The sequence below is a fragment of the Hevea brasiliensis genome, chromosome 9, assembly GCF_030052815.1.
Source record: "Hevea brasiliensis isolate MT/VB/25A 57/8 chromosome 9, ASM3005281v1, whole genome shotgun sequence".
In the NCBI taxonomy this organism is placed as follows: domain Eukaryota; kingdom Viridiplantae; phylum Streptophyta; class Magnoliopsida; order Malpighiales; family Euphorbiaceae; genus Hevea; species Hevea brasiliensis.
The window spans coordinates 89,757,342-89,818,289 of NC_079501.1; the positions used below are offsets into that span (position 1 = coordinate 89,757,342).

General features: G+C 34.1%; 2 protein-coding genes and 1 long non-coding RNA gene across 3 annotated transcripts; all 3 read right to left on the bottom strand.

Annotated features, from left to right (window-relative positions):
- Positions 1 to 4,461: 4,461 nt before the first annotated feature.
- On the bottom strand, positions 4,462 to 37,531 carry LOC110637398 (actin-related protein 4). The gene is made up of 20 exons (XM_021787487.2): positions 37,378 to 37,531; positions 37,187 to 37,278; positions 33,820 to 33,984; positions 33,645 to 33,718; positions 33,474 to 33,554; positions 32,329 to 32,389; positions 32,116 to 32,165; positions 31,779 to 31,833; positions 30,335 to 30,412; positions 30,159 to 30,212; positions 27,988 to 28,041; positions 27,847 to 27,907; positions 26,367 to 26,418; positions 26,182 to 26,248; positions 22,947 to 23,009; positions 22,785 to 22,847; positions 21,678 to 21,740; positions 5,923 to 5,987; positions 5,033 to 5,101; positions 4,462 to 4,854 (listed from the first exon to the last, which is right to left on the bottom strand). Exons 1-20 carry the CDS (start codon positions 37,388 to 37,390, stop codon positions 4,809 to 4,811), a joined length of 1,326 nt encoding a protein of 441 aa, XP_021643179.1. The 5' UTR covers positions 37,391 to 37,531; the 3' UTR covers positions 4,462 to 4,808.
- Positions 35,271 to 37,177, bottom strand: LOC131183287 (uncharacterized). Its single transcript, XR_009151424.1, has 2 exons — positions 35,774 to 37,177; positions 35,271 to 35,696 (listed from the first exon to the last, which is right to left on the bottom strand). It is a non-coding gene; the product is annotated as an uncharacterized LOC131183287 (long non-coding RNA).
- A 1,930-nt stretch (positions 37,532 to 39,461) lies between the features above and the next one.
- Positions 39,462 to 50,949, bottom strand: LOC110637397 (protein CASP). The gene is made up of 19 exons (XM_021787482.2): positions 50,609 to 50,949; positions 49,322 to 49,432; positions 48,648 to 48,826; positions 48,057 to 48,206; positions 47,505 to 47,593; positions 47,188 to 47,297; positions 46,911 to 47,005; positions 46,327 to 46,382; positions 45,957 to 46,122; positions 45,294 to 45,386; positions 44,576 to 44,704; positions 44,139 to 44,258; positions 43,388 to 43,468; positions 42,700 to 42,807; positions 42,406 to 42,549; positions 42,202 to 42,303; positions 40,800 to 40,879; positions 39,785 to 39,877; positions 39,462 to 39,651 (listed from the first exon to the last, which is right to left on the bottom strand). The coding sequence occupies exons 1-19, from the start codon at positions 50,685 to 50,687 to the stop codon at positions 39,594 to 39,596; spliced, it is 2,043 nt and encodes a 680-aa protein (XP_021643174.2). The 5' UTR covers positions 50,688 to 50,949; the 3' UTR covers positions 39,462 to 39,593.
- Positions 50,950 to 60,948: the final 9,999 nt, after the last annotated feature.

Below are 60,948 nucleotides of genomic sequence, written 5' to 3' on the forward strand. Positions count from 1 at the left end.
AGTCAACCTACACCTATTGATGAAACATCTACAGTAATTCCTCGTAGATCAACCAGGATATCTCACCCACCAGAGAGATATGGTTTTCTTCATGAAGATGAACAAAAGTTGTTTACTCATGAAGAAATAGATAATGGAGATAATCCTCTTACCTATGAAGAAGCTATATTAGATATAGACTCTTCAAAATGGATTGAAGCTATGAAATCCGAAATTGATTCCATGCATAAGAACCAAGTTTGGGATCTTGTTGACCCACCTGAAGGTATTGTACCTATAGGGAATAAATGGGTTTTTAAGGAGAAAATTAATTCTGATGGAAAGGTAGAGACCTATAAAGCAAGGCTAGTTGCGAAAGGGTTTCGCCAAAGACAAGGAATCGACTATGAGCAAACTTTCTTACTTGTTGCCAGGCTTAAATCAATTAGAATTTAATTAGCAATAGCTGCATACTATGATTATGAGATTTGGCAAATGGATGTCAAAACAGCTTTTCTCAATATAAACATTAATGAAAACATTTTCATGGAACAACCCAGGGGTTTTGAATCCCAAGATGGTTCCAAGGTATGCAAGCTAAAATAATCCATTTATGGGTTGAAACAAGCTTCGAGGAGTTGGAACATCCATTTTGATGAAGTCATTAAATCATTTGGTTTTATCAAAAATATGGATGAGCCATGTATAAATAAGAAGGTTAGTGAGAGTGCTGTCACTTTTCTTGTTTTATATGTAGATGATATTTTATTGATAGGTAATGACATAAGTATGTTGACAGCTGTCAAGGTATGGTTGTCAAATATATTCTCCATGAAAGACTTAGGGGAGGCAACTTATATTCTTGGAATTCGCATCTATAAAGATAGAGCGAAAAGAATAATTGGTTTATCCCAAAGTCTATACTTGGAAAAGGTGTTAAAGAGATTTAACATGCTTGATTTCAAGAGAGGATTGTTACCAGTAAGACATGGTATCCACCTTTCTAAAGAGATGTCTCTAAAGACATTAGAAGAAAGAGATAAAATGGCTAGAATTCCATATACTTCGGCTATTGAAAGTTTAATGTATGCAATATTGTGTACTAAGCTGGATATCGCATATGCTGTTAGTTTGACTAGTAGGTTCCAATCCAATCCAGGTTTAGAACACTGGATAGCTGTCAAGAATATCCTTAAGCACTTGAGAAGAACTAAGGATTTATTCTTGATTTATGGAGGTGGTGACTTGCAATTGGATAGTTATACTGATTCTGATTTTTAATTAGATATCGATGATAGAAAGTCTACTTCTGGGTTTGTGTTCATTTGTAATGGAGGTGCAGTCAGTTGGAAGAGTTCCAAACAGAGTATGACTGTTAATTCCATTACAGAGGCCAAGTACATTGCTGCATCAGATGCTGTAAAAGAGGCTGTTTGGATAAAGAAGTTAGTGACAAAACTTGCAGTAGTTCCTTTCATTGAGTCAGCAGTTCCTCTCTACTGTGACAACAATGAAGCGGTCATACAGGCTAAGGAACCCTGGTCTCACCAGCAATCCAAACACATAGAAAGGCGCTACCACATTATCAGAGAGATAGTTGAGCAAGGCGATGTAGCCATTCAAATAATAGCATCAGCCGAAAATCTAGCTGATCCATTCACAAAGCCTATGTCACAAACTCAGTTAGACCAACATCTTAAGAAGATGAGTCTAAGATATTGTAATGAATGGCTCTAGTGCTAGTGGGAGATTGTTGGTAGTATACCCTATAGCATATCATTTTGTATGTATCTTGTACGTATTTTATTAATAAAAAGGCATTTTCACTTTTCGACTTATATAAACTATTTATGTGTAATTGAAAAGGTCCATTGATATTTTGTTAGAAATCCTATTCTTAAGTTGTTAAGAATATGAGTGACAGTATTTCTAGCACAAAATATCATAAACCGGTTCACAATCGATGATACTTCACAAAGGACATGACTTATCCAAAAAGATTGTAATCATGTTTGTTTTCAAGGTATTTATATGAGATATAAATAAGGTGGAGTGGTGAGTCTCATGCCACATAACAAACATGATAGACACTTACACATGATAAGTAGGCCGAACTAGTGATGCTTATGACAAGCACATGGAGTTTACTCTTGTCAATGCATTGTCATATATCATATTAGTGTATATAATCTTTAGACCTGAGATAACACAGTTATCTTCTATATAGGTGGTTTGAGTTTAATACTGCTCTCATACTTGTACGGTAAATGGGCATGTGTTAGCTCCTACTAGTTATATATGGAGATAGGTGTTGATCAAGATGGAATTCGTTACCCTAAGTAAATAGGGATAAAATCCTATGTCCATTTGTCTTCCAATCATGCAAGATGATAAAAGTCAAGATTCAATCTACCTTTGACACTTGGCTTGATGAGATTAAGTCAACAAAAGTAAGATTAAATCTAGTAGTGACATGTGGCAAGGGAGTTGTGAGATTTTGACCTAAGCATAAAAGGAAAAGAAAGAAGAAACAAAAATTAATTGTTCCTCTCTTCAAAGTGGACAGCGACTTGGTGTGTCCATCTCCTCTCTTCCTTTCTCACTTGATTCAAAGAAAAATCCCTTGTTTTCTTTCAGTTAGAATTGCTAGAAAAAGTTTATAGTGTCCTAAATATCTATTAACCTTCACTAAAGCACTAAACTCCATCTTCAAGCGGTTGGCAAAGCTTGAAAGACAAAATTTGAGGCTGCCATAGTTGCTTCTTGGTGTGCTTGTAGTGGACAAGTTAGAGGGACAACATTTGAGGTCCTAAGAATATTATGAATTTGCATCAATTGTGCATCAAGAGATTAGTACCTAAAAATCCCTCTTTTAGTTAGGATTTAATTGAATTAAATGTTAATTCACAATCTTTAATGGCAAATGAAATTTAATGCATGCTAAAATATATTTTAGTATGCAATTGGGCATTGGAAAATTGAATGGTATGCTAAAATATGTAGGCGTGGTTTTAATCTTCAATACGATATTTGGGAAACACATCAAGCAGTCACTAGATAATTTAATGCGGTATAATATATTCTTACTGTTTGGATTATTTTCAAAGGATTTTTTTTTTCCCTTTTTAATGCAAGAAAAAATTGGTTCCGCCACATATGGTTTGATAATAAAAATAGGACCATGGCAGAGTGTTGGTAAAAGCTTACAATTACATATACGGTGTATTCTACAGTTGTTTATATATTTATGTTAAATTGGCTTTTTTTTTTTTGTAACAAAATAATTTTACAATCAAGTTAATATAGAAAACACCTTTCTACAAGCACTCTTTTACGTATTGATGTACAATTAGATAGAGAGAGATTTGAACTTAATTTAACTTATATTTGAAATTCTTGACTTCTAGTTACAGTGCTCGAGTTGAACTCAGAATATTTGAAGTATCCCATCAAATTGCACTTGAGCTCAAATATTCAGCTCAACTAAATTCAAGTTCCAAGTTTTGAGTTTGGAAACCTAGTCAACCAATAGCTTAGCACTATATCGAGTAGACTCAGCTCAAATATACAGTGTTTACTCAGTTTCCACTAAAGATTCCATCTTCCATGTGCAGAAACACCCTGCAACTTCTTTACCATACATATTTATACTCCTTTACCATTTGAGATTAATCCATTCAACAACTAATCTAAAATCGTAACTTTTTAAACACCTGTACTTGTAGAAATAATAACAATCAAACACAAATTAGCCACATCATGGATGACTAGTCAAAAAATATAAAAAATGACCTCACTTATTGCTAACTACAATTTTGCTATATTTTCATCAATATGTCATATTATTTATTTAGGGTAACTGTAATTTAGAGCACTATCAGCAAAATTTAGAGTATGGCCAGCAATAAGAGAAATCATTATTTACTTTTTTTTTTTTTTTTGACAAGTCATCGATTACATTGCCGATTTATATTTAATTGTAATGATTTTGTTAGTTTAGGTATTCAACATAATGTGATTTTAGTTCGGTTGTTCAAAGGGTTAATTTTAAATAGGAGAATTTACAATTTGATCATTAAGTTTTGCCCTATATTACATTTTAGCTCCTGGTTTTGGAAAACTAATTATTTAATTCATAATTTTGTATTATATTACACTTTAATCTTTGAATTTTGAGAAATAAATTATTTAATTCCTTTAATTTTAATATATAAAATAATTTAGTCATGCTAATAAATGAAATTATAGAATCTAAATTGTTTTATATGTTAAAATTATAGGACTAAAGTGTAATACAGTGCAAAATTCAAAAACTAAATAATTAATTTTTTAAAATTCAAAGACTAAATTGCAGTATAATGTTAACCTAAAAACTAAATAATTAATTTCTCAAAATCCAATGATTGAAGTGTAATATAAAGCAAAGTTCAGGACCAAGTTATAAATTTCCCTTTTAATTGATACAGGGTGTATGAGTATGTATTTAGCCATTCCAACAATGACAATGTCCAGCCTTATATATATTCAAATGGGTACAAACCTATGCTACAGGGTCAAACAATTGGCTACAGAATAATATAAAAGGTACTCCAAGTTAGACAAACAATAATACATTGTAAAAAGAAAGCTTTGTGATGAGGCCTGGAGGCCTGAAATTAGATTAAAGGCTACATGAATATGTGCCCCAAAATGTTGGTGTTATGGCATATATTACTTTCATACCTAAGATCCCAAAATGAGAGTTGATGCAATGCAGTTGATTTTTTTTTTTTTTTTTACAGCTTATCCACCAGAAAAATCAGATACAGCCTCATGTCATAAGTAAGCTATCAAGGACATTTTCTTTGCACATAAGAAGCACCATGCTCTTCATACCTGTCAATATACACAAGTTTTATATGATAGGAGAAACATTTACCCGACACGGATTAAACTTTAATTTAGGAAATTAAATTAAGAAAATTACTAAAAAAGGGAGAGCTTGAAAAGGCACACTTTCAAAGTTAAAACAACCACACTTGTACAACAGAGTGTTCCAGAAGGTGATACTTACTCGGACTTGGAGAACCACATCTGCTGGAATGAACCAAGAGATGCCAATATACTCCCGCCTATCCATACGCTGCTTAATAATCACAGCATCACCAGTAAGAAAGAGAATGAGAATGTGGTATTAAATTTGTATGTAGAAAAAATCCAACGAAAGTACAGGGAAAAAAGGGGAAGGGGTTTGGTGGGTGTTGGAGAGGGAGGGGGGTGCGGGGGTTGGTGTGGTGGGTGTGCGAAAGGAGAAATGGAAAAAGAGAAACACTCGTCAACTGCAACTGTGTGACAGCTCATTATGCTCAAGATGCTTCACAACAATGGGAACTTAACACTTTGGTTAACCGGTCTCTATGTGTATTCATTCAAGGAAAGGAGACCATGCTAGAGTAGCCTAATAAGAACCTAACACGTCAAACAATACTAATAAACACTGGACCCTAATAATGATTTAAGCATGTGGGAATTAATTAGAATTGAACTTGCACTATTTTACTCCACAGTCCACACAATGAAAGTCTAGCACCATAAAATCAAAACATCATGGTACCATTTGTTGTAAGATATGCGTTTGCAGCAGTATTTTACCATGTTCATGCAAGTAGTCATGAGAAAAATATACACCATCTAATTATTCTCGTATTTGCTTCTACATAGCTTTTGTTAATTTTCAATACTTTAACCCACTTCATCTAAGTAGCCATTTTTCAGGTGGTCAACATTGTGATAAAAACAAATAGCTCTGTTGTATGATTTATCAATTTCTTGTCAAAATCTAAAACCAAAATGCAATGCAATCAGTAAAACGAAAAACAAGATACAATGCAGCCAACCAATTTCTTCACATCTGCATTTGGATATAAGCACATCAACTCAGAGAGAGAACTAGGCAATTCAAACCTGAATCTCCTTTCTGTTGCATTTCCACTGGCCAGCACTTTAACTCTAGCAGCTTGAGGAGACTCCTACATATTTAATGAATGACCATTTCATTAAATTGGGACTGAACTTCAAATTTGTTTTTCTCTATTGTGATGGCACTCACTAATTAGAAACACATTCACATGATTTTACATGCAATAATTTTTTTTCCATATTTCTAATATTGTTCATTTATCAGGATTGTCTGTTGGAATCCCTAATTTGTTGTAATATATTATTAGGATCTTATTTTATTATCCTTTTCTATTGTATTATTATTTCCTATTAATTTTAGTTTCCTTGTTAGGATATATCAGTTGTTTATGTTAAATTCGGAGAGAGTTTCAGTCAAATTATAATCAATTCATTTTAATTCAAGCTTATATAAGTGATTATATTGCTTTACACATCAAAATGACTAGTCAAGTTAATGTTGCAACTTAACCACTTATATATTGTCATTTTACTTTATATCTTTTTTATGTAGATTCCCAACACTCCCCCCTCAAAGTGTAACCACATGGTTGTCACTTGACAATTAGTTAATATTTTAACCCAGTACGGGCCCAATTATACAGCCTTATGGACGGCTGAAAACCCACAACCCAGTCGGGGCTCTGATACCATATTAAATTCGAAGAGAGTGTCGGTCAAATTATAATCAATTCATTTTAATTCTGACTTATATAAGTGATTAGATTGCTTTACACATCAAAATGACTAGTCAAGTTAATGTTGCAACTTAACCACTTATATATTGCCATTTTACTTCATATCTTTTTGATGTGGATTCCCAACAGTTTAGAACTAGTAGCGTGTACAAAGAATTTCATATATGAAAATATAAATATTTCTCTCAAATACATTAGTTTCAATATGGTATTAGAGCCTTCGATTCATTAGGGCGGGCTTTAGTACTGTTGATCGATACTATTTACGTGTACTGTTCATTAATACTGTTCTTACACATTGTTCACGGGTACCGTTCATCAGTACTATTCATGAGTACTATACATCGCCACTATTCAAAGTAGGGTTGTACGGTTCCAGTTATTGTTAAGTTCTTTGTAAGAACAAGAACCAAAACCAAACTTCGATTCTTTCATATTTTGGAACCAAAAGAGGAACCAAATTTCGGTTCCTATTCAGTTCTAAGTGCTTTCAATTCCAGCTCGGTTCTAGTTTCGGTTTCAGTTTCAGTTTCAGTTCCAGTTTTGGTTTCAATTCGATTAAGCTATCGGTTCCTACACTTAAAATTCTAGTTTTATTGTATTTCTTTTAAAAGAACAAAAACAATTATATATTTCTAACATCAAAATATCAGTAAAAATAATAGCAGTAATATTAAACTAACAATACTAATATCAAAATAAAATATCAATAAAATAACATGAGCATAATAACTTACTTAAGAGAAATACTACAATTAAACTAACAATTCTCATATGAAAATACAACACCGAATATTCATAATATTGGCACTGAGTGGGAATAGCTCAGTAGGTTAGCATCCTACCCAGGTCCGTTCGACCCATGGCACTTGAGCTATAAGAGGTTAGAGTTGTACCTCATATAAAATTTTAAGCTTTTGGCATGGTGGTAAACACTCTATCCTACAATTGGTATCACAACCAAGGTAATGAGTTTGAATCCTTGGAAGGTGTTGGGGATGAATTATTGGCATTGAGTGGGGATAGCTCCATAGACTAGTATTCTACCCAGATCTCTTCGGCCCATAGTGCTTGGGTTATTGCGCTATAAGATTGTTGGAAACCTGTAAATTAGCCAAGATTGTGTAATTTTCTAAATATAGTAGGAGATAATTAGGTGATTTATTGTTATTATTAGAATTTATTTTTTTTCCGTTTTAGTCTTAGACTTTCTATATAAATAGAATCTTATGTAACTCAATCAAATGTACAGAAATAGAACCATTTTTCCCATAAAAACTTTGTTTCAACATAGTATCAGAGCCAATTTGATTTTTCTGGACAGGGTTACTTAAAACAGAGTTAGGGTTTCTTGGAGTTAAGCTTGTTGGCAGCACTACATGTGGAGTTGATATACACCGCCGCCCTCAAGAGAAAGCCCATTCGACGTTCGGCCGTTCCTCGGAGTTTTATTGCCGTCCGGCCACACGCGTGAGCTCACTAGCCACCACAAGATTTCCCGTCCTTCCCAGGTGTCAACGCATGATGCATCTTCCAGCCATTTTTTTCCGGTTGTGCTGCCTTCCGGTCACGTCCCCATCCCGGCGCACCTCTGACTAGCCATACCCTCCCTGGTGTCTGGTTCTTGGTTTTTGTCCCTGAGATTTTTTTACAGAAGTTCTTTTCTCAGCCTTTTATTATCTACAATTGTGCAATGGCTAAGGAGAAGAAGGTTTTTACTGGGAATTTCAGTAATGAAAACCCCTCTTTGCAAATCAGTCCAATTAAGCTTGATGGGACTAATTACCTTGCTTGGCTGCGGTCTTATCTCCTGTTTGTTCAAGCTAGAGGTTTGCAAAGTTATGTTACTGGAGATAAAACAAAACCAGAGGTCACTGATTCAACATACAGCCAATGGCAATCAGAAAATGCACTTCTGATGTCTTGGCTCATCAATTCCATGCAACCTCATATTGCTCGTGGATATTTGCTGCTGGATAATGCAGCTACCATTTGGAATGCTGCCTCTCAAACTTACTCACAGATGGGTAATGATGCACAGATATATGAGTTGCGGAATAAGGTTCATGGAACTAAGCAAGGTGAGATGACAATTGCACAGTATTATTTTGAGTTGTCTAGTTTATAGCAGGAGTTAGATTACTACCAGAATTTTCAAGCCTCTCATGCTACTGATGCTACAAAATTTTAGAAAATGGTTGAAAAGGAACGCATCTATGATTTTCTTGCTGGATTAAATATGGAATATGATCAGACACGGATCCAGGTTCTTGGCAAGGATCCCTTGCCTTCTTTGAGACAGATCTACTCCTATGTGCAGCAAGAGGAGAACCGTAGGAGTGCTATGATCCATTCTTTTCCTGTTGACAAAGCAGGATTGGTAGCTACTTCTTCTCGAGAACAGGCTAGTCAAGGTTCCTCAGACAAGGATCAGCTACATTGTGATTATTGTGGCAAGTCAAGGCATACAAAGGAGTATTGCTGGAAACTGCATGGTCGCCCAACTAAAGGGCGTGGGGGCAAACGACAAGCACGTCTCAAAAGCAGTTGAATCATCTGAAGTTCAGACTCTGAAACGCTTGCTGTCACAACTGGATTCTAAATCTATCAATGTTGCCTCCTCTAATTTTGTTAAGTCAGGTATTTCTTTCCTTGCCAACTTTGATAGATCATCTTGGGTTATAGATTCATAAGCAAACAAGTATATGATAGGCTCTTTAAACAAAATTTTGACTTACTCTCCATGCTCAGGGAAAGAAAAAGTCTGCATAGCGGACGAGTCTTTGACATTTATTTATGGCACAGATTCTATTGCTTGCATTCCTGACTTAAGTCTCAATGCAGTTCTTCATGTTCCTAGTTTTCCCATTAATCTCTTGTCTGTTAGTTCCCTTACTCAAGCCCTCAATTGCAAAATTGAATTTTTTCCTACTCATTGTGCTTTTTAGGAATTGAAAACAGGGAGGAAGATTGGCAATGGTAGGATGCAAGATGGCTTGTATTTTTTGGATAACAAACGTGGTGTTACAAAGCCTAGCAAAGACCAAGCTTTACTAGGACATTCAATAAATGCTGGTGATGAGGTTATTTTGTGGCATAGACGGTTAGGACATCTCTCCTTTTCTATTTTAGAGAGATTATATCCTACTTTGTTTAAGAAATACAAATTTGATTCACTAGTTTGTGATGCTTGTGAACTTGCTAAACACACAAGATATTCTTATCATTCAATAAAAAGTAAAAGCTTGGTTCCTTTTGAGACTATACATTCTGATGTGTGGGGCCATACTCAAACTGTTTCTTTATCTGGTTATCGATGGTTTGTTACTTTTATTGATTGCTGCACCAGATTAACTTGAGTATATTTAATGAAAGCCAAGAATAAGGTGTTCACGTGTTTTCGACAATTTCACAGAATGAATTGTACCCAATTTGATGCAAAAGTTAAAATCCTTAAAACAGATAATGGCACAGAATATGTTAATAAAGCTTTTCGTGCTTATTTAGATTCTAATAGTATATTACATCAAACTAGTTGTGTTAGCACAAGTGAGCATAATGGGGCATCTGAGAGAAAGAACAGGCATTTACTAGAGGTGGCTAGGTCTCTTATGTTCACTATGAATCTCCCTAAACCTTATTGTGGTGATGCTATTTTAGCTGCAGCCACTTAGAACATTAAATTTTAAGAGTCCTTTAGAAGTCCTACGATGTACCAATTCTTATGTTGTTCCACCAAAGATCTTTGGATGTGTTTGTTTTGTTCATAAGACTAATGTGGGGAAGCTAGAACCGAGAGCTCTTAGGTGTGTGTTTGCTGGATATTCTAGAACTCAAAAAGGGTATAAATGTTATCATCCTCCATCCAGAAAGTACTTTGTGAGCATGGATGTTACCTTTAGGAAAACTGAACCTTATTTCTCTACAGAGTCACCTCTTCAGGGGGAGCATAGAGAGGAAGAGATGTCTTTTAACCAACCTTTTGATTTTAAGCTTCAAGGGGAGTCCATTAGTGACCAACACCAATCACCCAAACCAAAAACCCCAGCAACAAAATTGGACAGAATGGATTTGTTGAGATATACTTGTCGGAATAAAGTGAGTACAATTGTTGAGCATGATACTACTGATAATACCACTGTCGAATCCAATGATTCCCTGAATTCAATTCCTGAGCATTCAGAAGAATTATCTGGTAAGCTTCCTTTGATTCTTAATGATTCTAATCCTAATCCTTCTGCTAATCCTAATGCTTCTACTGATGACCCTGATATTCCCATTGCTATCAGAAAAGGAGTTAGATCCTGTACAAAACATCCCATTTCCAAATTTGTGAATTATGATTCCTTGTCTCCCTCCTATAGAGCCTTTGTATTGTCTATTGCTGCTGTTTCTATTCCGCAGGATTGGAAAGAAGCTTACCTTGATCCAAAATGGAAGATAGCTATTGTTGAGGAGATGAAGGCTTTGGCGAAAAATGGAACATGGGATCTCGTTACTACTCCATTAGGAAAGAGACCAATAGGATGTAAGTGGGTGTTCATAGTAAAATACAGGGCTGATGGATCCATTGAAAGATATAAGGCCAGACTAGTAGCAAAAGGATACACACAGACCTACGGGGTTGATTATGAGGAGACATTTGCACCCGTTGCAAAGATGAATACTATCAGAGTATTGTTATCCTGTGCAGCTAATCTCGAGTGGGATCTTCAGCAATTTGATGTTAAGAATGCTTTTTTACATGGAGATCTAGAAGAAGAAGTATACATGGAGATTCCTCCAGGCTTTGACGATGATAAGACCAAAGGAAAGGTTTGCAAATTAAAGAAAGCTTTGTATGGTTTGAAACAGTTACTAAGGGCGTGATTTGATAGATTCAGCAAGGCAATGATTTCTTTTGGCTATCATCAAAGTAATGCTGATCATACCCTTTTCATGAAGCATTCTAGAGGGAAGATCACATTACTTATTGTTTATGTTGATGATATAGTTGTAACAGGAGATAATAAGGAGGAATTTGTTAAGCTGAAATCTCTATTAGCCCAAGAATTTGAAATCAAAGATTTGGGAAAGTTGTAATATTTTCTTGGGATAGAAGTTGCAAGATTTGATAAAGGGATATTTATCTCTCAAAGAAAATACATTCTGGATCTCCTGAATGAAACTGGCATGTTAAGGCGTAAACCTGTTGATACTCCTATTGAAGTCAATCACAAGTTACAAGCAAGGGTTGGTAATCCAGTTGATATGGGAAGATATCAGAGATTAGTTGGAAAATTAATTTATCTTTCACATACTATACCAGATATAGCCTTTGCAGTAGGTCTAGTAAGCAGGTATATACATGATCCACAAGAATTTCATGTAGAGGTTGTGTTCCACATTCTGAGATATCTAAAATCTGCACCTAGGAAAGGCCTGCTCTTCTCCAAGCATTGTCACTTACAAGTAAAAGCTTTTACAGATGCAGATTGGGCAGGCTCCCTTGATAACAGAAGGTCAACCTCAGGTTATTGTATGTTCGTTGGGGGTAATCTTGTTACTTAGAGAAGTAAAAAACAAAGTGTGACTGCTAGATCGAGTGCAGGGCCATGGCACAGGGAGTTTGTGAACTACTGTGGTTACAGAAGATGATGGATGAATTGAAATTTTCATATACAAATAGCATGTCATTGATGTGTGATAACAAGGCTGCTATCACTATTGTCCACAATCCTGTTCAGCATAATAGAACTAAACACAGAGATTGATCGACACTTCATAAAGGAGAAAATAGCAAATGGCTCATTGACTGTTACTCATGTAACTTCAACAGAACAGCTAGCTGATACATTCACCAAGGGTCTTAGCAGCAAAGTTTTTCACACTCTAGTTTGCAAGTTGGGCATGTGCAATATCAATGCACCAACTTGAGGGGAGTGTTGGAAACCTATAAATTAGCCAAGATTGTGTAATTTTCTAAATATAGTAGGAGATAATTAGGTAATTTATTGTTATTATTAGGATTTATTTTTTTCCGTTTTAGTCTTAACTTTCTATATAAATAGAATCTTATGTAACTCAATCAAATGTACAAAAATAGAACCATTTTTCCCACAAAAACTCTGTTTCAACAAAGATCACTTCAGCCCATGGCGCTTAGGCTGCTACGCTACAAGGGGTTAGAGTTGCGCCTCTACTAAAAATATTTCCATCCAAATTATAAAATAACAGTAAATCAATAAGTATAATGCGAGTTAGGATAAATGTAACCTAAATCAACTGCACAAAACTACGTAATTTTTAGTTTTAGAGAAATTCTTTATTATATTTTCATTCAACTATTTAAAGTTAAAATTTTGTTAGACAGTATACAATTTTTAGCAATTTAAATTTTAATTCAGAATAGTAAGTAATAAAAGTAAATTTAATTTTAATATAGTAAATGTTTGTTTATAAAAATTTTGTAAATTATAATTAAAAATTTTTCAAATTAAAAATAAGATAACTAATATAATCTTAAACTTAGTGAATTTAATTATTAATGCCGACTCTTAAATATTATTTTGGCTTATACTCGCTACAATGACTACATATCTCACAAAATATTTTATTCAGATCGCACCATTGACATTTTGAGTTGATTATAATTCAATCCAATGAAATAACACATACATAAATTAAATCACTTCATAACATATATCTTAATAAATATATTCTATTATCTTATACATATAATTTTTAACAGAAAGTATACTGCATAATAAAAAAGTGATTTAATAAGATAATTAATGATTATAAAATAATTTAATGTATTTATAATTAAAAATAATAAAAGTTAATATTGAGTTACATATATATACTTATAATTAATAACAAATTAAGTTATATATATAACCATCTTAATTGCATATAATATATATCATTTATTGAAACTATGTAATATATCTCAAATATATATAAAAAAAAACATACATATAAAATTAGTTCTTTGGTTTGATTTTGGTTCAGTTCAGTTTTGGTCCGGTTCCAATTAGGTTCTTGATGAAGAACCAAAATCGAACCAAAATCGTAAAATAACTTCAGTTCGGTACCTATAGTAACGGTTCTTTTTCGGTTTTAGTTCAGTTCAGTTCAATTTTTCGGTTCGGTTAAGATCCCCCAGGAGCCATGCACAACCCTAATTCACAGTACGTGGACATCTGACTTTTTCAACCTTGTGTGTTGCGCTTCTATCCAGCCTTTGTCCTTGATCTGGCCACAAGCAAATATATCTGAAGCAGTGGATTACTCTGAAAAAATAAATGATATTGGCATTTTTCCCAACAAGGAAGTTCAATCCCTAAGTTGTTTGTTGTCTCGGCTTGAATCTCAATATTCCACCATTGGATCTTCCAATTTCGTCAAATAAAGTAATATTTTTCTTACCATTCTTGACAAATCTTATTGAGTTATAGATTCTTGAGCAAACAAATGTATGACATACTCTTCAAATAAATTCTCTATCTATTCTCCATGCCCAGCAAAGAAAAGTCTGTATGGCAGATGATTCCTTAATAACAATTTTTAGTACAGATTTTGTTACATACACTCCCAATATAAATTTCACTTCAATTCTTCATATTCCCCACTTTCCTATTAATCATTTTTACTCAAGCACTTAATTGCAAAATTAAAATTTTTTCCTACTCATTGCATATTTCAAGATTTGAAAACAGGGAAAATGATTAACAGTGATAGATTGCAAAATGGTCTGTATTTTCTAGATGACGGTTGTAGCTTATCAAATCCCGAAGCAAACCAAGGTTTGTTAAGATAGTGTATGATATGAATGCTAATGAGAAGATTATCTAGTAGCATGAGATTAGGATATCAATCTTTTCCTACTTTAAAAAGGTTATATCCTAATTTGTTTAAAAGTTACAACTCCGATTTACTAACTTGTGATGCTTATAAATTTGCAAGACACACAAGACAATCTTATCCTTCAACAGATAATATAAGTTTGATCCCTTTTATAACTATTCATTCTGATGCATGGGGATCCACCCAACCTACTTTTTTCTTTGAATATAGATAGTTTGTCACTTTTATTGACTGTTGCACTAGGCTAACATAGATTTATTTAATGAGAGCAAAAAGTGAAGTATTTTCTTGCTTTCAACAGTTTCATAAGATAATTTGTACACAGTTTGATGCTAAGGTTAAAATCTTAAAAACTGATAATAGCACAAAATATTGTAATGGTGTTTTTTGTGCTTATTTGGATTCAAATGGTATAATGCATCAAACTAATTGTGTCAAGACTAGTAAATAAAATAGGGTATCTGAAAGAAAAAATAGACATTTATTGGAGGTAACTCGATCTCTTATGAATATTATGGATCTACCTACACCTTATTAGGGGGATGCAGTTCTTACTCCTACATATCTTATCAATAGAATGCCTCTAAAAACATTGAACTTTAAGAGCCCTTTAGAGGGGTTACAAGGCCATAATTCTTGTACTGTTCCTCCAAAAAATTTTGAATGTGTCTGTTTTATCTACAAAACAAATGATGGGAGTTAGAACCTGGAGCTCTTAAAAGTGTGTTTGTAGGTTATTCTGGTACTCAAAAGAGCTATAAATGTTACTCTCCTACTAAAATATTTTGTCAGCATGGATATTACCTTTAGAGAATCTGAGCCTTATTTCCCTACCAAGTCACCTCTTCATGCGGAGTATAAAGAGGAAAAAGAAGATGTGTTTTTTTTCTAATCAACTTATCAGACTTGGGTCACACCTTATTAATGAGTCATCTAATTACGACCAACCACCTCAAGGGGAGACTATTAGGCTTGGGTCACACTTTTGTAATGAGCTATCTAATCAGGACCAACTACGTTCTCAAACCTTAAGGAGATTGAATAGATTTGATTTGAGAACCTACGCGTGTCGGAATAAGACAAATACAGCCATTGAGCTTGATACAACTGATCAACCAGCATCCCTGTAATTAATTCCTGAAGAATGTGGTGAGTTTTCTTTACTTCTTGATAATCATAATATTATTTCTGAGTTGAATCCTACTATTGATGATCTTGATGTTCCTATTGCTCTAAAAAAAGTAGTCAAGACTTATACTAAGCATCCTATTTCTAATTTTATTTCCTATGACTCATTGTCTACTTCCTATAGAGCTTTTGTCATGTTTGTTTCTTCTGTTTCTATACCACAAAATTGGAAGGAAGAGTGTCATGATCCAAAACGGAAGGCAACAATGGTAGAGGAGATGAGAGCTTTGACAAAAAAATAAGACATGAGATCTTGTTTCTCTTCCATTTGGAAAGAAACCCGTGGAATGCAAGTGGGTGTTCATAGTTAAATATAATGCAAATGGTTCCATTGAAAGGCATAAAACCCAATTAGTAGCTACAGGCTTTACTCAGATATATAGAGTGGATTATTAGTGTTATGGAAAGTCAATCACTATATTATTTCTCTGTATATTCTGTATTCTGTATTCTGTATTCCTATTTAGGATTTCTTATTTTGGATTTCTTCCTAATTAGTAGAACACAATTATAGGAATCAATTGTATATATATACCCATGTACAGATTAATTGAAATTAAGGAGAATCGTCTCTTTCTACATGGTATTAGAGCAGGTCATCAATCTAGGGTGACTATTTGTTCTCACCACCCAGCTCAGGAGAGACCTTGGCCGCCGACAGGCCGTTTCGACCCCGATCAACATCGTCGGCGTCGCCTCAACCTCATTCCACCACTGTGTGCTGTTGCCTGATCCAGTACACCATTAAAGGACTTCTGAGGTTTGGCTCTCAGATCCTATTTCGGTATTTGCTTGATTTGTGATTTTGGGTTATTTTGCTGCTATAAGCACTTTGGATTAGCGTTTCGGTTAGTTTTCTTTGTCTCAACAAATGGCAGACAATAAGAATATTATTTCTGATGTGATTTCGGTGATGACTAAGATCACGGAACACAAACTTAAGGTTCGAATTACCTGGAGTAGAGTAAGACTATTAGGGTCTATTTGCGTAGCATTGATAAGGATGATCACCTTACTAAAGATCCACTCACTGATGATACACGACAAACTTGGCTAAGGGAGGATGCTCGGTTGTTTTTGCAGCTTCGGAACTCGATTCACAGTGAGGTAATTAGTTTAATTAATCACTGTGAATTTGTTAAGAAATTGATGGATTACTTAAATTTTCTGTATTCTGGTAAAGGAAATATCTCCCGTATTTATGATGTTTGTAAGGCATTCTACCGTGCTGAAAAAAAGGATAAGTCTCTCACAGCTTATTTTATGGATTTTAAACGGGTATATGAGGAATTTAATGTATTGTTACCTTTTAATCCTGATGTGAAAGTTCAGCAGGCCCAACGGGAGCAACTGGCGGTTATGAGTTTTTTTGCAGGCCTTCCTTCAGAGTATAAGACTACTAAATCTCAGATTCTCTCCAGTTCTGAGATTCCCTCTTTGCATGAAACGTTCACACTGGTCCTTCGTACAGATAGTACTCAATCTTCACAGCCTGCCAGTAGTGCTCTTATTAGCCGTAATCTAAATGGACAACAGGGTAATAGAAGAGGAAGTAGAGGAGGAATTACAGGCAACAGAAGTAATCAGCGTAATGGAGAGGCTAGTTCTAATCAGGACTCAAGAGAAGTCATTTGTTATTATTGCCATGAGCCTCACCATACAAAATATAATTGTCCACAACTTCAAAGGAAAAATCAGCGATCACAGATGACAAATATGACAGCAGAGAATTTTACAGTATCTTCCTCTGAGAAAACTATTTTAGTATCTGCAGAGGATTTTACACAATTTTCCCAGTATCAGGCATCTCTAAAGCCTACCAGTTCTCCCGTCATTGCGATCGCTGAGTCAGGTAAATCCACTACATGTCTTGTGTCTTCCTCATCCAAATGGGTTATTGATTCTGGTGCGACAGATCACATGACAGGTAATTCTAGTCTTCTATCTGCTTTTCAGTCTAATCTCACTTCCTCTACTGTTACTTTAGCTGATGGTTCTACTTCTTGTGTCATGGGTTCGAATCGAACCCGACTTCGTCAATTTCTTTGTCTTCTGTTTTGTGTCTACCAAAATTATCTTTTAATCTACTTTCTGTTAGTAAACTTACTCGTACCTTAAATTGTTCTGTTTCCTTTTTTCCTGACCAATGTGTGTTTCAAGATCTTACGACGAAGCAGATTATTGGTAGAGGACACGAGTCAGGTGGTCTCTACATTCTGGAAAATCATGTACCGCGGTCGCTTGTTTGCTCCAGCACCTTAACACCTCTTAAAGCTCATTGTAGATTGGGTCATCCTTCTTTGTCTACCATGAAGAAGTTGTGTCCTCAATTTCAGTCTTTATCAGTACTAGAATGTGAGTTGCGTCAGTTTGCAAAACATCATCGTTTGCCTTCTGTGTCTAGAGTCAATAAACGGGCTTCTTTCCCTTTTGAGTTAGTTCATTCTGATGTTTGGGGTCCTTGTTCTGTTACTTCTAAAACTGGATTTCGTTATTTTGTTACTTTTGTTGATGATTACTCTCGTGTTACCTGGTTATATTTAATGAAAAATCGTTCTGAGTTGTTTTCTATCTTTTGTGCATTTTGTAAGGAAATCAAAACTCAATTTAATATTTCTGTGCGCATATTAAGAAGTGACAATGTCAAAGAATATTTTTCAACACAATTTCAGTCTTATATGACACAAAATGGCATTCTTCATCGGTCTTCCTGTGTGGATACCCCATCCCAAAATGGCATGGCCGAAAGAAAAAATCGACATCTTCTTGAGGTAACTCATGCTCTTCTTTTTCAGATGAAAGTTCCTAAACACTTTTGGGCGGATGCAGTTTCTACGGCATGTTTTTTGGTCAATCGTATGCCGTCTTCTGTCCTTAATAAGGATATTTCTTATACTGCTTTATTTTCTACAAAATCTTTGTTCCCTATTGAACCCCGTATTTTTTGTTGTACCTGTTTTGTGCGTGATGTTTGTCCACAGGTTACTAAATTGGATCCAAAATCTCTCAAATGTGTCTTCCTTGGGTACTCTCGGCTCCAAAAAGGGTACCATTGTTTCTCTCCTACTCTTAATCGTTATCTTGTTTCTGCAGATGTCACATTTTTTTAGTCCACTCCTTTTTTTCCTCAATCATCTGTGTATGAGAATTAGGGGGAGGAGGATGATCTCTTAATATATACTGTCCAACCAATGTCTAGTCCTCTCCCACAGCCTGTTCCTTCTGTCTCTAGACCTACTCGACCTCCCGTTGTTCATGTTTATTCTAGGAGATTGGAGATTCCTGACTCAGATACTCCACCAGCTACTTCGTTGGGAGATCCTGTACCTCATACTGATCATGATTCTAATATAGACTTATCCATTGCTCTTCGTAAAGGTAAACGTTCATGTACTTACCCTATCTCTTCTTTTGTTTCTTATAATCAATTGTCTTCTTGTTCTCGGTGTTTTGTTACTTCTTTAGACTCTGTTCCTATCCCTAATACTGTTAGTGAGGCACTGTCTCATCCTGGCTGGTGTGATGCTATGAAAGAGGAAATAGAGGCTTTAGATGCTAATGGTACATTGGAACTGTTGCCTTTACCCATTGGTAAGAAAGCTATTGGTTGCAAATGGGTATTTACAGTAAAGGTAAATCCTGATGGTTCTGTGGCTAGGTTAAAAGCACGCCTTGTAGCAAAAGGATATGCTCAGACATATGAGGTTTATTACTCTGACACTTTTTCTCATGTAGCTAAACTTACTTCTATTCGCTTGTTTATCTCTTTAGCAGCTATATATGATTGGCCCCTGCATCAATTGGATATCAAGAATGCTTTCCTTCATGGTGATCTTCAAGAGGAAGTGTATATGGAGCAACCACCTGGATTTGTTGCTCAGGGGGAGTTGGGTAAAGTTTGTAGGCTTCGGAAGTCTCTTTATGGCTTGAAACAAAGTTCTAGGGCATGTTTTGGGAGATTCAGTGAAGCAGTACAGGAATTTGGTATGCAAAAGAGTAAGTGTGATCACTCAGTATTTTATAGGCAATCTGAGGCTGGTCTAATTCTCCTGGTAGTCTATGTGGATGACATTGTCATCACTGGGAGTGACTCTGCAGGTATTTCATCTCTTAAAACCTTCCTCCAAACCCAGTTTCAGACCAAAGATTTGGGATTGTTAAAGTATTTCTTGGGTATCAATGTTATGAGAAGTAAGAAAGGTATTTTCTTGTCTCAAAGAAAATATGTCCTCGATCTATTGACAGAGACAGGAAAATTAGGTGCTAAGCCTTGTAGTGCACCAATGACTCCAACTTTACAACTGTTAGCAGGGAATAGTGAGTTGTTTGAAGATCCAGAGAGATACAGGAGATTGGTAGAAAAATTGAACTACCTTACAATCACTCGTCCCGACATTGCTTATGCCGTTAGTGTGGTAAGTCAGTTTATGTCTTCCCCAACTGTTGCTCATTGGAAAGCCTTGGAACAAATCTTGTGGTATCTGAAGGGCGCTCCAGGAAGAGGTTTGCTATATGGTAATCATAAGCATTTGAATGTTGAATGTTTTTCAGATGCCGACTGGGCTGGATCTAAGGTTGACAGGAGGTCAACTACTGGATATTGCGTTTTTGTTAGAGGAAATTTGGTGTCTTGGAAAAGCAAGAAGCAGAGTGTAGTTTTTCGATCTAGTGCTGAATCCGAATACAGAGCCATGGCACAATCAGTATATGAGGTAATGTGAATACTTCAATTACTAGATGAGACAGGTTTTAAGACCTCCCTGCCTGCGAAATTGTGGTGTGATAATCAAGCTGCTCTCCATATTGCTTCTAATCCGGTGTTTCATGAGCGGACCAAACATATTGAGATTGATTGTCACTTTATTCGTGAAAAGATTCAAAAACAGATCATCTCAACAGGACACATCAAAACTGGAGAGCAGTTAGGAGATATTTTCACAAAAACTCTGAATGGAGCTAGGATTGACTACATTTGTAACAAGTTGAGCATGATTAACATCTATGCTCCAACTTAAGAGGAGTGTTATGGAAAGTCAATCACTATATTATTTCTCTATATATTTTGTATTCTGTATTCCTATTTAGGATTTCTTATTTAGGATTTCTTCCTAATTAGTAGAACACAATTATATGAATCAATTGTATATATATACCCATGTACAGATTAATTGAAATTAAGGAGAATCATCTCTTTCTACAATTAGAAGACTTTTGTCCCTGTTGAAAAAATGAACACCATCAGAATCCTATTGTCATGTGCAGCAAATCTTGAGTGGGAATTACAGTAATTTGATGTTTAGAATTTTTTTTGCATGGAGACTTAAGAGGAGAAAGTGTGTGGAGATTTCTCCTGGATTTGATGATGATAATAAAACCAAAGGGAAAGCTTGCAGGTTGAAAAAGGCATTGTATAGTCTGAAGCAATCACCTAGAGTATAGTTTGATAGATTCAGTAAGGCCATAATATCTTTTGGGTACGATCAAAGCAGCGCATATCATAGTCTATTTATGAAACACTGTAGAAGTAAAATCACATTGCTTATTATTTATGTTGATGACATAATTGTAACATGAGATGATAAGGAGGAAATTGCCCATTTGAAGAAACTCTTGGCTCAAGAGTTTGAGATTAAAGATTTGGGTAAATTAAGGTACTTTCTTGGTATAGAGGTTGCTAGATTAGACAAAAGAATCTTTATATCTCAAAGGAATTATATTTTAGACCTCCTAGAAGAAATAGGAATGTTGGATTGTAAACTTGCAACCAATAGAATTTAGCAATAAAGTTGAAAGTAACAGTGTTATACCTCAAGCTTAAAAGCAGTTCTATTAACAATATAAAGTCAAGCAAGACTATTTAAGTCACTGAATACTTAGTAGTTACATAGCTTGTAAAGTCAATGTAGTTAAAATCATGAAAACTAGTGCAGTAATGGAATGAAGCACAAAGATTGAAGTCCCAAACATTTGAGAAGATAAAACTGAGAAAAAAAATTTAAAAAATTAAGGGTTGCTGCAAAAAGGTACCTCAAGCAAATCTTTCTCAAGTCGTTCCTTCAACTGTTGCATTGATGCTGTGCCACCAGCAAGCTATATCAGAAGGAAACACAAGGGACCAAATCAATACATAATATCACAATGAATCATCAACAAAGTTGCTTCCACCAAGTAATATAAACTGATGAACCTAAATACCACACATTTCTTCTTTTTCTTTCTCTGTTTCTTTTCTTTTTCTTATAATCTAAAATTCACAGAACTAACTGCATAGCTGCATGAGATAATCAGCCATTAAATTTGCTGTAGAAGATGCTATGTAATCAAGAGAGAGAGAGAGAGAGAGAGAGAGAGAGTATGGGTAGAACTAGTTTAGTGGTACTCTTCACCCCATTCCCTGCTGGAACCGTTTTCATTTTTGTTAAATGCATAAATGACAGACTAGCATCCTAGAGATTGATATCCAAAAGCAGAGGCATTAGAAAAGTTCTCAATTTTTGAAATTGTTAAATAAGTGATTTCCCAGATAAAGCAACATATGGCTGATTTTATTTGCTGATGGTCACAAAATATAAAAGTTAGCTTAACAACTCCCTTCCCCAGAAACAACAGAAGCGGAAAAAGAATTAACTGCAAAAAGAATCCCCAGACCCTAATCACCCTTATAATTATCAGATGTAGTCAAGACATTTTGTTCTCTCCTTTGAATCCAGAAGGCTCACAAAGCTGATAGCAGGCTTAGTTTTCAGCATGACTTACAACCACTTTAATAAGAATGAATAACGTGTCATCACTGATTAAAAAAGGTACACACCAACAAGCACACACATGTTGCACATGCATACATGTAATCTATATATATATATATATATATATATATATATATATATATATATACACACTATGCCATTTAACTTTTCCAGGGAGAGGAGAGAGAGAGAGAGTCACTTTTATAAAGGACAGTTCTTTATTTCTTCGTATTTGAATAGTTCACTTTTACCAAAGGCGGCTTAGCTAGTGTAAGTAGACATGCTTGCAAGATTTATCATGCACAAAGATCTCAACAACTTACATGACTACCAAATCCAACCAGGATAATAAAAAATAAAGAGAAATTAACTATCATATTGTGTTTACCAGTATACTGCTAAACAGTTCCCTCCGAATATCCACATCACACCTATTAATGCTCTCTATCACCTGCAAACATTAGAAAAAAAAACTAATTAACTGAATGCCAAGGGAAGGATACTAGATATTTAAGTCCAAACATCCTACAGTTAAAAATCATGAATTTACCATTTGTGGCAAACCACGAACATTAGGAGCAATCTCCGCAAAACTCTCCATACCAGGAATTGTCTGATAGTCAGAAACAAAACAAGATAATGGCATGTGAGCATTTACTGAAAAACATTACAGCAACTGAAATAGCCAACAAACTGAATATGTTCACAAAACCATTATTATATATAACTAAAAGAGGGAACACTTTTACTGTTCCTAAGAAGAACAGTAAAAGTACTCCCTTACCCCTCTCTTTCTTTCCAATTCAAGCACACTTATGCATATACATTATTTTTATATACCAAATCTATTACCATAAACCTATTTTTAAAAACAAGGGAGATATACAGAGTTGCTCAAATTATAGGGAAATTAAACTCATGAGCCATACTATGAAGTTATGAGAGAGAGTTATAGAACATCGACTACGTCATGACACTTCTATCTCTCCCAATCAATTTGGCTTCATGCCCGATCGTTCAACTATGAAAGCGATCTTTCTTATTAGAAGCTTGATGAATAAATATAAAGATGTGAAGAAAGATCTACATATGGTTTTTATCTATTTGGAGAAAACTTATAATAGTGTTCCAAGAGATATCTTATGGAAAGTGTTAGAACAAAATAGAGTATCTATTAGGTACATACAAGTGTTGAAAGATATGTATGAAAGAGCAACTACTATTGTGATCACAATGGGAGGGGATACAAGAGATTTTCCTATCTCAGTTGGATTACATCAAGGTTCAGCTGTAAGCCCTTACCTTTTTACATTAGTTCTAAATGCATTGACGAAACATATATAAAAAAAGTATCCCTTAGTGCATGATGTTTGCGTATGATATAGTTCTGATAGATGAGACGTGAGAATGAGTCAATAGAAAGCTAGAGCATTGGAGAAGTACTTTAGAGTCAAAGGGTTTTAAGTTAAGTAGAACGAAGACAAAATACATGCATTGCAAGTTCAGTGAAAGCCGAACTGGTGATAGGGAATGAGTTAGTTTAGATGGAGTGATATTGCCCCAAAGTAATCACTTTAAATATCTTGGCTCAATCCTTCAAGTAGATGGAAGATGGGAGGAGGATGTTAGTCATAGAATTAAAGCCGGGTGGTTGAAATGGAGACGTGTCACGGGAGTTTTATGTGATCTCAAGATTCCTAATAAGTTGAAAGGAAAATTTTACCGTACAGCCATACGACCGGCCATGTTATATAGTACTGAGTGTTAGGCAATAAGAGAGTCGTATGTGTCTAAGATAAGAGTTGCGGAGATGAAAATATTAAGGCAAATGAGTGACCATACTAAACTAGATAAAGTCAGCAATGAGAGTATTAGAGAAAAGGTAGGAGTGGCGCCAATTGAGGATAAGTTGAGAGAAGGGAGGTTGAGGTGATTTAGTCATGAAATGTAGACATATAAAGGCTCCAGTTAGACAAGTAAAGCACATTGGGTTAGAGGATAAAAAAGAAGGGGTAAACCTAAACTGACTTGGAGGAGAGTAGTACAACATGACCTTGAAGTATTACACATTTCTGAGAATTTAACTCAAAATCGTTTAGAGTGGAAAAAGAGAATCCATATAACCGACCCCAATAAATTTTTGGGATAAAGGTTTAATTAAGTTGAGTTGAATACTATTATTATTGTCTTCTTTTGTAACTAGATTCTATAATTAATTTTTTTCAATTATCAAATTATATTTTATTTGATGTATTATAATAAGTATATAATATTTATAAGCAAATAATAAATATTATATTAACAATATTAGTTAATCTTAAACTAAATTACGCATATATAACTGATATGTAATATAATGAAAAATTAAAACTTTATTTTAATTAAATTGACTAAATAATTTTTATAATTATTGATATATAATAGTCTTATTTAGAAAATGCAAGTTTAATATTTTATATTTTTATAAATTAAAATTGGATATTTTTTCTTTTTCATTTTTATTTTAAACTATTCTTTTTCCGGCTTTTTTTTTTTGTCATGGGCAAAGCAAATGGTAAATTTCTTTTAGTGCAAAATTTTTTTTTAATGAGTACAGCAAATGGCAACACAAAAAGAAATGATAAACAGTAAAAGTGATAATCACTCTCATTTAATCAAGTTTTTATTCTATTTTTGTAACTTTTATACATTAATTTAAGACAAATTTTTTAACTTTTTGCTTATTACCATCATTAATTACAAATATAGTTATGCATATCATTTTGTTTGTATATAAAAAAATAATGTCTTTGAATTGTTAAGACCTATATATATATATACATATATATATATATGGATTATTGTGAAATATTGTGCCAACCCACGGGTAACATGCTTGTTTGCACCTAAAGATTGAGTCCAACTCAAACATTAAACATGTCATGCAAAAATCAGAATCATAAGTTACATAACATTAGCAACAAGTGCATGATAATTCAGAAGTCCCAACGAGCAATTGGTAAACATTAACAAATCAAATGACAATTAATGCCTCTTTACATCTAATAAAATTGAAATTGAAAAAAGGGAACATCAAATTTCATGACCACATAGCACTCAAAAGTTTTATCAGATTAATTACATAAATTTCACAAGCAATAGATTCAAATCTCGCTAGAGGCCTTAACATTATCTATCCCATGATTCAATAATAAAATAAACACCAAAAAAAACTAGGTCCTAAAGATTTTCTTAAGAGTACAACTGAATAAATTACAAGCAAATGATAGGCCAAGAAACTTAAGATCCCCCCTCAACAACAAATAGGATAGAAAAGGAAACCATTTAGGTATTAATTCAATGTCCAGGTAAATGTGATCAAAATTCATGGCATATGACCCAAAACACTTCATATCAGGCCAAAAATAAATAAATAAATACAAATGATACCAGTACCACAAGAAAATTACATGAATAAAATGGTAAATAAAATAAAAGGAATGTTCCCCCTCCATCTAACTGTGTTATGCACAATTTGTGTTTTTGGAATTTTCAGAAAATGTACAATTTGCAATTTTCAATGTATAATTCTAGTGCTAGAAATTTGCCCTCAATCAGCGCCAGTGGTCTGTGTAGGTAACTAAAGAAATAATCTTATGGAAAGTTACAGGAATTTAAATATTTCTCCAACAAATGTGAATAGAGTGATGGATAGTCCAGTAAAAAGGTACATTTGCGAGTGACGAAAAAGTTGGAATGGACAGAATATGACAGAATAGCATCTTGAATGTTGATGAGCCACACACCTGAGCCAAGGACGGATTGAATAGAATATCTGGAATCTTGAATCTATCAGCTCCTATTTCAATTGTCCTATTTTGCATTAGAAAATCCAAGATCAGACAAATAACTAATAATCATTATAGAAACACAAACCAAAAGGTACTCAACCAGTATCACACTATGATACAAGATATTGCAATAGACTTACTGGCCATCAGGAAGCTCATATGGAGTCATTGGAATATTTGAATATGCACTTTCTGAATTTATAAGGGGAAAGAGGGGGAGAGAGAGCAAGGTTAGCATGGTCGAAGTTTCGATACGTTGAATGCAATTTAAGTTTCAATGAAAAAGGAAAATTTTATAAAGCTTTACATGTACAACTACAATGTTGCAATGCAACCAACATAACCACAAAACAGAATTTTTCATCACAGCAGAAGAGGTCATGAATGTGAAGATCATGAACTCCCTGGCTTCTTAATTTTGTGCATTTTCTGGGATTCTCATTGACCAATTTCGAAACAAGAAGCCATCTCATCCACTCTGGACTTTTTGAAAAGCAAAGACACTTTGTAAATTTTGGCATACATTGACAAGTCAAAGAATATTTTCAGCAGAAATTCAAAAAAAGTTTTAAGCAAAATGTTTGCACACAATAACACAAATCTCCACACATGCCATCCAGACAATGCAAGCAGAAGCCGTCATAGGAGATTTGGTGCAGGTCTCAATGACCAAATTTCCATCAGCTTTGCTTGATCCTGGATCATCACCCCTTCAAACACTGAACACTACAACAGTACAATTTCACTCAAAGACAAAGCCAAGTATATATAAGAAACCTGGGTTCAAACTCCACCATAGTTATTAAAGGCGTGCCTGAGGCTCAAGGCTCACCAGGCTCGAACCCTATCGCCTTATGCGCCTAGGTGTGCGCCTTTGTTCCAGGCACAAGGTTCTAGAAAGGCATGCTTTCTTTATTTTTATCTTTAGCGAGCACTTTCATTAGCAAAAAAGACAACCACTTAAACTCAAACCAGCAAACCCAATTCAAGACATATGCCAAAGGAAAAAAAAAGAAAAGCATCACATTTATTTGATTTTTGTGAACTTTTTAAATTTTTTACTTTTGCGCCTCACCTCACTCAGGCGCGCGCCTGAGCCTTGAGCCTTGCGCCTAGGCTCCAGGACTCCTTGGCGCCTTAGAGTGCCTTGAGCCTTTAATAACTATGAACTCCACAAACCAAACTTTTCATAGATCATTGATTTGAAGTACCAAAGTGTCTAAACATATGTCTGAGTATCCTATTATTCTAAAGAAAAATGAAAAGCGAAAAGAACTGTGAAATCAAATATTGACTAGGACCAGAAAAACCTTCCAAAGTATTAGCTGAACTTCTAGAACAACACATGTCGGCACATTCACACACAGCCTCAGCAGAGAGAGAGAGAGAGAGAGAGAAGAGAAGGGGGGTAGGGGCGGTATCACAAACTATTTCCGCATAAACCAAAGAAGATACACAGAATCACAAACTATGTCCACATAAACCAAAGAAGATACACAGACTGACCATAATAAAATACAATTTGAAGGTGATGTATTTTGAATGACTCAAGTAATCTCAATAAACAAAACTCACAAGCAATCAGGCATTGGAAAATGCAAAAATGAAAAGGAGACAGACCATCATAGGGTGTGTCCGGGGCTCGACACACACATTCCTTGATATCACCTGCAATGACCCTCTGTTTCCAAAGAAAAGTTCAGTAGATGTGACAAAAGATGCCATCTACACAAGGATAAACACATGGAATCAGTCACAGACCTGTGAGTAAAATCTGTAGCTTTCAGTTGTATTTGGAAAATCAAGATCCACTATCTGTGAGGTTCAGAAAAAATGTCAGACACAATGTCAAAAGCAGATACCAAACAATAGACATGATTTCACTGGCAACTTAAAGCAACTGAGTGATACTTAGGTCAGAATACACAATGAAGAAATGAAACAAAATGATGTTCATTTCACAAAAGAAAAATGGGACAAACTAATATTATCAGTATACAGTTAGTTAATTCGTCATGCAAGTTACCCCAGCCCATTTACAGCACAGTGGCAAGGATGAGAGAAGGCACAACTCTCACAGTCCTAATCAAATTCTAGGAACCTGAAAAGTAGTATTAAAGTTTTAGCAGTATGGAATTAACTTCAAGATTTCATGCCCTTAGTTTAAAGTAGCACCAACCATTATACGTTCAGATAAAAAAACGGCCTCTTTCTTCTGACCAAGTAGATATATTCATAAAGAAAATGAACATTCTTAGGACATTGAATTTAATTTGACTTTCTTTCAAAGGCGCTTAAAACTTCCAAATTGTGTAACTTCTGGAACTGTGATTTGGTTTATAAATCAATACTCAAGAATGACATACAAAAAAACTTCACAAACAGGTACTGTTACCTTATTTTCACTGTTCACATTTCCAATAACAGCCCACATCATCTTCCTTTTCCAGCCAATCCTAGAACTCATTTAACCAGTCAAATACACCTTATAAACCCAAATTTCTCCGCAGATAGATCTCAACCAATTCAAAATATCAGAGACCTAACTCCTTTTTTCAATAAAGTCTAAGCATTAACCAATGAGCTTTAGCTCAATGTAGGGATGGCCACGATTCAGGAACCGCCGGTTACAGTTCCTGAACCGCCGGTTTAGGTTCAATGAAATCATGAACCTGAACCAAGCCGTTAGAGAACAGTTTGAAAAACAGTTCCTGAACTGTCGGTTCCGGTTCGAGCCCCGGTTTAAAACGGTTTGAAAGGCAGTTAGAAAAAGGACGGTTCAAGACAGTTTGGGAGCGGTTTAAGAGTAGCTTAGACAAAAAAAATTTGATAAAAATTTTATTAATTCAGAATTTAAGTTATATTTATAAAAATATTTTAATTTTTCTTAGAAATCTTTCAATCAAAATAACATAAGAAAAAAAAGAAAGAAAATAATTTATCTTTAAGAAAAATTTAATAAATAAAGACGTGAGCCTGATTAAAAAACTAGAGATGAAATTAGTTTTTTTAAAGAAATTAAGAAATTAGCAAAAAGTTTATGAACTTAATTTTGCCGATGTATCCCTTTAGGATTTAAAAAAATCAAAATTTCTAATTCTATTACTTGCCTTTTTTTCAAAAATTATATGATAATTGATAATTAGAAAAGTATAAAAGAGGAAAAAAAAATTAAAATAGAGGGTATTGGAAATTTTATTGAGGATATAAAATAATAACAAAGTAATTGAGATAGTATTGAAAATTTCAGTGAGTATATAAAATAATAAAGTAGGAAAATTGAGAGAGTACTAAAAATTAAAAGGAGATTAGAAAATAATTATTTAGAGAAATTGAGAGAAATTGAAAAAGTATTAATAATTGAAGAGAGTGTAGAGAATAATTGTGTAAAAAATTAATGATATATATAAATGAATTAGGAGTAAGGTAAGATATTTATTGAATTTTTTTGTATTTAAATCGCATGTTTAGTCCGGTTCAGAACAGTCGGTTCAATCCGATTCGGAATCGCTGGTTCACGGTTCCTGAAAAATATGAACCCGAACCAAACCGCATAAGGACGGTTTCGGTCCGGTTCAAAACCGGACCGTGGCCACCCCTAGCTCAATGGTGTTAGAGTCGTATCTAGAGTTATAAGGTCTCAAGTTTGAACCTAATTGGAGCCCAATTAACCCAAAAAAAAAAAAAAGAAAAAAGTCTAAGCATTAAACTGTCCAATTATCTAGCCGTAGCACACATAGGACGCCAGCAATGTCAAAATAACTCATTATCCCGCCATAAACCCAAACTTCTCAGCATCAATCATTGCAATGTCAAAGCAGTGTGACGGAGAATTCTAAATATGTCTCTCCCTCTCTGTGAGTATAGAAGAATATGATAGCGAATTAAATAATGTCAATGCAAAATAACTGTCAATGGCACTTTTAAAGCACCTGAAACTCGCCTGGCCTGATTTCCTTTCTCTTGAAAGAGTACCTGGGCTTTATCTGCAAAGCCCAAAAAGATATACAATATATTAAAGAGATAAAATAAAGATTAATTACATAGTCTCACTAAATTAACTTGCTTTTCAAAGAAAAAATTCAAAGATGTAGATGCCATCACTTACTGTGATACCTTTACTCTCCAAGCTTTTCACCAAGCAATCAGTAAGAAATTCTCCTCCTACTGGAGAAGAAGCCACTGCCTATTATCACAAGGAGGAAAAGTTCATTAGTCTGTCACAGGCTGATAAATTTGTATTAAACCTTTGCCATATTTAAAAAACAAAAACTTAACCAAATTTACATTATCATGATAAAATCTTGATATTCACCAAACGAAGAAAAAAAGTATTATAACAGACAAGTTCCAAATAATTAGAAAAGGAAACATGATTTGAGAAAAAAATATATAATAACATTAAAAAAGGCCATGGACATTTTTTCAGCTAGTAAAGGCCATTAAATAGTACCCTTTGAAAATCACTACCATAATGGCCATTACACTTCAGACCTTTCTGCTTCACTGTTATAGTAGTTTTTTTATTTTTATTTGGATTTACTACAAAGTAACTTATCAACCACCACTCCTGGGCAATATTATAATTGCACTTGTTAACTTTTACATCTAGTCTTGTTAGATTAGCTAGTTCTATCCAGTGCTTTACCAATAACAAGTCATTATTTTGAATATAGATTGTCTAAATTCTCTGAAAGCATTAATGTTCTAGAATTTTAGTTAACATTTAAGAATCTTGCTAATTTGTGCATTAGATGTACTTTGCTAGTCCAAACATGAATTTCACATCATTACGTTCACAAATGTTACATAACATCTGACACAGCCTGTTTCCAAAGCATGGTGACCATGAAAGGAAAAATAGTTAATAAGTTGTTCATGGAAAGATAATGAAGAAAACAAGGTTGAAACTGTCGCAAAAAGATCAACAAAGTAATTCTCCATTTTTTTTCTGTTTAGCAACCACAACACAAGTTAAACAAAATATAGCAGTAACATTATCTCTATGCATGTTTAGGACAATTCATGTTTGCACATGTTGCAGCCAGGACATATTCATAATTGTTTATAGAACGCAGAGAAATGACCTGCAATCATCTAAAACAACAAGATAACCAAATGATACCTCCATGCACACTTACAGAATTCAAGACTTCACAAATCATTGGTTCACTAACAGAAGGGGCACAACACCAAGCACAAGAAAACTGAAGAAGATCACAGTAATACAAAGACAAGGGCATAGATATTAAAATGATTGACAAATCTTCATCTGACTTACAAAGGGAAGGAATGACAATCGGTATAAAATCCATCAAATTTGATAATTTTCAATGGAAAATCACAACAATCTCGGGAATACTAAAGCAAAATGTGGAGATTATGTATTTTTCTTACAGTACAGCTCAGTCAAATATCAAGAACAAGAAGTTAAAATGGCAAGGACTAAAACATAGTTCAACTTATTTTAGAAAATTCAAACACAAATATTATTATCCAAATTATAATTATTTGGCAAGTTGTACAACACTTGAACATAAAAGGAGAAATACCTTTTGGAGGACATAACCATCATGCACAGGAGCAACTGTAGTTGATCCTCCACCACTAGAAAGTAGAAACAGCACCATTTTATCAAAGTTGCTTATCATTTATGATTTAACAAAAAGTATCTAGTACACCAAAATAGGATCTAAGGGAAACCAAAGGCACAAGACATTCTTATTGAAAATAAAACTGTTCCAATCCCCAAAAGCAATCTTGAAAATTTAGCCATTATTATGAGCAAAATAGCACCATTTTATAGAAGCTATGCGCTGTCTAATGTAAGTAACATGAAGCCCAAGAAAACACAAGAAATAATAACAACAACAATATTTTAAATTGTACCTATCAACAACTAGTGAGGTCGGACGTCCTGATGCAAAAGATGTGAGAACCTGCAATTGAGAAACTCTTCAATTTGACAAATAAATACCATGCTAACTTGTCATAAGGAGAGGAATCAGAGCAAAAAAATTAAATAGGATTCTCATCAATTGTGTGCAAAAGACAAAGTGAAACAAGTTGGAGATATAAACACTGGATGGACTAAAGACATACAGCATTCTTGGCCAAAAATAATGCTGGAACATTGTACTTTTCAAACATAAGCTCTGCTGTCCTGTCAGAAATAGAACAAGTCAAACATCAAGAACAAGTACTAAAGCCGTATGAAGCAACAGATGGAGGAAAAAGGAATTCCCCTTTTTGAACATGTAAGTCCAAAATAAAAATTTTTCATTTTTATAAAATTTCTTATCAATGTGAGAGCAGACTTGATTGGGTTGCTTTAAATATAATGATTTGATTGACGTCAAAACCTTAAAAATGATAACTTTATGCAAAGAAAAAATGCTGAACCGTAGAAAAGATGAAAGCCTTTTGACTCAAGACTGTATCATCACACTTTGCATCAATTAAAGCAACAAGGCCATTTTTTGAATTGCTTGCTTTGGGTTGTACTTATCTTTTATCAAGCATAACTTCTTCCAGTTAGATAACTGTAAGATTTATTTAAGCAAATAAATGATGTTGAACCAAATGACAAAAGAACAGAACCTAAATAAGTGAACAGATACATACATTTCAAACTACTATGTATAAATAATAAACAGATTATATCCCATGAAAAATTTGCTACAACATACAAAGTATTTTTCTACCCTGAATCAATTGCATTTTCAATTGTCATCCATAAAATAAGGACATCCAAGTTCAATTATTTGATTTAATTTCTAGTATCAAAAGATTTACAATTTTAAAATATTGATGTAGAACTAGTCTCAAACAGAGTTGGATGGCAAAAAATGATCCTTTTAGCAGACCCCAACTAGTTTGGAATTAAGACTTAGTTGTTGTTGTTCCAATTACTGCGAGAGGAAAAAATGGATATTGCATAACTAGGCTAAACATGGGACCACATGAGTGCTCATGACTAGTTGGCAGCACAAAAAGGACTACTTAACAATAAAATACTATAATAAACATATTATGCACATCATTCTTTACCTAATAGTAGAATATGCTAATTAACAACAAAGTAAACAAGCTGTAGTGTAAAAGCATAATAAACCAACCTGTTAAGTCAATCATTCACATATTTATAGTAACCATCATGAATAACAAAAATATATATTCTGGCAATTGCCATTGACAAAAAAAGATTTATTATATCCAGTATAAAACATTGCACGTTGACAGATCACCTCTCTCTCTGCTGTTGAGTGTTGGAAGAAGGTTCTGCAAGCAGCATAGGATGCTCCTTAGGATCAATCAACAGACATTCCCTAAAGATAGTAATATTACTTTAATTAAATGATTAATGAAAAAAAAAAGAAAAAAAATTAATATTTACAATCTTGTTAATCAGCTATTACCTTAAAGCATGGTCCCATATGCTATCCACCATATCCCAGTCAACAACAACTCCATCTTTTATAGGTGATAACACCTGGTGAAAAGGCAGAAAACGAAAGGAAAATACTATTACCGAACATTATATGGTGAACAGATATCCTGACCAGTCTTCCCAACAATATTTAGAAGACTGACCTCCATATGGTCCCGACGAAATCCTACAGCTTGAGATCCTACATATAATTTTTGTTTGCCCTTGCCCTTTTCAGAGTCTTTGATATTGTTCTTAGACTCTACAGAAGAGGTCTTCTCATTATTAGCAGTGTCATCAATATCCATTTGATCAATTGATCCAACAACCTGAGAAGTCATAAGAATGTATCAAAATAAAAGATTGACTACTGTCCTAGCTATCATAGAGCAAATGTACAAAAAGGGATCTCAATTAGGTTTACTAATAACAACAATGGGAATCAATTTATATTTACACAAAGCTGAATAGAGAATATCGAATCTAATTATCATATGTCCAAGTCCAAAAATGCAACTTTTTATAGTGCACAGACAATCAAGGATAGATCACTGTAACTATAGCATTGCAAACGGCTAGCATGTTGGGAGTATACAAGGCCACAGCTCTTAAATCAAAACTAAACTTGCACATCTAAAATATCTACTAGGCCAAATCAAAACTAAACTTGCACATCCAAAATATCTACTAGGCCAAAACTGAACTGAAGGGGAACTAACTTACCACCAAAATGGAAATTCCCAATGCTTGAAAAATCATTTCTACATTATCCAAAAAGGGCATAAGGATCTGCATTCAATATAAAGTTCCACCAGCCTTATTATGTCATGCAGAGTGGCATGGGAATGCTATGTCAACATGGTGGACCCTGGTTATCACCACCTTGTGCAACAGACGTAAAATCCTATCTTAACCACAACCTTCAAACAAGAAAGAGTCCAGTCCATCTGTAATCAACAGTTATACCTAGAGCGAATGCAATAGCACTAAATGCATATGGTTCTCTGTAAGACAGGGCTGGAAACCAAACTTTTCAAGATCACAAATTGATACATCCTTTTCAACATGACCAGGCAACTGATTTTCCATATGAAAGGAACTCTCATCAACAGCAGAGGCAAAATTCATTAATCTCCTCAAAGCACCAGTGGTGGGAGTTTTGTTAGTGTGACAGTAACTTAGCTATAACTCTTGACCTCACCTTCTCGCAGATGGTGTCAGTGAGAGCAACTCTTTTATCCCCCCCCATTGACCTCCTTTTTTAGATAGAATCTTCAAAGAGTGGAAGGAAGCAAGTGCACATTCTCTTAAGCTGTTAACTTCTCTCATTTCACTGTCTTGGGCATAAAAGTGCCAAAGGCCAGAGTAAGGACAAGGCTTTATGAACCCAACCAAAGTCAACCCTTTCAAATTTCAGTAACATCAAATGGCACAGTTATCTCTGCTAAAAATAGTATCTTTCTTTTTATGAATTAGCATAAAATTATGTTCCCGACGTAGACCATCTACACTACCATACTTGAATTGGAGAATGATGCAAACCGAAGGGAGATTTGAACTAGAAAGGGAAGAAACACAGAAGAATTACAGGGAGAGAAGAATGAAAAGAAGAATCTCAGAGAACGAAGATCTTTATTCATCATACACACTGAATTACAGAAGTACTTCCTTCTTTATATGACCAGGAGCTAACCATTGAATCTCTTCCTGTCTAACAGTCTAACAACTCTCACCTATTAATATTAGACACATATTAATACCTCCCCCTCAAGCTTCCTTGCCCTCAAGGAAGAAAACTGAAAAACACTACTTAAAAAACAAAATCTCTGCTACAACTATCAGCATATATCTAAGTAATATTTGCAGTGAAAAGTATTTAATTGAAGGCTTGAAGCTGAATCCTTGCAATTTTGAAGAGCTAAAAAAACACAGGAAAATAGAAACTTGTGCTGCAGAATTCCACTTCATCTTGCATGCATTTGATCATTCCCAAATGCCCAATTGAATCTTGGTTTAATCTTTGTTTCATCTTGCATTTAATCTGCCACAAAAATAGCTTTAGCCTTGGTTCTTGCTCATCAGCCAAAACTTCTTGTTCAAAGAGAGTGAGTTAATCACCTGCATGGTCATCATCTTCTTTACCATTAACGAGAGCTGCTTCTACATAAATCCCTTCCTATGCAGTAAAGAAAGAATTCTTAATTCTATTCTCTTGAATTAAATTCACCTCCCAGTTGGCGAACATGTCAGATTCAACCTGAATCTTCGAGGATGTAATCTCATGGCATGAGAAAATAATGTTGTTAGATTCCTTCTCAGCATTATTGTTGAAATACTGGCCTTCTAAATTGTCATCGATGTTTTCAATTTTTTTATTTGCATCTGCAGTTTTGACATCCATACCCAAGGCTGCAAAAGCACTTATTTCCAACTCCAACCCATTGTCGAGCTTATCATTGTTTTCTCTATCATAATTTTGATTTTGATTTTCATTACTAATCACAGAACAAACACCACAATCTGCAAAATTCTCTCTCATTTGCACCTTCTTTATTAAATTCAACATCATCAATGACTTCCTCATTTCCGACATCATTTATGATGATAACCCATAGTTCTTTGTCACAAATATGATCCAATGTCCACATTTCTTCGCACCACAAACACAAGTCTCTAAATCTTCTATCATTCAGTTCCGATAAAGTTTTTGTAATTGAAAGGGAAGAAAAAATCCAATTTGCGCAAGAAGAACTCAAGAAACAAGAATGTTGGGTTCTTGATGAAGGGAACAGTGAAGATTTTGCAAGAAAGTTCAGAATTTCAGTGGGCAAGTTCAAAAAACAAAGAATCTTATGGGGTTCTATCTCTGGTGGAAAGGAAAGAAAAAAACACCGAAAGTAGGATTGAAAAAGTGAAATAGGTTTCTCTGGAGATGAAGAATTTGATAAGCAGATTCTTCAGAAATTACAAAGAAGAATGGAAGGAAGAATGATAAACAAGAAATTGATGGAAAGAACATAAAAGAGGGAAACCTAGATTCAAGAAAGGAGAAAGAGGAGATGAGACTTACTAGTAGAAATCCATGGCCAAGGATCGTTGGCTCTGATACCACTGATGCAAACCGAAGGGAGATTTGAACTAGAAAGGAAGGAAACACAGAAGAATTACAGGGAGAGAAGAATGAAAAGAAGAATCTCAGAGAGAGAAGATCTTTATTCATCATAAACACTGAATTACAGAAGTATTTCCTTCTTTATATAACCAGCAGCTAACCATTGAATCTCTTCCTGTCTAACAACCTCACCTATTAATATTAGACACGTATCAGAGAACTCAGCAAACAAGAATCACCCTTTTCGGCAAATTATCAGTTCTTATCAGTGAAAATATAAGAATAAGCAAAATTTGAAGTTTGCGAAACCCAATTAGCTTCCTTTTCCCAGAAAAAATAAAAAAGAAAATTCAAAAAAAAAAAATCCACAAGGAAATTTGACAATGCAGCTAAATGTAGTTGAATTGAGAGAGACTCACAGATGGAAACACGGCCTTAGGTGCATCCTCGCCAGCGTAGCCAGCTTTGCAAGTATGCGAGCCCAGGTCAATCACTATAGCTGATACTTCATCTGCGTTCGAAACAGAAAATAACACCTATTACTCATGCAAGCCAACAAAATTACAGTTCATAAACTGGTGAGAGAGACTTGGAGAGATTTTGCACTCACCTCCTCCGTACATGATTGAACGTTTCTTTGAGAGTTCTCTCTAGAACTGAGTAGCCGTTGTTAGGGTTTTAGAAATTAGAAGACGTGGTCGCTGGGTTCAGTGAAGCCGTGGAGTGAAGGTTTGCCAGTTTTGACTTTGGATCGGGTCTTTGAGGTCCATATTACCCTTTTTTTTAATGTTTAATTTAACCCAAATTAATGTATTTTTAATTTTTTATTTAAAATTAATTTAATATAAAATTTATAATTTATGTATTTAATTTCTTGATTTTTAAAATTTAATTTCTTAATTTTAGGTCTAAATTTTTTTAATTTCTTAATTTAAATATAAAAATTTTAATTTTAATTTTTTAATTTTATTAATTTTTTAATTAAATTAAATTTAAATTTTTAAATTAAATTAAATAAAAAAATTAAAAATAATTAAATTAAACTATTCTAATAAATATAAAGATGTAATTGAACATATTTGTTTTTAGCTAAAGTCTATTATACTTTTTTCAGCAATGTGATTATTAATAAAATTTTATACATTATTGATAACTTTAATATTATATTTTTATTATTACCAATTTTTTTCATAATGGGCATTAAACATTATTTTATATTTATTATATGTGTTCGTAATTCTTTTCTGTATCTTTATTTTATTTTTTAACTAATTAAATTTAGCTATTATTATAATTGTATTTTATTTACAATTAAATTTGATTTTTATTTTTCTTTTTTTAGTTTTAAAATATTCTTGTCTTGCTTAAAAACATTTTATATTTTAAAATATGCATCATGCAAAAATCTTTTTGGAATAATTATATCTTATAAGGTATTATGAGATTAAAATTAATATAAAAAATATTAAAATTAAAAAAATATTTATTAAATTCAAATTGGAATAAGATATTTTAAACATTTGTTAAATAAGGTATAGTATAAATATTTATTTAATAAATTAAATCTAATATTTTTTAATTTTAAATAAGATTTATTAAAATATATATAATATATAATAGTTATCAAATTCTAATCCTAATATTACTTAACATGCAATTTTCTTAAATTATTCAACACCTAAGAGGTAAAATTATAGAGAGGAGATAATCTCTTTTAAGAATAAAATTGCTCAATCGAATTTTGTTTTAATTTTATTATCATAACCTTTAAATTTTAAATTACAAAAAATTGTGGAGAATTGAAAACACTATACATTATTATTAATAAAAAAATTACCTATAATATCATATTACAAATTAATTAAAGAAATAATATATTAATAGAAAAAATTCGATTATAAATTTTGTAATTAATTTTATAAATAATTATAAATGGAATCATATATTATTTTATTTATTAATATATAATTTTATTTTTTATATTTTTTATATATTATAATAAAATAATAAATTTTAATAATTAATTAAAAAATCAACATTAATTAATTTGAAATTAATTAAAATTTAAAAGTTCAATAAAAAATTTTTAAATATATTACCTTTTAACAACAATTCAAACATTAATACCAAATAAACCTTACTAAAAGAAAATCAATACTTTAAGGCTTCTTATAAAATAAATTATTAGTATGAACAAAATTCTTACACAATCATACCCGGACTTTTATTTCTTTGCAAATGAATTTTTTTTATTAATTTTTTTATTTTAAATATGAAAATTTATTAAAAAAAAACTAATTAAGTTGAATTCTCAACAAATTATAATTTGTGGAAGGTAAATTAATTACCTTTAAACATTTTTCTCGTAAAAAATATTTTGTATGGACAGTACAAACAGTTAAACCCACCAATTTCTAATAATTATTTGCATAAAAGTTTTTTTAATGTACTAAAAACAATTTTGCAAGCACAAACAGAACCTCAATATAAGATTTTATTTTGCAAAAACTTCAAAAGCAATAGAAAAAATAGGCCTTGGTACAATTTGTGCATCATTTACAAGCTTCAATTTGCCAAGATTTGTCCATTGCTTCCACAAACTTGAACGTTCTTCTATTCTATAAAAGAAACTGTAAGTGAATTTCACGTGCAACTAATAAATAGAATGCTTCTATTTTCATCACACCTTCAAACTTGGCAACACAAATAGTATTAAAGAAAGTGCAACTCTTAGTTTTATGTACATTGTATGGCCTTTCTATTCATAGTTTTGACACTTCTTTCATTTTATAAGCAGAAACCAGAGAAGATTAGTACAAATGTAAACTAGAGTGAATGTGGGAGGTTCTGCATTTTATCTCCAGTAAATGATTCCTCGCCATTACTGCAAAAACAGAAACAGTTAAAGAATTGATAATTTTTCGATCAGTATTATTGGACTTGTCACTGATGCACGTAATTGTCATTTAACCTAGAAAAGTCTTGAGAAATTGCGGACGTAGGTAAAAAATAATTACCTCAGATAGCTCAGAGCTGACATCCTGTAGAGACAGGTGAACACGAGGATATGCAACCCAATGGTGTAGAAAAATGCAAAAGTTCGAGCATACCTATGATAGAGTAAACTAATTAGTAAAACAAAACACAATCTCGCACAAATGGGAAATGAAGACATAAAAAGAATATAAAAAACATGTCGACGTGTAGCTACACCTGGCCATGGGTGAAGTGAACCTGAACTGGACTGAGGGGGCCAGTTCCCCATGGTTTTGGTCCCATACGGTTCCGGTTAGAGAGTGGCTTTGGTTCAGATTTTGATTCCCGTTCAATATGGATTTAGGCAATTCAACAGTTGAAATAATTTTTCAAATTCTTTTTATTTTAAAATTCACTGTTTGGACAGGACCACCAGTTCCAGTCCGGTCTGTTTCAGGTTCAGTGGGGGTGGAACCACAACTGCCATCCCCTTCCCCCTCCATTCCAGGCCAGTTTGAAACCCGTAACCATTGACCGAGCAAGTTCTAGACCCAAACCAGAACTTGACCAGGCATACACGTAGCAAACAATGCACAAGGAAAATATTGCCTTGAAATAACTGAACATTTAATGTATGGAAAATTATCCACAGAGGTAAGGGATAAATATAATTCTTGAATGAACAGAAGCTGAAGGGGAAAAAAAGATACTCTAGAAAATATGCTAAAAAAAGATACACAAATTAGACAATTAAAGTGATAAAGAAAAATAGGCTGTGACTTCTCCAGCAAATAAAAGAAAGAACCAGGGTAACAAAGATGCAATAAAAGAAAGAATGTAAGAACACGGAGGTAAATCTGGCTTCAGAAAACTATACATGTAAACTCATTGAGCTGCCAAGCCTTGATGAATGTAAGAAGGCACTAATGATGTTGATGAGAAAGAAAATTTGGGATCAATGCCTTGTATATATATATATATATATATATATATATATATATATATATATTAAGAAATAAGACGAAAGTTTCCAATGGAATTGAAAATGAATCATACTTGTTGCCCAGAAGGAAACGTCCACTACTAAGTGTGATTCTGTCCCTGAAACCTAATTCCTTGTATCTTTGATCTCTTTCCTAATAAAGAAGCAAAGGAGTTAAGTTAGTGCATGATGCATAAATATGACAAGCAATGAATTGAACACAAGATATCCAGTAAGAAACTAAGGCTTGGTAAGACATAATAGAATGTAATGTAATAAAATATTTCATTGAATTTCAATCAATATTCAATTACACTACATTTCATTTCATCTTACCAAACGTAATGATATCATAAATGCATAATGCAACGCTGGGAAAATGAGAGTGATACCGCAATGCTGTCTAGTGCCAATAAATTTTCATCATAAATGCATAGACTCAACTCAACTCAACTCAACTCAACTCAACTCAACTCAACTCAACTCAACCTTTATCTAAAAAATTTGAGATCGGCTATATGGATTCTCTTTCTCTACTCTAAATGATTTTGGGTTAAATCCTCAGAAATGTGTAATGCTTTTAGGTCATGTTGTATTACTCTCCTCCAAGTCAGTTTAGGTCTATTCCTTCGTTTCTTTCTATCCTCTAACCTAATATGCTCTACTTGTCTAACTAGAACTTCCGTATGTCTACGCTTCACATGACCAAACCACCTCAATCTTCGTTGTCTCAACTTATCCTCAATTAGCACCACTCCTACATTTTCTCTAATACTCTCATTACGGACTTTACCTAGTCTAGTATAGACACTCATCCACCTTAACATTCTCATCTCCGTAACTCTTATCTTAGACACATACGACTCTTTCAGTGCCCAACACTCACTGCCATACAACATAGCCGATCGTATAGCTGTACGGTAAAATTTTCCTTTTAACTTATTGGGAATCTTGCGATCACATAAAACACTCGTGGCACGTCTCCACTTCAACCATCCGGCTTTAATACTGTGACTAACATCCTCTTCACATCACCCATCTACTTGAAGGATTGACATAATTATGTGGTAATCTATGTAACAAATTAAACTCCACCTTCAGTGAAAAACATGATCAATTCCTGTAAGGAGGCACCAAGGTGAATGAAATTCGTTTGACTAAAAACTCAGACAAACTAAAAACTTATTTGTTTGACTTAATCCATTGCACTTGTGGAAGAAGCAAATTATTACCGTCTTTAAAGATGAATCAGTATTCTTAAACAAGTATGATGACAACCTTAATCTAGCAAATGAGAGAGATGTATGAAATTTGTGTGCCTTCTTCAAAATTACAACATATAGAAATGAAAAACCAAAACAAAAATTTTATAAGAGATCATCAAATGACCTCAAGAGACCAAAAATTATCAAACATGTAAGCATGTGATCAGTGACAAAATAACAAAGTTCACCAAACGAGCGTGAAAATAGCTACCTTCTTCGAAAACGCAGCAAATGGATTTATATCATCTTCATATATCTTCTTGTACTTGGACTCAACGTCTGAGCTGAAGCCACTTTCCAGATCCTCTGCTTGCTGAAAATATAAAAAAAGAAAAAAAGAAAAAAAAATATAGCTTCCAAACACTTTAATCTAAAATAAGTAAATGAAGGTAGATATGGAAATGCATAATGGTACCTTCTTAGATCCCCTAGAAACTACTTTCTCAAGATTGTAATCCTGGACATAACGTATCTTGCCATATAGTTTGACATTATCAGCTTTTGTCTTCTCCAGCTCTGCCGTTAAGATCCCTATCTTCTCTTTCAATTGCCTTACCTCCTACAATTTTTTAAGAATAATCACACAAGTCACAGTAAGATATTATCTTCCAGCAAATTGACGGATAATTTAATTGAAATGTGTCAGAAACTAAAATAAAATAAAGGCAAGGATTTTAAAAACAAAAACGAGAAAATTTGAATGGCTTACTTCTTCCGTCTCTCGCAAACGTGTCCTGAATCGATCTCGTTGATTGCAGATAACCTTGAGCATTGAGTTCTGGTCTTGATCTGACAATACATGTTTCTGGTCTGCATTCTGCACCAGAAGAGCCGATATTTGAATAAGATATTCAATGGGAAGAAACAAATTTTCTTGGTCATGAAAAGAACACCACCATGGACCAAACACACAAGCAAAACACAGGAATTATAATTTAATAAACAATGCACCTGCACACACACAGACACACACACACACATACATAATAAAATTTACAAGGGGGAATTTTAATGGGAAAGAAAAAAGGGAGTATTTTTGTAGGACAAGGAACCCTTCTACAAAACTCAACAAAGAACAGCAAACAAAAGTAATGCTTACCAATCAAGATGGATAACACTCAAATGAAAACCAAACTAAAAGCTCCAAAAACGGGCACAAGCGCACATAGAAGCCAAAACCACATCTAGATTTTTTTTCTACATAAATTAATAATATATTCAACAAAAGAGGAATAAAAGATGGTTCTGCCCATGAATTCACATGATCATTGACTACACAGACTGCTAATTCATTATTGCAATTAGAAAGTGTTCGTGATCATTAACTGCAGACTATTAATTTTCATCATAAAGCATATAGTTTGGAAACTAGAGGGTAGGGATAATGAGACAGGCACCTCAGTTAACTCAGCACCCCCAGCCTCTGAAAGATCCCAATCATCAAATAGACCTCCTTTCCGATCTTTAGAGCTATAACCCTGCATCAGGAGGGGAAAAGATGGAAATTTAGAATATAGCGCTTTTACATTCTCTTTGGATAAGCGTGTATATTGGAGAGGGGACCTTGACATGGACAGGAAAATCACTTTTTGACCACCATATATAACTCCATAGTTGTTCTGGCCTATGTAGGCATTGTAACAAGTACTAAACATTAGCTGAATGGAAAAACCACAGACATGCAATGTCAAGTCGAAGTTTCCCAAACATTCATTTTTTATTATTTTTCTGCAGGATGTTTAATTACTTTCTTTTTTTCGATCCACTGGAGGTACAATTAGCCAAGTAACAATTGGGAGGCTAGACAGCGAGAGATGACCCTCTCCCTTTAACAACTCTCTCTATAAAAGTAATAGATCCCAGAATGGGTAGTTGGGACCTTCGCACTCCTTGCAACTTAAAAGATGGAGGAAGGCCAAAATAGCCACCCACTAACTGGCATGTAATGAATCCAGTTAATATTATGTATTAGACTAAAATGATTATGATTTTAGGAACTAGATAATGTATATTCTAACACTGACCAATTGGGTAAAAGTATTAATTAACCTGCACAGAGTTACAGTGGTTAACATGAAGCCTGCACAATGATGAAGTTACTGTACTGAACATGGTAATTCAAAACATTCACAAGCACTTGATCCAAACCTTCAAAATATCATCTTCCAACTTTTGTATCAACTTTTGTTGTTCATTAACTTTTGCAGTAAGCTCTGCTATCTTGCTTTCAGCTGTTTCCAGCAAAGACACTTTCTCAGACAGTTTAACCTGAAGAAAGAAGAAATTTCAAAATTATAAACAATTAATTATATTAGAGGTGTACCAATCTTTAAACCTAACTATTCCCAAAATAAGCCCTTGCACCTTGTTTGAGGTGTTAGGAAGGGGTTGTCAAAGACCACTTTACAGGGGTCAGTATAAGTATATTCATCATTCAAATCTCTCAGACAAACCAAGATAAATAAAAAATTTGGTTGATACTGATTTCCTCCACAGTGACTTTGACATGAATCTAGTATAAGAAAAAGACCTCAATGAACAACAAAACTATAAAGAAGAACAATAAAATGAAGAGACTCATATACCTTCAACTGTGTGAGTTCGTGTTCCATTTTCCTATTCTTATCCAGAAGAAGAGACTCCATTTTGCTCATCTCTTGCCCACTAGTAGCTACTTCCCAATCTTCAGCCTCAATTGAATTGTAGCCCACTGCCTACAACAAGTAATGGTGAAAACATTACCAGAGATGCAAAAGAACATTTGCAAAGTGCCAGACAATGATGCAAATAAATGTTGAGGAAAAGACCAGCCACTGCCCACTAGAAGAGTTAACAGCTATAATCTAAACAAAGAGATATTGGAAATTAAAAGAAAAGAATAAGAACGACTCATTTGAAAAGGATATTGGAAATTAAAATTTTGTTTTTCTTGAATTTTTCTAAGTATCTGAAATGCAGACCTAACTAAAGGTCTTAGAGACTCCATTAAACTTCAAATGCCTAAAAAATAAAATAAAAACATGCAAAGTCTGATCCCAGCTGTGGAAAATAAAATGAAGAGAAGATCTCATATAGACATAAAAGAACCTCATTCAAAGATGCCACAATGGCAACCAAAAAAAAAAAGGCAAATTGTACAATTGCCTTTCAGTTTATTTTTCCTAATGGTTATATTTAGATCATAAGCAACCTACAGAGTACAAACCAACTGAACTTATGAAGAAACTAGACTGTACACTGTAAAATTTCAATACCATTCACAACACTTGAGCAAAATTTAGAACAATCAAAAGATGGCATTACTTGCAAAATTTTCACTTTTTTACGCAAATCATCAACTAATTTTGCAGTTGGCCTCGCATGAAGCTCTTTCTTCATCTCCTCAAGAGCAAGTTCCTGGAGGCGCAAAGGAGGGATACAAGTGTTTAACAGTGAAATAAAAAACAAAGAATATGCAAATAAAAATGTCAGTAATACATATCTCAAATAACTAATGCATGAAAAGATTTATGTTTCCAGTTCATTTTCCAATAATCTTAGTAATATACAGTTATAGTTCACTGTGTTTCCAGTTCATTTTTCAATAATCTTAGTGAGTTACACTGTTTCTTTCAAAATCAGCAGAATAATTTTGCAAGTCGCCATCACTCCATTGCTTTTGCATCCAAAAACAACTTGAGTAAAGCTAGACCTCAAAGTAACAGTTAGCGTTACTGAGAGGGAAACTTTTAGTTATAAAATACTCATTCTGCATTGGACCAGACAACTGATAGCGAGACAATTGATAGCGATGAACAAAGGAAAGCTAGAAACTAGTCACTGTAATAATACAGCAACAATGAAACATCCTATAGCACAAATAGCATACCTCATTCTTCTGAGGACCATAAAGTGAGAGGAATAAAATTCAGTGCGACTATGCATGGGTATGTATGGAAACAACACAATGACAACCAAGTATCATACCTTCTCATTGAGTATCATGTTCAACTTTTTTATTTCATTAACGTGCTGTTCTCGCTCATTTGTCAAGGTGGTTTCAATATTGTGGAGTTCCATGTTCAGTTCAGATATGATCTTCTCTTTGGCACTCAAAGAATTCTCAAGAATACTATTTGAATCCACACTGTCACTGCAACCATAACAATGGACTAGATCTGAAAAAAATGAACTAATGCAATGTACCATGGAAGATAAGAAAAATGTGTAAATTCATCATGGAACAATTACCGGTGGAACTAAATATCATTCATATGCACTATACATCAAACCAGATCTTTAATCAGGATAGTAGGTTAGAAACAGAAGCACAAAAAATACTGATGGGGTCCCTCACCTGTTCTTACTTCCAGCCTCTTCATTTGCTGATTCCAATTGAGAACGGAGGAAACCCTGCACACGTTCAGTTAAAATTGAAGCATCAAACAGAAATAAGCTGGCCTTTGCCACTTGTGCTAGGAAAATGAAAACAAGACCTATTTTAAGAAGATATGAACAATTATAATTTCTACCCATTGTATTTTCCTTTTCTTTTTCCTCTCTTATATCTAAGACAAGTCACTTTTCTCCTTAGGTGTTATATTAGGATGCAACTAACATAAAAAGAAAATGTACAAGAGAGCAATAAGGGAATGACCCAGTGACAGTGGAGGGTGAAGGTAAGGATACGGGGAAGGGCAAAGTAAAACCTCCAAAGGTAATCAATGCTAGGGTTGATCATGGTTCAGTTAAACAAACTATTAGGCATTTTTTTGAATTGAACCATTGATACTGGTTAGAGGAACAGAAAGATTTATTTTGCACTAACATAAACAATAGACGAAGAGGGACAAAGGCAGCAACTATTCTAAGTCTTAAAAAGGGGGCAAAAACATTGAGAGGGCTCAGAGGCAAGCAGGATTAACCAACTGTGAAACAGACCTTCTCTCTCTCAAGGCTAAGAAGCCGTGTTTGAGCCCTTTCCACTTCATCCATCAAAAGATTGACCTCTGATTGCTTTGCTGCCCCTTCTTCCTCTGATATTTATTATAAACAGATGAAAGAAAAGCATAAGAAAATTCGAAGTATAGTCATCGAGTTTAGATGAAACTGTAATATAGAATTCATTGTTGTTCAATTCTTGCAAAAACAACATTAAGGCTGTGATAAACTTAGGTAACATGATTATAACATGATACACGTAATAAGAATTAGCAACCTGATTGAGCACGGACTTCAAACAATTGGCTTTGTGCAAGTTCATGCAATTTCTGCATGTTGGCAACACTTTCTTTAGCTTGTCGTAATTGATCTTGTAAATATTGCTCCCTGACAAGAAAAGGTCAGAATTCAGGGTCTAAGTAAGGAGAAGTAAAATAAAAAGTTCAGAATGCGACCAATATACAACAAGAACCTATTCTGAAATGATGTTTTTTATGATTTGTGTGCATTATCAATTTTCCATTTATAACCAAAAGCAACTGCCTAACATATTTTCTGAAATGTAAGATATCATCAACACCATTGACTAAATACCTTTCTTTTAAAACTTCTAGCGTTTTCTGGTTCTCTTCAGCCAAACTACGCTGTTTCATCTCCACAATTTCCTTCACTTTTTCCTCCATCTGAAATGAAAATAAGAAAATGGGTAACAAATCATTTTTTATCATCTCAATATGAACCATAAGGCTTACTCATTATAGCTAACATCATATCTATTAGTGCAATCAAATCCCCAACCTAAAGAGTGCATTAAACTATTTTATCTAAAGACATTAGTCAAAACTCTGTAAATTGTTAATCAAAGAGTGAAAACTTGAAGATTTAAACTCTGGGGACCACATAATGCATAACAACTGAAGCCATCAAATAAAAACTACAATGTCTGTGAAAGATAACTAAACATGCTGTGCAATCCCACTTCTCTCCAACCCCAAACCTAATAGGCAAATATCATAATAAAATTTCAGCTCTGCTCCAGTGCAGCTCCAAAGCCTATAGAAGCCCATGTAACAAATGACCATGGCAACTATAGCATGGCAATTACAAAATTCAAGTCTCATTGGTCCTAAACTGCCCACAGCTTACCTGTTGCTCTAGTTGACGATTACGTTCTTCAAGTCTTCTTATTGTTGCCTGCTGATTCTTTAAGTGAGCTGCTTCTGTCCTAAACTCCTCAAGCTCAATTTTCATCTTTCGATTCTCAGATTCTAATTCAGACAATTTCAGATCTTGCTCCTGCACAAAAGAAAAGCACGTGTATGAGGTTAGATCAATGTAACTACTTTAACAGAAGAGAACTATTTGATTAAAAAATACTTCCTGTACAAATTAGCTTGCGCACACAAACACAGAAAAACATGCAGGATCCAAAAAGCCGTCCAAATGCAGCAAAAGGAATAGCTAATAATAAAATTTTTATATTATCCACACAACTAGGCAATTACTCAAGTGCAAATACCTTCCCATTGCTGCATTGTTGAAAAAAATGATGATCAGACATCCATTATTTTTAGTAAATCTACACCCAATTCACTAAATTACATATACCTTGATGTCTCAAAATGGACGAAGCTCATTCATAAAAGATATTTTAATCAGAGAAAGCATACAACTTCAAGATTCTGGAGGAAGGTAATAAAACACCTAAATGGAATAAGCTGATAAAGAAATACTTACAGCTATTGATGCAAGAGCTGGATAAGGATCTGGAGCCTCATAAAGCTTCTGATAAATATTCAGAAAAGCATTTTCTCCAAATTTTGCTCTCTTGGTAAGATTATCAACTTCTTCTTGATAGCCCTTAAGTAAAGAATTAAACAAACCCAACTTCTCCTCTGGTGAAGCCTTTTTAAAATCTGTTAGTAGAACAAATAAAGGTAAATTCAAAGCACACAGCCTTTAACTAAAGCAAAGATAGTTCACAGAACAGAGAACAGAATAGAAGAGATGCCGGGCCATCTCCATTTATTCCCATTTCAAATATATATTTGACAAAGTCATCTCTGCCTATTACTCCACTTCTGTCCTTGCTTCCCTCATCAAAATCTCCCCTTTTCTTTCAATCCCTAGAATGTATTTGGTACAAGGTTAAAAAATCAAGGGTTAAATGTTACCCTTATAAGTTTTAACCTTTAAAGAGAATAATTATTAACCTAGTCTCTCCAAAGTTAACATTTAACCCCTCAAAAAGGCAAAACTATTAATGAGATGAAAAGTTAACCTAATCTCTTTAAGTATCCAAACAATATTAATGAGGGGTTAAAAGTTATAAGGGTAAAAATTACCCCTTGTTAACTTCGTATCAAACACCTCCTTAGAATGATCACCTAATTAGTTGGTACAAACAATACCTCTAGTACTCTCTGCAAGCTTCCGTCGGTTTTTCAAACTGTTTTCCTGATTTTCAGCTATCTTAAGTCCTTGTTCATCCAACACACTTTTCTCCTTTTCCAAATCAAATTCTGCAAAGAAAATTTTAAAAAATTCCATCAACATTTTCCTGCTTTATGTATGATGCACAAAATAGAAATATTTTCACTACCACAAAATCTCAGCTTTCCACATGAGATGAGCTTATGATCAAACAATACAACATAACAGGAAAAAAAATTAAAATTATATATATGAAGAGAGAATAACTGTTTTGAGTACTCAAATAAACAATTGGATGTCATTACAAAGTTTGTTCAATTTATCTTCTACCCGCATCCATTTTTGTCAAAATTATTTTCATTCTAAATGCACTTTTCAGTTTCACCACACTTTTTTTTCACATCATAAATCATTCCATATAGTAATATGTAAGGAAAATAAATGAAGTAAACAAGAGGTGGTTACAAAATTGATCGGACAAAAAAAATTCTGAATCATTAAATTTTCAGTAAACGCTGAACAAAATGTTGGTTCATATTATCCATAAATTAGACAGAAAGTTCCAGCACAGTTGCAGAGATTCCAACAGAAACAATAGGTTATATGTCTAGTCTAGCTATTTCTGATGGAGTTTTACCTTATTGACCTGTTGTATAAATCCAATGATAAATCTTAATATTCTCACTGCATCGATTTAGTTTTATTGGCATCCTTGTCCTTTTTTCCCCTTCTTTAAATAAATGTTAGCTATTTGACAAATGTATGTATAAAGCTGGTGTTATTGCTTTGAAAATGTCAATATATTACACAAATCATCAGAAACTCTTTTGCTTAAAATTGCTTCTGGTTGGCAAAAATATAAATAGCTAGAGACTAATTCTCCACCAGATAGCAATAACCATAGATCAATCAATTCAAAAAGAAACCTTTACATAAAATTAATACAAAGATTTGAGGTTTAAGAAGATAAAGCGTACTTGAAACGACTATAATAGCACAGTCATCAATGCTAAAATGCCTAGTGCCTACCCGCTACTACTGTACATCCCAAACTAAACCAATACATAACCAACAATTCAGAGTACAAAACCCTAAAATTTACTAAAGAGAATTCATTTAACACAGAATTGACAAGCAACAAGTTCAAAATTAAAATGTATCAACAAATCAACAGCTGAAATGAAACTTAGCATAAAACCTGTGATTCAACCTAAAACTATTCGGAGTTGACATAAAAATATAGACATTGATCGATAATCGATTACCTTTCCAGAAATTGGAGACGACGGGAATGGGAGAAGAAGTCGGGGGGTTCGATTTGTCTCCTCCTTGTGAAGCCTCCATTGTTGGGCGAATTTGAATCTCTCCGCTTTTGCCTTTGTGTGTATTGGATTTGATTCTACTTTGTTCAGCTTCAACTTCAATTCAAGGCGCCAATTGGGGATCAAATGCAGATCTGATAAAAGATTTTTAGTAATTTGGTGTTATATAGATTTTGGTGAATTATCAATTTTCTGTTCTGTGCTTTTCAGTTCTTGTTTTATGGTGTTTTCAGCTTCAGGTGGCAGTGGGTTGAGCCTAACCCGAACCCGAGGGTATGCAATCTAATGGGACCGCCGGTCGTTTCTTATCCGACGCCGTTTCAGCCATAAAAATGCTGTGCATTAATGAGAAAAAAAAAAATCATGACTCAGTAAGGTTTGACGAAAAAAAATTATTGAAAAACTATATTTTAAAAAAAAGTACGGTTTGTCAATTTTTCACTTTAGGTTTTTATTTTATGATAAAATGAACTATGAGGGTTTGCAGCATTTTTAAAAGATGAATTTTCATGTTTCTCCTTTAAAAATTACTGACGTAAATTAAAAAAATCATTTATCAAAAATATAAATTAATTTTTAATAATTAAAAAATATGAAAATTAACAATCAGTTGAATAGATCTGGATGGGTTATCTCCATGCCATTGATGAGAAGAATTTGAAAGGGCCAGACCAGGCGATAGTGGAGATGGAGAATAAAGGAGCAGCCATGGATAACTTGTTAAAGCCGAGATGAGAAAGGATTGAAACAAGAAGAGCTATGTGAGAGAAGGAGCTTTCATGAAGGTCGTTAGAGATGGTAGGCAGTGGGGGTGATGGTATTAAACTTTAGTGTAGTATTTGTGATGGTGGTCTTATACATCATCTTTGCATAAGCGTTTTTGTGCCCATGGAGCCTGAAACACAACTTCCCCAACCTAATGTTGATCATAACAAAAGAGTAGAAGACTCGATTTCCTTGTCCTCTTGAGAATAAGCATGTGGATGCTGACTTTGTTGAAATTCATTTTGCAAATTCAAACGATTCTAATAAACATATTAAATTTGCATAAATAATGATTATCTAGAGCACACCATAGCTAGCCCTGTAAGTTTCAGTCATCCAAGAACAAGAGCTAAAGCAGGCCCATGAAGATCTATTAGATTTTTCTCAATCTTTAAAGATGATATTAATACTTGTTAAACATAGATAGGCGTTAATTTATATCAAATGAATAATAAATTATTCAAATATATATACTATTTCTTGTCCAAAAACCCTCAAACCCTCAATGATACATGCTTCTGTTGCTTTTTTTAAACATATGATGATTATCCTAAAAGAAGATTACAAAACACAAAGACAAGTAAAAAATGAATGATAGACATGCAAATTGCAAGGTAGACAAACGTCCAGGTCAAAGGATGTCTCAATGCACAAGCATCCCATATTGTAGGCTCCAAATATTGTTAAATGCAAACAAATTCTCCTTGCATTCAAAGGAGGTTGTTTCTGCATTTTGAATCCATAACTCCTCTATCACATTTAGAACAAGCTTAGTACTACATTAAGACAACATCAAAATGAAAATGAGTAAAAGAATTCTTCTCAAGAAGCATCCATCAAGCATATTAACTTGGGAAATTAAACATAATTATATGATAATTATTAATAATTTTTTGGCTTTGTTTAGGTGTGATCGAATCAGTGATAGCTCACCGGTACTCGGGATCCAGTTTTTAACCCAGTTTGGGTGTCCAGCTGATTGTCCCAAAAAGAGGTCATGTTTACAATCGTTTATAGTGTTTTCAAACGTTCCAAGCCCGTTCCAAGTAGCAGAATTTGTAAAGGTAGTCCCTAACTCAAGTTGTATAGTTTATGTCTTGATTAAGCTAGCTGATAAATTTATAAAATATTTATAGCTTAGTAAAATTAAGTAAAATAATTTTAATTAATACAAGGACAATATGGAGGACCTCCAAGAATATTTTTATAATTTTTAAAGTGCTGAAAATAATTATTTAGACTATAGAGGAGTTAGGGGCCCGAGCTAAAGTTTAGAGGATTTGACCTAGATTAGGATTCTTGTAGGCCCCGAATGGGCTTTATAATTGTTGTTGTGGGCCTAGGCCTGTTTGTTGCTATTGTTGCATTTTTCTTGTAGGGGGATTAGGTTCAATTGTAGGGGAGACTTTGCTGAAATTTTGGCAATACCTTTGGATTTATTTTGATTCTATAACTTGAATTAATATTTAATTTTATCAATCTTTTGATAGAGGTAAGTGTGTACGTTTAGGTAATCGGTGTCGGCCGTCTTTTCCTTCTAGCCAGACCAGTTATAGTCTAGTCGATCAGTCTAAGAGTTAGATATTGATTATTTTTGTAATTTCAATATTAATTATATATTTGGCATACTCATGCATTCTATAAATAAATATGTACATAAATATTTAATATATTAGGAGTATTTTTTGTTGCTGCATATTTAATTATTATTATTTGTTGTGATTGCTGCCCTGGGGATAATTTGAAGCTTTGTGTGTGTGTTGGCGTGAGTATGGTGTGGATATAGATACTGGTAGGGTGAATAGCCGCGGCTGGAGCTTGACTCACTGGGATTCGATCCTTTTATATGCATAAGTCGGGATGAGTACGGCTTTAAATTGATCTCACTGACCCTTACACTTAGATTATCAAGCGAAAGTCCAGCTTAAGTTGACCTCACTAGGAGGTATTAGATTAAAAGAGCTATATAGGGGATCAGCTCCCATATGATGTAATACACTGTATCCGTGAGTAGTTCCAAATTAACTTCTCGTGCGAATATTTGGTGAATTACTTGTTTTATGTGTTGGATGTGCATTTTATGGTAGGATTGCACTTGCCTTAGATAGTTATAAATATTGCATCTATAATCAATATCTAAACTCTCTGAGTTGAACGCTCATTCTTATTCAATATTTTTTCCCACATTGCAGGAAAAGCGAGTTTAATTTCTTTGAGTCTAACTTGCATTTTCCTCCATAGGTTATGTTTCTTAGTTAATAGTTTCTTGTGTTTATTTATTTATTTAATAATTAGAACTCCGTTATGATATTGGGATATATACTTATGATATTGGGATATATACTTATGATATTAATTAATGAAAATTTATTATGATATTAAATAGTTTGTACATAATGGGTATCAGGGTTAAACTGGACTTCCCTAATTTTGGTTTCTGATGGTTATCAGGTTAGGTTGACCCATATAAAAATATATTATTTTATTTTATTTTATCTGCATGTTGAGCTTTAATTTTGGCCTTGGTTATGGGTTTGGGAATAGTAAGATTTACTATGGGCCTCGGAGGCTTTATGCCGGCTCAAGTCCTAGTGCTGGTCTAGCCCGTGGAATCAGGTCGTGACATATAACAACCAAGTTAGTAGTAAATGAATCAACTAGAATACCTCTTTCCACAATAGATGGGTGTTTCCATTTCCATACCAAAATTAATCTGTGGGTGAGTTCCTGAGACATCTTCCAACCGGAGGCTAATTGGGCCAACTCATCAACTTCCCAATTGACTTCTTTAGGCACATGTGTGAAAGATACTTCTTTGAAGCTATCCAGAAGCTATACTATTGTTGTAATGTATGGAGCTAGGAAGCAGCTACTGCACTTGTACTCCCCTGTTAGCTGCTTGATGACTAGTTATGAATCACCCATGATATGTACCTCCTCAACTCCAAACTCTTTGAGAATCTCCAAACTGATGATTAGTATCTCACATTCGGCTTGAATGTTGGTACATTAGAACTCCATATTGAAAGATATTACCTACCGTCTTGTTTCTTGCAAGAGAGGTGATTATAACTCCAGCACCTGCTGAAGTTTACGTACTGGAACCATCTAACCAGAGAGTCCATGGAACTTTCTTAGCACTAAAAATATTCAAGTCTTGCCCAACTAGTTCTACCACTTCTAGACAAGGATAATCTGCCAAAAAGTCTATAAATAATTGTCCTTTTACAGCTTTTTGAGGATAATATATTAAATAAATTTGAGCAGTGCTAGTAACCATTTCCAAATCTATCAAGTGATTAAAGGCTTAGACAACATATATTTCATTAGGTCAGTTTGAGAAATAACATACACTCTAGACCCAATTAGGTAATGTGTGACACCCCTTACCCGTCTACAGTGTAGCTGAGCAAGATATGCCATACAGTGTATCGGAACACTATATTTTATTTCAATCGTTTTTATTCTTCCTTAATTTATTTCTTCATGGTTATGAAGTGCAATTTGTGAAATTTAACTCATTTAATTCATTTATTGAAATTATAAATTTCAATTGGAGTTTCGAAAATTTTATAGAAAATTTGGTGGAGTACCGGCTAAAAATGGATAAAACAGTTCTTCGGAACCTGTAAAAAACACTTCCAATAATTTCCAATCATTCTCAAACTCCATTTGTATCACATCAATTTACAACAATTTCTTAACAATTCCTTCATTTGTCATTCATTCATTTCACATCGTCATTCATTCATTTCATTAGGCTCAAATTATAAATAAATTCTCATATGTTATTTATAAACACAAAGTTACAAATACTTACATTAATACAAAATTATATTACATAGGTTTCAAATATACAGATAAAATAAGAGTTTAATTATAAAATTTACAAAAATCACAAAATACAAAATGGGACCTAGTGTCCTACCAATGCACTGTAGTCTGTGAGGTGACACGGACATTATGCAGAATTGTGAACAGCCTTACCCAATCTATGGTCTACTGGGCCCTGTGTCCAAATCTTCAGTACCTACGTGTTGCAAAAGCGACGCGCTAAGCATAAAGTTTAGTGGTGCCAATAATACAAGAAAATATAATATGCAAATAAAAATAATAATTTCTAAGTTATAATGTTCATAAAAAAAATAATTACTAACTTATTATTTAGTCGAGGGCTAATTACATTTTATGATATTAACTCCTTCTAGCATTTTGTTAATCGTTTTCTTGATGATTTTGAGCTTGTTTATTTTATTGTAATCATTCTTGATCTTTATCTTAATATTTAATTTTCGTATTTTCTTTAATAATCAGTTCAATTACAATTATACTTTTTCATGCCCAAGTAACCTATACAAATTGATCGGACTAGATAAATGGGTAAACTAGCACTGGGTACCAGGTACCTCGGGCCGTCACACTATAGGTCACAATGTGTCTCCCGGTGTGCAAACAGAGTGGCTAATAAGCCATAAAAGCAATAAGGCATAAAGCCAAGTAAAATATCATAATCAGTATAGCCATAGGCTATCACATCACAGAATGGCAATGAAGCCATACATGATACGCAGTACTGCTATCAGAACCCTATTGGCAAGCCAACCTATTCAAACAAATCACATTAGGCCTACTAGGGCATATTATAAAGTCATTTCTTGAATATTTGTACTTTACATGTAAGGTTACCATTCATTTCATTAGTCAACTAAAATGTTGACTTTTTTATAGACAATAGGTATATTGGTTCTAATATCCCCAACATAGCACATTTTGCATTCTAAAGTTGTTGGTATTGGTTGCCAATACCATTTCTAAGCTTAGTGTTAGTTATTCAAAATTTTCAGATTTCAAGCATTATGTTTACTGTTCCATTGATCATTTGTACATTAAGAATTTGGCAAAGTTGTCTTCATGAAAGTTGTTCCTTATTGTGTCTAGTTATATTTATTTTTTTGAATCACTCCATTTGGAGTTTTGTAGCTCAAGTTATGGCCTAAATACCATAACTGGCCAGATTGCAGACTTTCCAGATTTTCTGGACAGACCAAATCTATAGTGTTTTGTAGACTAACTACAGGTCAGTTTTTGAACATGTTATGATCAAATTTTGGGTTTGGTTTCTTCATGAAAGTTGTAGGTCTATGTCTCAGCTTTTTGTTGGTAAAATTTCAAGTCCATTGGACTTTTCTACACTGAGTTATGACCAAATGAATAGACACTGTTCATTTAGTCATTTTGCCTAGGCAGAATGCAAGTCACCCGGATTAGGACAATTTTTTTGTCAACTTAGTTTGGTTTTCTGGGCAGGGTTTCTTTACTAAAGTTGTGCCATTATGTGTCTAATTTCATGTTCAATTGGCCTTGCACTAATTGAACCTATACAACTCCATTTATAGCTGCCCAAACTTGCTGGACTCACACCCAGTCTTGCAGGTCACCAAGGACAGCATGCCTAAGTTCCACTCCAACATCATTACTCACTTCAATTCCTCCTTACACACATTAAAATGGTCACTAATTGACCACTACAAGGTTAACATACCATTACATGAGTAAACCCTAATGTTATTCAAATGTCCAAGTTCTCAAGTTCATTCATGCACCATACTTGCATTTCACTAACGCAATCATGTTCAAGCACTCATCTCATGCTATGGGCAGCTCATAAACACTTTACTTCAAGGCTGCTGAAATTTATAGGGATGGATACACATAATTTTTATTTTGTTTTTCTTACATTTTCTACTTATCTCATGGCATTAAGCATGAATCAAGTAAAAGTGCTAAAAGATTGGACACTAACCTTACTTGAGTCCCAACTTGAGCTTGTAATTCTTCAATATTTTTCCTTCTAATGGCTGCCCCAAGCTTGATCTAGTGATAAGGGTAAATTTTAATGAAGGGAGGATGAGATTTATGGTGGAATTTAGTGGAGTTTGGAGCTTAGTGGAGCTTTCATGGAGTTTTCTTTCCTCTCTCTCTCTCTCTCTATGTTTGTGGCTGCCCAAAGGTTGAAGATGCAGATTGTTTGTCAATTTTTGTCTAATTTATCTCCTTTTAATTGGCTTGTTGAGTTGTGATTGGTGGAGACCTAACTAATGACATCATGTGATGTCATATTTCTTATTTTCTTTTATTTTCTTTTCTTTTCTTTTCTACTCATTTTCAATTAAATTTTTAGCAATATTTATTCACATTTTATGTCATAATAATTATTTAATTAATTGGACAAGTCGGTCAAAAATAATCTCTGAAGATGAAATGACCAAAATGCCCTCCGTTTGGCTTAACAGACTAAAATTGTCTGTACCAATTGAAAAATTTTTCTAAACCTTTTTTTGGCATTCTAATGCCATAGAAACCTCAATGACTCTTCTCTGGTGTCCCAAAAATTATTTTATGAATTTTCTCCCGTGTTTAGGGCTTCTAGCTGCGAGAACCGCAATTTCCCATTAGGTTACCCATCGCTAGGGCACCGGCTCATTTAACTTGGTTGTATTTTATTTCTAAAATTTTTTCTAAATTTTTCTTGTTAATATTTGAGTTAATTATGATTTCTCACTTTAGTTTAAATATTTTTCCAGATGTTCTAGCTGTCCGGACCGACACGGGTCACCGGAACAGTAGAATGTACGGAGTTGCTACAGGAAGGGTGTTACATAATGTCTCAGTTTTACACGAGAAATACAGTGCTAAACAAAGCTTTTCAATAGGAGAGTACCTAATATCTGTGTTTGTAAGATTTTGGCTGAGATAGTACACTACCTACTTATGACCCGCTGGGTTATCTTGTGCTAATAGACAACTAATAGAGTCAAATGCGACAGACAAATAAAGTTTTAGTGGATCACCTCTTTTGGGTGGAACCAACACTGACAACTTAGTTAGACAGTCCTCGATTTTATCAAAGGCTTGCTGATGCTTCTCCTCCCACTTAAACTCATTTTCTTACCTAAGTTTCAGAAGATCAAAAAATTCTTTTGCCTTTCCTACAAGGTTAGAGATAAATCTCCTTAAATAATTTACCTGCCCCAAAAACCTCTACAGCTATTTCTTGGTCTGTGGCAGCTTAGCTTCCTGAATTGCCTTAGCTTTATTTTAGTCAATCTCAATCCCTTTTTAATGGACCAAGAATCCCAAAAGGTTTTCAACTTTAACTCCGAATTTGCACTTATGGGGATTGATTTTTAACTGATCCTATCTCATCCTCTGGAAGCTCTTTCGCAAGTGGTCCAAGTGGTCATCTGCTTTCTTAGATTTTACCACTATATCATTGATGTACACCTCTATGAAGTGTCCAAGAATGTTATGAAAAATGGCATTTATAGCTCTCTAATATGTAGCACTATCATTTTTTAACTCGAAGGGCATGACCAGCCATTCAAATGTTCTAATGGAACTGGGACATCTGAAGGCAGTCTTGGACACATTCTCTAGTGCGATGAAGATTCAATTGTAACTAGAGAAACCATCAAGGAAGGACAAAAGCTCATTTCTAGTTGTAGCATCAACTAACATGTCTACTATTAGCATTACATACATGTCCTTTAAAGTTGTGACACTCAAATCCTTGAAATTAATACACACACGTAACTTCCCATTTTCTTTAACAACCGATACAATATTAGAAAGCAATTAACTGTACCTGTTTAGTATGATAAAACTTGTTTTTAATAGTTTTTCAATTTCTTCCTTCACCTTTAGGACTACCTCCCTTGATATCCTTCTGGGCATTTGTCGATGCGGCATGTAATCAAGCTTAATAGGTAATTTGTGCTCAACCAAGCTCCTTCGTGGCTCCTATGGTAAATCGAGATTGACCTCCTCTAGAGGTTTCTACACTTCGATCAGAACCTCATCCAGTTTTGTAAGTGCAAGTTTGAGGTCCTAAAGTCGTATCTCCTCTAGCCCATCCTCCTCTAGTTCCTCTTCATAAATGACCTCAGCACCTTTTGTTTCTATGGTTCCTTTTATTTCTATCTTGTTAAGGAGAAACTGTATCTGAATTCTGGGTATGGCAGCTACAACTATTGCCATTTCCTTTAGCGTATATTTGTCACTCATTATGGAGCTCCTCTACATTGAGCTCCGCCAACGACCATTTATAAGGTACGATTGCAAGTGCAGTGTCAATTTCCTTTGTTGGATCTCCCATTTTCACCTTCTGTATCACTTCTCCAGGTACAATGAGTCTGGTTGTCATAGTAGACTTTGCACAGTGGACATGACTTCTATCAGGGAAGTTGTGAGCTGCTACCTCCCGAGCCTTCTTGTGAGGTTTCTTCTTCAAAAATTGGATAGGGCTTATGTCAACATTGTAGTATTGGGCCTTTATTGCATTAGAGTGAGCCGTAAATGGCTTGGCATCTGCCCATATGACTTCTACATCATTCCCTTTCCAAAACAATAGAAACTAGTGAAGTGATGAGGGAACACACGAATTTGCATGTATCTAGTCTCTCCCTAAAAGTGCTTGATAGTTTGCAATGGAACAAACCACAAAGAAAGTAGTAGTGGAAGACTTACTACCCATAGTTACCTAGTTACCTCCACTGGAAGAACTCTGAGAGTCTTAGATACCTCTCCAGTGAATGCAGACATAGAGACATCAATGGTAATAAGGTCCTCCTCTAACTGCCCTAGCGCTAGCAACATTCTGAGTGATATTATGTTAACTACTGACCCATTGTCAATGAATACCCTAGAGGTGGGCTGGCCATTAAAATGGGTTGTGATATATAGGGGCCACAAATGCTTGGTCATTCACTTCGATGGTTTGTCAATCACAATTTTCTTCGGCTCCTTTAGATAAGTGCATTGGATGGAACCCCACTACATACCTCAGCATCGAAAGGATCTATTATTCCTTGCGTTTCCTCAAGTACCTCTGCCACTGCCTTCTAAAAAGTAGTAGGCAAAATTAAGCAAGCAACATCACAATCAGTAAGTAAAGCTTTACCTTTTTTTCTTTTGAGCGGGTACTTCTTTTGAACTCTCCACTGATTCTGAGTCTTCAGTCGCTTTCCTGTTGAACTTGCTTTTTTACAAGGGCTAATCTTTATGTTCTTCTTTTTATCTTCTTTCCATAGCCCTTTGCCTTTGGAGCCATCTCTTCTGTATTCGGATCAACAACTATGGAAATTTAGGATGGCGCATCAATCGCTACTTCTGATCATTCTGAGCAGCCATTCTAATCTGATCAATCAACACTGACTGTACATGCCATGCAACTGCTGTCTGCCCATCATCATTAATCTCTAAGCTGGCATGTAATGATCTCAACTCATATACCAAAGACAAATGAGTAACCCGTAGACTTGCCATAGTCTTGCGACTTAAGGCGTCAGCCACAACATTAGCTTTCCCTGGCTGATAGTCTATCAGACAATTATAGTCTTTTATCAACTCTAACCATCTCCTCTGTCTCAAATTCAGCTCTTTCTGGGTGCCCAAATACTTTAAACTCTTATGATCTGTGTAGATGTAACACTTTTCCCCATATAAATAGTGCCTCAGAT

Bases quoted from the DNA above. Each gene is read 5' to 3' on its own strand.
- LOC110637398 (XM_021787487.2), bottom strand. The intron at 33,985-37,186 runs GTGAGTCTCTCT...ATGACTTCTCAG, and splicing joins CTAAGGCCGTGTTTCCATCT to GTTGTTGGATCAATTGATCA. The intron at 32,166-32,328 runs GTATGTCTTTAG...TCTCAATTGCAG, and splicing joins TATTTTTGGCCAAGAATGCT to GTTCTCACATCTTTTGCATC.
- LOC110637397 (XM_021787482.2), bottom strand. From the start codon at position 50,687: ATGGAGGCTTCACAAGGAGGAGACAAATCGAACCCCCCGACTTCTTCT. The intron at 44,705-45,293 runs GTAATGCCATCT...TACTTGTTGTAG, and splicing joins AAAAAGTGAAAATTTTGCAA to GCAGTGGGCTACAATTCAAT. The intron at 42,304-42,405 runs GTACCATTATGC...TTATATTTTCAG, and splicing joins TTTCTAGGGGATCTAAGAAG to CAAGCAGAGGATCTGGAAAG.